Source organism: Chelonia mydas, chromosome 3 (assembly GCF_015237465.2).
Source record: "Chelonia mydas isolate rCheMyd1 chromosome 3, rCheMyd1.pri.v2, whole genome shotgun sequence".
Lineage (NCBI taxonomy): Eukaryota > Metazoa > Chordata > Testudines > Cheloniidae > Chelonia > Chelonia mydas.
Window position 1 is genome coordinate 203576094 of NC_057851.1, and position 60948 is coordinate 203637041.

General features: G+C 48.9%; 1 long non-coding RNA gene across 1 annotated transcript; it reads right to left on the reverse strand.

Annotated features, from left to right (window-relative positions):
• Positions 1-31944: 31944 nt before the first annotated feature.
• On the reverse strand, positions 31945-46023 carry LOC122465279. Its single transcript, XR_006290011.1, has 3 exons — positions 45837-46023; positions 34201-34613; positions 31945-33483 (listed from the first exon to the last, which is right to left on the reverse strand). It is a non-coding gene; the product is annotated as an uncharacterized LOC122465279 (long non-coding RNA).
• Positions 46024-60948: the final 14925 nt, after the last annotated feature.

The window sequence follows — 60948 nt, forward strand, 5'->3', positions numbered from 1 at the left end:
CACACAGTATTTAGAGAAAACATTATGAACATTCCCACTTCGTCACAGAGGTCTGTGATCATCTGTGAAATTATCAAACTGCCAAGCGGTAAATTGGCAGCCTTGGATTGAGTTCTGTTCAGGAAGAAACCTCTCTCGACTGCAGTTCAAAAACACAACTCCAATCAATAACAATCTATTAATGAGTTCTCTTTATGTTCATCCCGGATTATTAGCTGATTAGCCTGCACTGGCACTGACTCCCAAATGCATAACAATTCCATCAAACACCACCTTCCTGCCAGTTTGCCAAGGCCCTAAACTTGGCTGATGGTTATTTATTTCCAGTAGGAACTGACTGGCCTACATTGGATTTCTTAGCTACAGAGAATCCATATGCAATGAAAGTCTCTGTGTGCAAAGCCTGACATGCGCTGAGAATTTTTCCATTGTATAATAAACGGTGTGTTTGATTATTTCAGTTTAGTTTGTGAGGAATTAGAGTACATCATTTTAATAAGTCTAGAAAGGTTCAATGGAAATATCCACACTCGCATTCATTGATTGGTTCTGAATTAGACACCTGGAACGAGGCTCAGCTACATCACACATACCAGATGGGCGGCTGCCTGTAGGGCACTGTGGGATGGCCAACCCCAGGCATTAAAAACCCAGAATCAGCCCCCCCAAAATCACAGGATTGGTTTATAAACCATGAGATTTTTAAATCATTATAATCGGTGGGTCTTTTTATTGGCTTTGAGCCATTGGGTGGCGCTCAGGTCACATTTTCCAGTTTTTTTCAGCAACCTTGAGGGCTAGAAACTTGCTTTTCCTTCTAATGCAAGCTGAGATTCTCACGTAATCTCATGCCTCCAGAAGCCAGGGCTCTGAGACAAATACCACCAAATATTGCTGGATTCACGATAAGCTCACAGGAATTGTACTTAGGTGGCTCTGTTCTTGTGGGCACTGTATCATGTGTCTAATTTCCCACCCAGGCCTCCCTAGTCTAAGGTAGGTAGCACTACCCAAGCAGTTCTGCTCCAGCTATTCCCCACTGTTTCAATATTTGATTACAGGCTTTTTCATCTCACATTCACGTGTAGCATACAGTGCTGGTTCCCGATGGCCATTTCCTTTCATTCTGTGTCTCAGTGCCCTACCATGATGCTATCAAAAAAGGTAAATCTACCGTCTGTTTGATATCTGAATGGGCCATAAGGGTAAACTCAGATATCCTGTCTCAGCTTCATCGGAGTTGTAATTAAATTGTCTTCTCTATTTTGGAACATTTGGAAGGTTAAAAATTGAATTAAGGCTATCTTAATTAATTTAGTTTGATGCTCACTAATCATATGTATAGTCAAGACAACAAAGGCAGTCTCATTAGTACTATTTATAGCGCCCGCCCCTTGCATGAGAGAACTGAGGCCAGGAGTAATCTAACCTAATTCAGCTGAGCAGAATACAGGCACTCAGACACATTAAGAACACTGGAGAGTTTGATGCAGAATTCTGTCCCATTAAACTAGCTGAGCCTAAGAAAACCCATGGCTCCGACCTCAGTGATTGGGCAAGTGTCACTTCACACGTGAACATTAAGCAAGAGGCAGCATAGTTTGCTGGCTAAGGCAGCAGGCAGGGGAAGGGGGGTTTGGTTCCTGGTTCTTCCGCTCACTGGCTGGATGACCTTGGCCAAGTCACTTCTAGAACCAGGTGAAAGTTTTTGGCCAAAACTTGTTTTTTCTGCCAAAAATGCATATTTGAGTCAAACAAACATTTCACCAATGTGTGTCGCTTTCAGCAAATTGTGAGTGGAACAAAGAAAAATGGGGGGGGGGGGGGGAGGGGAATTCAGAAATGTTGAAACAAAACACTTGAATTTTTCAGGCTAGCTGCATGCCCACAAAGAAGAGAAAATAGTGTTGCCTTCCCCACCCCAAGAGCACAGTGGTTAAGGCAGTCCCCGAGACTGGGGAACCCAGGTTCCAATCCCATGTGAAGCAGGGACGTAACGCCAGGTCTTGCTCCCCAGGTGGGTGCCCTAGAATCACTCGCTCTGGCCCAGTGACTAGTCAAGCATTTGATACAGTGCAGAACAGAGATGCCATGAGCCCTCGTCCCCTCTGACGTGCAGCGTGCTCTGTCACCTGATGGTTAGGGCATGGCCCTAGAAAGGGGGATGGCTGGTTCCAGGCCTGGCTGCTGAGTGTGGGTTTCCCCATCCTCAGTGCTCTCACCATTAGGGGAAAGCACCACCTTCTTCTTTCGCATGTGAACTCAGCCCTTCATTTCCTTTGCTTTTGTTACAGATGCCCACAGTGACAAAGGTTTCCTTTTGTCTCCAATGGAACCAGGTGGCTGATTCCAAAGGAAAATTTTTATGAGTTTTTTGAATTGCCAAAAAATCCAAGAAAATATGCGTTTGGTTTAACCTGAACTGATGGGGTTTTCTTGGAACTGCCAGTGAATGAATCAACACACGAGTTAGTCACACAACTCTAGTCACTTCTCCTTGCTGTGCATCAATTTCCTCTCCCAGCCTTTGTCTGTCGGGCCTGTTTATACTGTAAGTTCTTTGAAGCAGAGGCTGTCTACACTGTGTTTGTACAGCACCTTGCACAATGGGGCTCCCCAAACGCAGCTGGGGGCCTTTTAATGCTACTGTAACAATAATAATAATAATAATCTACCCCTTTGGAAGCCATCATCAATTTATTTCCTCCAAAAGTGTAAGGAGAAGCAGAATTTCCATGAGCAGAGGGAGACCTTTAGTAAATGTTGTTAGAAATATGAACTGAGCAGGCGAATCCATTCAGAGTTCAGTGGTACAGTTCTCTTTTTAGACAATTTCTCTAACTACAAGCAGTGATGGCTTGACCCTGGAAAAGGTCACATTGGATAAACACCCAAAAGTTCAGCTACTTATTCAGATCTTATCCGGACATAGCTGAACCTCGGTGGAGTGGAGACCCCAAAACCTTAAATTGGAGCAAGGGCGGCTTAAGTCAGGGTGGTTAAACACTGGAATAAATTGCCTAGGGAGGTTGTAGAATCTCCATCATTAGGGATTTTTAAGAGCAGGTTGGACAAACACCTGTCAGGGATGGTCTAGTTTATAATTAGCCCTGCCATAAGTGCCGGGGACTGGACTAAATGACCTCTCCAGGTCCCTTCCAGTCCCACCCTTCTACGAGGACACATTTTCTTGCAATATTTCCAGTTTTGGCTTGTTTCATTTTTTCTAGCTAAGACCAAAACAACTCTCTGACCCCTCAATTGGCATCAGAAACCAGGGGGGCTGAGAAAAAAGGAAAGTTCGCTGAACCTTCTTCATCCTCAAAGTTGTTTAAGCAAAAATTTAGATCACAGGCCAGATCCTCAGCCCCTGTAAACCAGCACAGGCCTATGGGCAGCAGGGGAGCTATGCCAGTCAACTCCGGCTGGGTAGCTGGCCCCCATTGAAATCAATGGAGCTATGCTGATTTACACCAGCTCAGGATCCTGGCCCCACTGATTTCATGGAGCTGGGCCAATTTACATCAGGTGGGGATCTGGCCCCAGTTCGTATGTTAACGAATCGCCCGTTCTTAATTCTATACCTTTGCTCTCCATCAACCTCATAAATAATTACCCTATTACAGCACCTTTCTGAGGCCTGGCTCATCTCAGCTACACTGCTATAAATCAGCAATAGCTCCGCTGATGTTAGGGGGGCCCCAGTTCAGCACAGCATTTAAGCACATGCCTAACTTTGGATACAAACTTAAACCCATCCCTGCTTTGGATGGCTCAGTACTGTGCTGAATCCGGGCCTGGCTGTGGGCCTGGGCAAAATGGGCATAAGTGACAAACGAATCTTGAGTTTTGTAAAAACGTTGTACTCTGAACTGAATCGAGCTCATGGGGGCTTTGCCCAGGAGAACTGGTCATGATTTTTTAAAATGTGACCCCAGCACCCCTAGTTCCAGCACCCATGCCCTAGGGAAGAACATAATTTGAACTGTCAGCAATTCTCTCTAGTATAAGAAAAAGTTAATACCTGAAACTGGTACTCTGTTCCTCAGATACTTTGCATGAAATGGTGGCATGAATATAAATTTACCCTGCTCAACAAGCAGCACAGAAGAAGGGACACTGTACTTCATGGCTCTTTAATCGAGTGCAGAAAGGCATAACAAGAACCAGGGACTGAAAGCTGAAGCCAGCATAGTCAAATCAAAAATTATTAGACATAAAATGTGAACAGTGAGGGTGACTAATCACGGGGACAAACTATCAAGCATAGTGGTGGATTGTCCGTCTCTTTAAGTCTTCAGATCAAGAGCGGATGCCTTTCTAGAAGACCTGCTTTAGTCAAACACAAGTAGTTGGGCTCAGTACAGGAGTAACTGATGAAACGCTCTGGCTTGCATGCATCCGATGAAGTGAGCTGTAGCTCACGAAAGCTTATGATCAAATAAATTTGTTGGTCTCTAAGGTGCCACAAGTACTCCTTCTCTTTTTGCGGATACAGACTAACACGGCTGCTACTCTGAAACCTGTCATTTAATACGAGGCACTCTAGTTCACCCATCTTATTATTTAGACTCCTAGCATTGGTATATAAGCACTTTAAAAACTCATCACTTTTTAGCTGTCTGCCAATACATGATATAATTGAATGGGACTTTTTTTTCTTTTGACTGTTTCTCATAAGATCCTACCTGTATTTTACCATCTTCCATCCTCTCCTCCTTACTAGGACATAGAGAATCTCCATTAATAGATCCTCCCCTCAGGGATGTCTCTGACTGAACCATGTGGTCCTCTGCACCTGTCGGCTTTCTCCCAGCCCTGAGTTTAAAAACTGCTCTACGACCTTTTTAATGTGAAGTGCCAGCAATCCGGTTCCATCTTGGTTTAGGTGGAGCCCATCCTTCCTGTATAGACTCCCCCTTTCTCAAAAGTTTCCCCAGTTCCTAATAAATCTAAATCCCTCCTCCCTACACCATCGTCTCACCCACACGTTGAGACCCTGCAGTTCTGCCTGTCTAACTGGGCCTGCGCTTGGAACTGGAAACAATAATTGATCAGGTGCCATCATAGAATGAAAGAAAATTCATCCACATTATTGCACAAATAGTTGTATGATAAACGATATCGAGGTGTTATGCATTAGATAACAAAGTTCATATTGTGAAGAGTGAAGTTTGGCTTTATTGTTTGGTTGGTCTGTGTAAGACTTGGAAAATGTCGAATGCCCAAAAGAACGGCTCAGATGCTGAGCAGAGTGGCCCGTGGCATGGCTGAGCAGGGTGGTGGGGGAAACGTGGCAGCCTAAGTCACCTTTACGCTTCCTCAGTCCCGGGACTCCTGCGTGTCACGGCGGGTCCCGGCATTTAGGAAAACAGACTAAGGGCTGATCTAATTTATGTTGGCTGCCAACAGCCCCAGGAGACTTTCTGGCTGTCCGTGTCTGCAGGGTCACAGGGCCGCAGAGGCTGTCTCTTGTAAAGGGAGGAGGAGCTTCCCTCCCATGGGATGACTCCATTTCCATGGTAAATTATGGGACACGGTGGCCATTTTGGGTCAGGGAAACACATGACTACAATGAAAGAGACAGGACTTTGCTTGGTTACAACCTTATGTCCCGCTGAGAAGAGCTGGTAGGAAAATGTCCCCCTCCCCTCCCGAAAATGTTGACTTTTCAACACACACCTGGTTGTGTAAAAATACTTTTTATTTTTTTTTTTTAAATAAACTTTCTGCAACTAAACCAGTTTTGGTTTTCAGCTCAATATTGTTTGTTGTTTTCGGCCACAAATGCTCCATTTTGGAGGTTTGGTTCTCTGTGAGAAATCAGAAATGTTCATTTTTGTCAAAAATCCAAATTTTCTATGTGGGGGGAGGTTTGGCTGGAAAATTTCGACCAGCCCATACGCCAAGTTTCCCCGCAAGGCAGAATTTTCATGCAACCATGGATGGCGGACAGGTAAGCAGCTGTGCTGGACCAAGCCTCCCTGAGAGAGCATCTCTTGCTGGAGGTTTCTCGCTCATGTATCTCGATTACACTGAACGAGTACACTATAAATGGGCCTCGGGGCACAGGGAGCTCTGCTCCCTCTTCCTACCTCCCAACAGAAAGATCTTAAACAATCAAGCGTTTTGCAATCAAATGAGGTCGTAGAAGAGTAATGACCTCACAACACAGGGATTCCCCCCTACATGCACCTGAATCCCCATTACTAAGCTAAGTGAGAACTCCACTCCCACAGACATCGTCTGACCCAGGTTCTCTCCCAGGCTCCGGGTGTGCTGGGACTGCCTAGGGGCTGGAGGAGACACAGGAAGCACATCGGGGTGGGAGGGAGCAGGCTCAGGTTAGCAACTTGCAAAGCTGCCAAGATGCAACAGCAGCATTCAAAATATGTGATAAGGGACTGCAGCGTGGCACACCTGGGTTTTGCTGCAAGTCCCATCCTATGATGCCATCTCTGATTAGAATGTCTCTCCTGATTGGAAAGGTGTTAGATCTCCTGGTGTGAATTCAATAAACCAGATTTGGGGGTTGGGGGGTAAATGGAAAAACAACCCTACCATGAAGTCCCCCAAACACGAGTCACAAGCAGGTTTATAACCCTGCACAGAGCACCATCGCTTCAGCAACAGCAGTGATTGCTAGCCTCCCGCGGGCCTGTCTCTAGCGGGTGACACAGCACTCGCTTGGCCAGTGGGTGGCAGAGAGAGGCTCACATGGCAGATCAGGAACCCCAGGCGCCATAGAAATTTAAATTTTGCAGAAAGACATTTCAACGGAAGATTCCCAACCAGCTCTAGCGCCGGCATCTCAGCTCCTCCGTCAGAGCAGGGAGTGGGGGGGGAAGGGGAGGGGAGGAAGGGCGGGGAGCGAGGAGCCTGAGTTCTGGGCCCCCACCACATCTGCCAGGGCAGGGGATGTTGTCATGTGTTGCTGTCAGAGGCCAGGAGCAAAGGCAGGGGGGACTTAGGCCTTTGAGGGACGGCACAATGCTTTCCTGGGCTCCTCCTGCGGCGATGCACTGTATGCCCCGTCCCTTGCTCGGGTCTGTGCCTATAACTCAGTCTAGCCCACAACTGCATGGATGTGGTTTCTGTTAGGGTGACATTCTTGGGCCCCAGGGGAGCGATATGTAAGGTGGCATTTAGGTCTCTCGGCACAGCTAGAGCATTCAGCAACAGGCGTGATCATCTTAGAGCGGTTAAGCCTGATCCTGAGTGCAGTGACAACAGCAGAAGTCAAGGGGGACTCCACCGAAGTCAGGGACCAGTGTAAAACCGATGCTCCAGGCAGAGTCAGTTACTTCAGCAGGACGATGTTCTGTGCACAGCATTGCAAACAAGAAGAGTACAGATGGTTTTCTCAGCCTTCCTTATTATGCATGAAGTGACCTTCAAATCAAAATCAAATAAAAAGAAAACCAAAACAAGGGAAAAGAAATCAGAGCAATTATAGTGCCTGCAGTGAGTGGAATTGTACAGCCTCACCTCCTGCACGCTGCCGGTAATCTACAGAATGCCTTTACCATCCTGTGGTGTCTTGTTTGTAATACGCAGTTACAGCACACAATAGAACAGCTCCAGCAGAGAAAATTGCCACACGTACACTGAATTCCCACAAACAATAGTGGCTGCTTAGGTCCTATGGACTTATCAGCCCACGTGGCCTTCTGAGGTTAGAAAGAGAATGAAAGGCCCTGAAACTTGCAGGTATGAAAAGCAGCCGCTGTGGATGCCGAGTAACTCCCTTTCATAAGGAGCTTTTGTGCCTGGTTAATGGGCTGAGTATTATGTATATTAAAGGGGGTGAACAAGACGTGGGCAGTAAACAGCTTTTTCCAGCAGGAAGGAGGAGCACACCTTTGTGGTTGTTTCCTTTCCAAAGGCTGCATGCTGGCCTGTTCTCTTTAGGTTCTTGAGCTGCTCCCATCACCGCATGTCCAAGTTCCCCTCTTGGACAGTTTTATGTCTGCAAACTTCCCAAGCTCCTGGCCAGCCTCATGGACCGACATCAGCAGGTAGCATCTTCAGCTTAAAGGCCAAGCCATCCCATCATAGGAATAGGGATGAGGCAGCTTTGAGCTGGACTGAGGTTTTGTCACAAGCCCGGCATGTTGCTGCCCTTCCCCAGGAGCCAGGCAGGGCAGGAGAGGTGCCCCCATGAGGTCCTGCTTTGTCAGGTGAGTGGGTGCTCCAGGTCCCTATAATGATCCCATGGGGCACCCAGGGTTGTGAGGCACCTCATCCCACCTGCCCTGAGCATGAGGAAGTCTCATCTATGCCTGCAAACGCCAGCCTCTGGCAACAAGCACTGCCTCCCAGGTCTCTGCCAGCCTCGCCCTCTCTGCACACACCAACCGTCCAGCCCCTTTGCCATTGAACACTCACAGACTAACCAGGCTGCTGTTCCCAAAGGAAAAATACACCACAGCTTCTTAGTGAAAACTGAGGCCTACCCACGGTACTGAGCTGTGCTTATACCCTTCTGCCAAATGATAGCAACTGCCCAGGGCCTTCCGAGTCAGCTTCCCAGCAGAACAGTAATCAGCGAGGTGACATGTGGTATAGCTTGTTTTAATTACACACATAGCCCAGTCCTGGGACAGAGGTGGTCAAGCAGCATGCAGGGCAAACCCTTCATTCCAGGATCTCAGTCCAACCCCACTGGCTGATTCCCGAAGAGCAACTCTGCCCTCCCAAATTGACTCTAACCAGTGACCAAGGCAGAGAGGAAATTCTCCTGTTGCTCACCCAGCTTCCACTCCAAGGATCACGGCCTCTAGCCTACACAGAACCTTGACTGGCCCAAAACTAACAACATGTCTTGTCTTTCCAAGAGTCAAAACTTGCTTGTGCATGAAGAGGAAGAACTTGGAAGGCCACGTGTAATAGTGCCACCTGAGGGCACCTTCAGAAGCATTATTCGCTCTGTGCGGTAGCAAGAGGGGCCCGATTCTCTGCAGTCTAGCACCTCGTTTGGTCATTTACACTTGTTCAAAGAAGCAGAAAAATGCTCAGAAGGAAGATGTGGTGTGTTTCTGGACCTGAGCTCGGCTGGTTGTGCCATGAGGGCAAAACCCACCCACTTCCATCTCCCACGGACCCACAGATTATGCACCAGCTTCTCAGACCTAAGGCTGGCTCAATGATCTGCACATCCACAGCCTTGCTGCTGCTCATAGCCCTGAGCATTGCCACGGGGTCAAGCCACACACCAGAGGGGCTCAGCTTTCCCCCACCATAATGCTTGTCTGTTGGAAAGTGGGGCTTCCAGCAACACAAACATTGTCACGGAGGGTCTCGGCTTGCTTTGAAAAGTCTTGATTGTATTCATCATACAAACCAACCAACCAGCCAGCCATCTGGGTTCTGGCCGCTTTCCACTGAAAATGGCGGTTGTCACTTGCTGCAGTTTTCAGTGTTTTGACAGAACGTTGACATTTGCTGCTAACCCCCTCACCCCCTTTCACGAGCAGCTCGGTCACGAACCTTGAAAAGAACCAACTCGCATAGTCTGGCTGCTTAGCAACGTGTGCTGCGCCATTGCTCTGCTCTCTGCGCTGGCTGGCCAGGGAAAGGCCTCTCTCTTTGGCTCTCCAAAGCCTGCCATGGCACATGGCCAGCTAGCTGCAAGAGCGTCTTTCCCTCTGCGAGCACGCCCTTCCAGAACTCCTCCAGGAGCGGGACCTAGACTCTGGCGCGCACTCCAGCAAGCGATGCCAGCAGCCAGCGAGCTGTCCTCAGTCCACAGTAAATGCAGAACTCACCATGTTCCTCAGACACAGCCCACTTGCCTGCCCTCTCTGTTACACATGGACGCACAGCACAGCACCACACACTATACACTCATCAGGCTCCCACCAACTCCTGGGAAGGGAGAGAGCAATTGAGATAGCTGCTGTTAAATATCTGGGCAGCGCTTAGATGCTGTTGTCATACACGAGATAGGCAGGGAGCTGGAATAAGGCAGAGCTGCCCATTAGAACTAGGGTTCCATGGTCTCTGCATCAGCTCTATCCCATAACTGGCTGGTCCGCACGAGTGCAGCTCAGCTTTACATCAGGCTCAGAGTTTCCAAAGTGACCAAGGGTCACTCCCTGGTCCCTTTGGAAACCATAGGCCTGGGTCTCCCGCACACAAGCCGTTAACCAGTCAGGGAGCGCAGTTACCATGTGCTACCTATAAAAAGCCAGCCCATAATCTGCCAAGGGGGTTTGTTCTGGGATGGGATATCAGTGACCTCAGCGTTAGCAGAAGCACGGGTCTACCTCAGCCCCGTTGGTGACACTAGGATGTCTGTTCCACACTAGCTCTCCACCAGCTTTCTTCCCCGTAACATCAGCAGGCAGCTCAGACTGCGGGGATTGGCAGAGGTGCAAATGATGCAACTATGAGTCTGGAGAACTTGCCATAAAGCATTATTTTGAGACTAAATAAGGTGCTAGAATCTACAGTCCCGATTCCCTATTACCTTGCACCACAGGTAGTGAATTGCAGCTGTGCAAAGCGAGGGTAAAAATGCTGCCAGGTCAGCAGCACTCCCTTTGCACGGGTCTGACTAACAATGCAAGGGCGCAGGGTGGAGATCTGGGCCCTGCCTGTCCATAGCACTGCTAAAACAGCCGGAACTATAGCACTTAGGCACCTCAGTATGCCGGGTTTTCACGTCTGGGAAGACGCTCTTTTCTGCGGTTCAGACCATGACCACGGCAGTTACAATGATTCGGGTTCTCAGATCTTGGCGGCTGGGTTTGAAAGGGCTGCATGTCATGTGTTATTGGGAAGTCTAGAGCTCAGGGAGTCCAAGAGCAATCTGAGGCGGGAGGGGCAGCGGGGACAGGTGGGTGGCAAGGCAATTCTTAAGTGACTGCAGGTAGCCCTACTTATGAGGCTTGGCAGGAGCAGCAGCAGCCAGTTCTGCTCCCAGGGCGGGAGCACCAGGCAACCGGCAGTAGCAGGTTGGTGGCTGAGACTGATCAGTGCTAGTCCAGGAAGCCAGGTCACAGAAGAACCATGGGACGCACCTCTGCCAGTGGCTGGAGCGCCAAGAGGCAAAGTGTAAACTCTGGAGCAATCAAAAAGGCTGGAATAAGAACATAAGAAAGGCCATACTTGGTCAGACCAAAAGGTCCATCCAGCCCAGTATCCTGTCTACCGACAGTGGCCAATGCCAGTGCCCCGGAGGGAATGAACAGAACAGGTAATGATCAAGTGATCTCTCTCCTGCCATCCATCTCCACCCTCTGACAAACAGAGGCTAGGGACACCATTCCTTACCCATCCTGGCTAATAGCCATTCATGGACTTAACTGGATAAATTCATGGAGGTTCTCTTTTAAACCCTGTTATAGTCCTAGCCTTCACAACCTCCTCAGGCAAGGAGTTCCACAGGTTGATAAGGGGCAAACATGGAGCAGGGTGGGCTTGTTCCTGTCCTGGGAGGAGCCATGCTGGGGTCCCTCCTGCTTTCCAGAACCTGCTGCCAGGAAGCCAGAATGCCAGTACCACGTGGTCACCCCTACCTCACGCTCCAGGTGAACGGCAGACTCCTCACGCCTGTCGTTTAAGGGTCAGATTATCATATCATGGCCCCTCTTCTGAAGGGAGCCAAACAAAAACACTCCACAATGGCTTCCGGTCCCTGCTTGCTTTGGAGAACGGACGTGAATGCAGAGCCTTGATCCGTGGCAGGCTATCAGCCTGACTCCTGTGACTCCCAGGGGCTGCAGCCTTTGGTCTGGGCATGCCAAACTGATGACCAAGTGCACTGGACATCTGGAGATTTCTTTGCGAATAAACAGGCTGCGTATCTGTACCGTCTGCTGTTAATCAGCCGGTGGGCACGGCGGATCCTTCTACCGCCCCAGACAGCCCTGTGGTTGGCGGAATAAGAAACCAGAATAACACAGATTTCCCGTTTGCTAAAATCTCTCTGTCTTTGACGCCTGGCAGGGCCTGATGCAGCTCCTGCTAAAGCCAATGGGCAAATTCAGCTAGTCAGCCGGAATCGAAGCCCTTTGAAGGTCAGGGCACTATACTGGGAGCTGATCTGGGGATGAAGAGAAGAAGGGGGGGCCAAATCTCTCTCAGATCCTCCTTTCCCTCGCTTTCCATTGGAGCATCCTCCCACGGGGGGCCTTGCCAAGCCAATCAAAAAGCAAACCGGAAGGGGGCAGGCGTGCGCCAATCGAAGCAGGCCAGCTCTGAAGGACGTGTCGCCTAGAGCCAGTCAGGAACGACTTTCTGACTGAACACATGGTTTCTGCAAAGTTGAAATGTTCTGTGGAAAATTTCTGATTTTGCTGAAAATTTTCAAATTTCTGTTGGGAAAACTGAAATAAAATATTTCATTTCTACTCAGCCCCAAATCAGAATATGATGGGTTTTTTTAACTGATTTAAAAAGAACCATTAAACTTAACCTTGCTCTGGTGCCTTGCCTCATGGGAGTTGTAGTTCTGCCCCCACGGTCTATGCCAAATGTACACGTACAGATCTAGGAACAAGAATTGTAGGCCGTACTTATGAGCCTGGGGACTCTCTCCTGGAAAGCACTGACTAAAAATACTTGGGGGTCATCTGCTGAACGTGAGCTCCTAGTGGATGCTGTGGCCAAAAGGGCTAATTCGATCCTTGGATGCCTAAACAGTGGAATCTCGAGGAGACGAGAAGAGGGTATTTTACCTCTGTGTTTGGCACCGGTTCAGCCGCTGCTGGAATGCTGTGTCCAACTCTGGTGTCCAGAAGTCAAGAAGGATGTTGATCAATTTGAGCGTGTTTAGAGAAGAGCCATGAGCATGATTAAAGGGTTGGAAAACCTGCCTTCTAGTGACAGACTCAAGGAGCTCAGTCTGTTTAGATTAACACAGAGAAGGTGAAGGGATGATTTGATCACAGTCTATAAGTAGCTACATGGAGAACAAATATTTAATAATGGGCTCTTCAATCTAGCAGAGGAAGGTCTAACCCGATCCACTGGCTCAAAATTGAAGCTAGATAAATTCAGACTGGAAAGAGAGCATACATTTCTAACAGTGAGAGCAATTAACCCTTGGGACAACTTACCAAGGATTGTGGTGGATTCTCCACCACTGACCATCTTTAAATCAAGATGGGATGTTTTTCTAAAAACTCTGCTTTAGTTCAAACAGGAGTCAGCTGGAGGAAGTCGAAGGAGGTCAGACAAGAGGACCACAGTGGTCCCTTCTGACCTTAAACCTTATGAATCTGTTAAGGAAACCTGGGTCCTAGTTTCCTCGTAGCGTGAGTGGGGGTCTCCCCTGCACAGCTCTGGGCCCAGGATCCTCAAGCGCTGTCTTGTGCCTCCCGTTCTAGCTCATTATCATTTTTTTTTTCTTTTTTTAACCACCTCACCAGACAGTTGTGCCAGAGCCTGCGAGCGCGGTGGGGTTTGGAGGAGATGATCTGAGACATGCAGAGTTATTTTAAAGCTGAAGTGCAGCCGTCCAACAGCACGACATGGTGCTTTCATTTGACTGTTGCATTTTCCTCTCGTTCCTTTAAAAACTGGCAGAAAAGAATGGAGACTTACTCCTGGGAAAGAGACCCCGAATGCCTCCAATCAGCGCATTTTGCTACATGCCACGGTGCTCTCAGAAAAGAGTAATTTTACACTCGTGGTTAAGAGAGAAGGGGGGAAACAACATAACAGGGCTAGCAGGCAGCAGGGCCCATTCAGAATAAATGCCTGCTGAAATATTTCCCTCCGCTGTATTCGCCAGGCTGCAAGGCAGTGGATAGACGCCAGTGGTGTCGTGGCACCGTAAGTGATGTCCCCTGGACAGATACGCACTGGGAGACACACACACACACACACACACAGGGAGCACACAAGGACTTACCTGGCTCCCAGTGCCATAATGTCCCAGCATCTGATTGTGGAGGGAACCGTACAGGGGGAAAAGCCCCCGTTCAGCACCCTGCCATGCTGCGCGCCTCAGAGACCACAGACACCCCTTCCGTGACACAGCCCTCAGCCCACGGGGCCCGGGCGGGGCAGCCTGGTGGGGGGCAGGGGAAAGTTGCTGGACACGGTATGCTGCGGCCCCCTTTGCAGAGTCGCTCCGCGACGGAACTTGTCGTCCGAAGGGACGTGCCCAGCGCTGCCAGTGCTCCAGTCTGAGCGCAAGACTCGCCCCTGCACGGTGCTCCCCGGGCACGCTCCACTCGCACCCTCTCGGCCGTGGGTGAAGGCAAACCTCACTCTGCTTATGGAGAGAAGCAGAGAGGTTGCTTGGCTCTCTCTTTTCGCTGCCCTCCCCCGGGAGAAACTGGGACCCCTTCCCCTTCTGCCTTTGGCCCAGGGGGTGAAAGTGGGGGGTGCTGGGCCTCTGACCCCGACCCCCACCCCACATGGGGAGAAGGGGAGGAACGGCCCTAGGAAAGCGGCCCCCCTCTGCCACGCAGGGCCCTGACTTACCTCGGCCACTTCCAGGTTGTGTCTCCGTCCCAGGATTGTCCTCTTCCCGCAGGGTGGCCAACTTTCTATTCGCACAAAACCGAACACCCTGGCCCCGCCCCTTCCCCTAGGCCCCGCCCTATCCCTTCTCTGAGGCCCCGCCCCATGCTCACTCCACCCCCACTCCCTTGCTTATTTTCACCGGGCTGGGGCAGGGGGTTGGGGTGCCCGGGAGGGGAGGGGATATGGGCTCTGGACTGGTGGTGCGGACTCTGGGGGCTGGGGCCAGAAATGAGGGGTGTGGGAGGGTGCTGCAGGCTGGGGCAGAGGGTTGGGGTGCAGGATGGGGTGAGGGCTCCGGGGGGGAGTTAGGGTACAGGCTCCAGGAGGGGGCTCAGGCCTGGGGCAGGGGGTTGGGAGGGGGTGAAGGCTCTGGGAGGGAGTTGAGGTGCAGGCTCCAGGAGGGTGCTCCAGGCTGGGGCAGGGGGTTGGGGTGCAGGAGGGGGTGAAGGCTCTGGGAGGGAGTTGGGGTGCAGGCTCCAGGAGGGGGCTCAGGACTGGGGCAGGGGGTTAGGAGGGGGTGAAGGTTCTGGGAGGGAGTTGGGGTGCAGGCTCCAGGAGGGGGCTCAGGACTGGGGCAGGGGTTGGGGTGCGGGAGGGGGTGAGGGCTCCAGGCAGCGCTCACCTTGAGTGGCTCCCCGCAAGCAGCGACATGTCCCTCAGCTCCTAGGCAGTTCCCAGCCAATGGGAGCTGTGGAGCCGGCCCTCAGGCTGGGGGCAGCGTGCAAAGCCCCCCTGGCTGGGCCTCCACCTATGAGTCAGAGGGACATGTCACCTCTTCCGGGAAGCCGTGTGTAGCCAGGTATGGAGCCAGCTAGCCCTGCCAACCGGACTTTTAATGGCCCGGTCGCTGGTGCTGACCAGAGCTGCGAGGGTCCCTTTTTGACTGAGTCTTTGGTCGAAAACCAGACAGCTGGCAACCCCCCCATATCCTCCTGGTCTCCTTCCCCTGCTGCCTCCCGCTTCTCCTCCCCCCAGACTGCACAGGGAGGGTCTGACAGGAGGCAAGCTGTGGGGACTCTGAATGGGGCGAGGCGCTGCTGGATTCACTGCCCAGGCCCCAGGCTGCGTGCTGCACCCTCGCTGCCCCGCACGGGCCCTGCTGGCGCGTTCTGGGCACCACGGCGCAGTTTGCTGGGTTCGCCAGACCCACGTGGCGGTGACTGACACACTCATGTGCGCGCGCGCACACACACACACACACCACTTTCTCTCTCTGTCTGTCACACACACACACACACACACACACAAAATGTAGGCATGTAAATAGATTTAAACCTGAACTAGTAATTTTGTAATTCCATGTAAAAAATCCAGAGGGTTACTAAAGTGTAGGGAGGGTTGGCAGCTCTGCCATAACCAGCAGCGTCCTTTAGGAATGGACTCTGCTCCTTAAGTTGGGCTAATGCTTAGAGGCCAGGGTTCCAGGTATCTGAGAGACACGTCCTGGTACTGCATGCTCTGTGCCTAACACTCAGTGTGACGTTATGCGATTCCAGACAATTGTTCGCACTTGTGACTGCTGTGCTCGGCCCTCGCTTGGACCCAGAAGATTGCCCCGGGGCTAATGCACTGGCTGGCTCCTGCTCTGGTGAGAGAGGGAAACTCTTTGTACCAGCAGCAGGGAAGGAGCTGCCTCTTTTGACATTCTGGCCACTTGTTTTAGTGCCTAGATGGGAGCTGGGCCCTTAGGGTAGGTTTCCACTGCAAAGACCTATGGCACAGCCACGCTGGCCTTGGGCAGCTGACTTGGCCTCCCGGGGCTCGGGCTGTGGGGCTAAACATTGCAGTGTAGACACGGGGGCTCAGACTGGAACCTGGGCTCTGGAACCCCATCAGAGGAGCAGGTCTCAGAGCCCGGGCTCCAGCCTACACTGAGATGTTTAACCCGGCAGCCCCAGGCCCACAAGCCAGAGTCCATTGACTCAAACTGGGTGCCGCAGGTCTTTAACTGCAGCATAGATGTTCCCTTAGCGTCACAGCTTACGCCCAGGCACGCTAGAATTCACCTCCGTAGCCCAGCAACTCATGGCACATAGGCTCATGCCAAAGCCACCGCGATCCAATGCAGTAGCAGTACCTGGGAGGCTGTAGACCTGAAGGCCAGCAGGAGAAACGATACCAGACGCACTGCCAGAAGCAGCACGGAAAAGACTGCAGCCAAGCAGGGTGAAGGCTGTAAGGGGACGTGCGACTCTCCAAGGTCGTGTTTATATGCTGCCAGGATGCGAGACTGTGCAGCAGCAATCCGAGGCTGCCAGTAACAACTCCAGAGAGAATTCCCTGCTGAGAATTCCGATTCCTCCTCAGCGTTTTCAAGCCGTAAAGGGAGGGAAGTCAGTCGAAGGAGTCCCAGGAACGGCCGGCCAATACCCAGGTGACCAGAGATGACAAAGGCCCCAGTTTTGCAGAGCACTTAAAACATGTGCCTAACTTGAAGCAGGTGCATCAGCCCTTTGACTTCAATGGGACTCATAAAGGAACGCATTCACTGAAGTTTTTTGCTGAGCTGACTCACAGGGATAAAGGGAAAGGGTGAATTTCTGGCCCCACTAAAGTCTGTGGCAAAATTCCCATTGACTTCAGTGGAGCCAGGATTTCACCCTGAGGGTTTTTTTGAGCTGATTAAGAGATTTGTATGCCCAGTTCCACTCATTTTAATGGAAATTGCACATCCAAATCTTTGAAATCTCAGCCTAAACTACAAAGAAATTACCAGGGAATTTTTCTATATAACAGATCAAATTCGTAATGTAGAGCAGCACGAAAGAACCTCCCTGGTTTCTGTGCTAACGGCCCCTGACTTAGCCTGCTGCTTCTTTCCATGGACAGTCTCTCTGACTGCAAGGGACTGCTACATGGGGACGCTTTTACAAGGACACGGAACTGCTGACTTGTGGAAGGTTGTCTTGAAACACCTGTGTGGTGCAGTTCACGCAGAGTGTCTGGAAGGCTCTGCGTGGTGTTGATTTATTTCAGTGTTCTCTGAGATTAGTTTGTTTAGTTAGTTAGTTTTCCTCCATTTTAAAGAATGCCACATTTCAGCTTTGGCCCCTACTCAGTATTTTGGAGGTAGATCTGTTAAATAAATAAATAATAAAAAATCCTGCAATTCTTTATTACAATGAGGAAAATTTTGTATCACCAGAATCAAAAGAACCGAAAAGCAGGTCTGTCCTCAATGGCAATAAAAGAGCTGCTTAGGCAAGGACTGAGCTCCAACACTAGTGACCCACTTCAGTTATACTCCGCTGGTTCTTGTGTGGGCAAAGCTGAGGCCTATCTTGTGAAATGTGTTTCAGGCCTCAGGTTTGTTGCATTGTGTTGCTTTATTTGCCTATTATTAACTACGGCTGTGTTACCTTATAATGAGCTGTTCTCTTCCTGCAGGATTGCAAACCCTAAGGGTTCAAAAGTCATGAGTCAGGCCCCCAAAATAAGATAGGCTTAAAAATGAGATTTAAAAAAAAAATCACGTTACCCCTTTTTGCCCTGAGCAGTTAGCCGATATTCAGGGCTGTGCAGGTACATTCTGTTGGGAGGAGAAATTGCAGTGGAAGTCAGGTATCTTTGGTGCAGCCCTGTTTATTTACAAAGAATGTACAACATTCTCTTTCCCTGAACACAGAAAGAACAAAATAGCAGACTTGTATTTCGGTTGTTTCATGTCCCCATTCTCCTCTTTGGGAGGGGCGTCTTAACCAGACTATGTCTCCCATAATGCACCTCAGCTGTGGACTCCCATAATGTGCTTCTCCTACCGTCAAGCAGGGACACTGTAATGCATTATGGGAGATATAGTTTGATGAGGGAACACAGTCTGTAAAGGAGAATGGGAGCACGAGGCACCTGGACTACAACTCCCATGAGGCACTGCAGCAGCATGTCCAAGTTGAAACGTTGGTTTGCTACTTAAATATTTTGGAGTTTTTTTGACTAAAATATTGTGGAATTTGAATGTCAAGAAAAACAAAAACAAAAAAACCCACAAATATTTCAACCAATTCTAGATAATACTGTGGGTGGGACATTGCGCTGTGTGTGAGTCATGTCTGAATTGCAATTACTTTTTAGAGAATAATATTCATGTTGCACAGACTATGGCTGCTCCACTTCTTCCATGTAAAAAGCTTTGTGCAATGAGAAGTGGAAGACTGAAAATTGTAGCTCAAAGCATTTTATGGGTCATCTATAGAGAGATACAACCCTTCTGGTCAGTGGTGTCGCCATCAGCAATGAAGGCTGGGCTCAATATACAGGAGTTCCTCTTAACATTACAAAACAGAACCTGCTTGAGCTCCCACCAGGAAGCCTGGAAAAACTAAATACTATCCCAAGTGCCTCTAAGAGAGGATACTTTCCTTCTTGCACACCCTGAGTCTGTGTGTAACAAAAGAGAACTTTTATTAAGAGGGAGAGGGAACTCAGCACTAATTTGGGAAGCAACCAAAACAGTGATTCAAAAATATGCAAACCATAAGTAAACACCCAACCCACAGTACCTTGAGCAGTAGTCCTTTGCCTCAGTTTCCCCACCTTGCAGTGTGGAAGTCTGACAGAAGAACATCCCTTTAACATGCCCCACCCCCTTCCCTCGGCTGTATCCAACTCACTGTTTGTTGTCTGAAGTCAGCAAAGTCCCAGAACTCCAGGGTGCATTCATGGGGGTTCACCTCCTGGACCTGAAGAGGGGGGGTTTCAAGAAATGCCTTTGGCACTACCACAGCTACTGTCTCTGCCACACTTGTTCTGAGGTTCCACCACTTAACCCGGTTCACAGCGATTGCCACTCTTAGTGATTTCACTAGGTAGCAAGGAACCTCACTACTGCAGCTCCTGCAGTGGCTTTTACCACAATACTGTTCCCACACCAGCTTTAAGGCTCAGCCTAAGAGCCCTGCTTATCAGCAATTTCACTTCTAATAATCACTGAGCAGGAACAACAACTCTAAGCTAAGCTTGATTAGCTCTATCATCAAAGACTCTTTAAACACAGCCCACCCCCCAGGTAAATAAGATCAAAGACGTATCCAACTTCCACTTGGCTTTGGCATCACTATGCCCTGCTTCACAAGGGAGGTTTCACTTAGGGTGACCCCCTTAGTGAGGGCATGTTAAGCATGGTTTTGCTATCCTTTCATCATTCAATAAGATAACAACATTTCACTACCCCTGAGTCCAAGCCTAAAGTGAATTTTAACCCCAAACAACCAAAATTAATCACTTTGATGAGGCAGGTCTGGCTGCTGATCACCTAGGGAAAGTAGGTGTGTCCATGCAAATATGGTCTGCTCCTGAGGTCTTCTCCCCCCGTTCATCCACAGATGGCAGGGGAGAGCTCATTCAGACCCCGGCTTACAGAGACATGCTAATGTTTTTCTCCATACTGAGCTGTAAGGTGGCATTTGTCTATGAGAAATGGGAGAGTTTACCGCTCTACACGCAGGGATTAGAACACCTGGCTGGTGATGGAAGAAACAAAGGGAACTGAATAGTCTGGGTTTTTACAGTTATTACTGTACCTAGCCAGAGAAATGAGACTAGCAGTTAGTTCCTCTTTTTTAAATGAGAAGCAATAACATACCAGGGGGGTAAGAAAGAGAAATAGGGAGCCAGAATAACTTGTTAACATGAGTTTCTACAAAGAACATTTAGTCTAAAGACAGATAAATGGTAAGTACGGTAGGTGTTTAATGTTTTTATGGTTAGCCCCTAGGAATGAGGAGAAGAAAGAAAAATGGACTCCATGCTCCATTTCTTTAAATGAACGTTTCTAAAGTGCCATTAGCCTAAAGAGAGAGCGAGTGTGAGACTGAGAAGGAAAGATCAAAGGTTTCCATCAAATCTTCTTTAGAAAATGGCCGTACAGCTAATGCTGCATTCCGTTGGAATCGCTGTGAGGCTAACGGGGGCGGGAAAAGGGTTTGCATTTCTGAGGAAGAGTGTTATCGAAAGCAAGCGGAGCTGCCCATCCTTTCTGACTTCTAGCCCACCAGTGATGAAGCAAGCAACTGCTCAGGCCCTGGGATCAGGTGTCTAGAGCACAGGACAGGGAATCGGAGGACCTGCATTCTCCTCCTACCTCTACGCTGTAACCTTGGGCCAGCCACTTTGCCTCTCCCTCCCCTCAGGCCGTTTTTATGTCTTGTCCAGTGAGACCGTGAGCTCCGTGAGCCAGGGAGTGTCTCTCTCTCTCTCTCTGTGCAAGTCCGAGCACAAGGCCCCATCTGGAGGCTCTAGGTGCTAATGCAATGCGAATAATTAGCATAGGCCGATACCCCGCCATAGCGAGGCCCCTGGCTTCTGCTGCATCTGGTGGAAATTCTGCAGGAGCCTCAGATACAATTTTAAAGATAGGTGTCATAGTGCAGGGCACCTGCCCCCGTATTCCTCCTCCAAGGCCCAGCAACGGCACCTCTCTCAGGCCTCTGTCTCCCCTGGCCATCACCTCTCTTGGCAGAGACCCGCGTCTCTCTCCCTCCTGACCAGGAACTTTGCCCACCAAGACAGACTGCGTAAGCAGGCCTGTTTTGCCCCCTGTCCAGAGACTGATAACAGTGGGATTGCCAACGGCTATAATTATCACACAGCTCTTCCGAAGCAAGCACGTTTATCCTTAAGGTGAAAGCAACACAGAGAAAACATATTGAAGCAATAAAAGAGCCTGCACACATGCTGTTAAGCTTATCTGAGATCACCCCAGCTCCAGGACCGCCCTGGCAGGGGAGCACTCCTTCTCACCCCACCCAGGGGGTTCCAGTTCATAACACCCTTTGCTCAAAACAAGAAGATGCATGAACTGTGAGTCACTCATTTATCCACTTTACCTGACCATGGTCTCTTCTTCAAAGAGCCAATCAGATCTGTGGTGGGGGTGAAATACACAGAGCCCTGCGGATTAGCAAGAATGATCAGAAGTAGAACAATTTTCATCTGGATTCAGCCAGCCAGCCACCCACCTTCTGTCCCAGCTCAGTCCCTCTACCCCTCACCCCGAGGCGGCTCTCCCTTCTCCCCAATCCAGTTATTGTCTCTTCATTTCCCACTCCAGGGATGAGATCCTGGCCCCAGGGAAGTCAATGGCAAAACACTCAGCAACTTCAGTGGGCTCAGGTTTTCACAGCGGGTCTCCTCCCTCCTCTGGCAGGCCTCCCATGTCACTTCCCCACCATGCAGTTTGCAGATCTCCTATCCTGCCCTTCATCCCCATCCAGAGTTCCTCTGCCCCCCACAATTCTCTGTTTTCATCCTCCCCTCACCAGCTCTCTTCTACTTCCCCACAACTAATGTGATAATCCCTTCTGCAGGGACAGGAGGTGCTATTGTCTGCAGCGGGGTTGGGAAGTCCTCCCATGGCAAACAAAGGCCTTTCCATGTCATTTATTCCCACAGTGCTGCCGGGAGCACGGGGAGCGTTGTTTGGTTGGGTTTGGAGGCAGACACTGGAAATGTTGCAGAAGGCAGACCCCTGATCAGGTAAGTAGGTAACATATGTTGCTGCCTGCTGACTGGATTAGAGAAAGACAATTCAAAACAGCTCAAAGTTCTCCACAAACAAACAAACACACACCTGATTCCAGCCTAGACATTCAGCACAGAGAACTAATTGCATCTGCTGCCTGCCATGGGGTTTGAACAGACCAGAAACGTTACTGAGGTACATAGGACAGGATCCAACGGTGCAAGGGGGGCGGGGTGTGGCACGTGGGAATCCTAAAGAGAAAGGCAGCACTGCCAAGTGATGCTCATCAGCGAGGGAACAGGATTCGAACACACGGGGGCGATGCACAGACGGGTTGTGCAGGAAGCACGTTTGGTGGCTTCACACACTGACTTTGCTAAATATAATTCATGGGGCCTCCAGAAACACCATCCCATGGTGGGACCTCTGGAACTCACTCCCACAGCGGTGACGTCTCTCTGACAGCTGTATCTCCCCCAGAGAGGGAACCCCAGCCCCTGCGCCCGTAGCATCCACTCAGGGCTCTCTGCCGCTGACGATGCTGCGTGGCCACCCTCTGCCACCCCCTTGCGGGTTTTGTTAGGAGAAGGAGCCATCTAATTTTAGCCCTTCCGATGCCAAGGGCTACAACAGAAGTCACTGAGCACGAGCAGCTCAGCCTGTTGCTGGGAAGGCTAAATAAGAAGTAACGGGGCCGGAGCTGTGAAGTGCCGTGAATGGGATCAGTCCCCTAGCTGCGTTTGCAGTGGGACTGGGGAGGTGTGATCAAGAGCTCAGATGTGATAAATTAAACCCCACGGGGACCTGCTGCAAATGGTGATGGTGCAGACTGCAGGGCAATCAGTGCTCTGCTGTGAACAGGCCCACAGGATCATAGTCCCATCTCCACTCCTGTCACCTCCACAGTCACTCCCCAGCCAGGGGCCGGTGCCTGAAGCGTGGCGGTTTCCCAGGAGCCATAGGCAGAGACTGTTGTGGCTCTTGATTCTGCAGCAGGAGCTGGGAAGCGTGAGGCAGCTCCAGGCCCAGCACTGGATGTCCCAGCAGGCAGCCATGCCCCGAGGAGCGGCACTGAATGACCGGAGCAACTTAACTTAACTATTGGAGCAACTTAACTATTGGCTAGCAAACTAACTAAGTTGGAGCAACTTAACTATTGGCTAGCAAAGATTTTTGGGTGGCAATTTAAGTACATGTGCATTTGGTAATATGTATTGTCCCAGACTCAGGTGGCCTGGTGAGGATATTGACTATGTTCTAGGCAGAGAATACTGCACATCTGCAGGAATCAGAACACCCTGCTCTTTCCCCACATTTACAGTGGAATTGTATGAAAACTGAGTGCCTACCTCCCTTGCACTAGGCCTGCAGTCTTTTCTTGGGCCAAACTCCCACCAATCTGAAATGGGAATTTTGCTTGAGTAAGGACTGCAAGGTAGAGCCCAGATTTGGTTAAATTATTGTGATACTAACATAAGTCCTTCAGGGAGGAATAGAGCCCTTTGACGCCTGTCATTTATGGGCCCATGGGAAGTACGGTATCCGTTTAGCCAAAGACATCTGGACTTCCTATGATAAATTTATAAAAGCTTTTGTATGTAGAGTATTCTCACAGGAAATCCAAAGTTCACAAGTGGGTGAATTAAACAGAATAAACTTGAAACAGCTGGGTGGGGTGGGGAGAAACATATGAGTGAAAAATATATAGTGTTCTTTTTTAAAGAAAAGTAACAGAACACAACCCGAGTTGAAGGATACCCAGCCACGAGGAAACACAACGGTTATTTTAAGCATTGTAGAATCCTGATTAGTTTTGCAATAGTGTGTAAATCTGTAGATGCACAACTTCAAGAAGAAAATTTCAAAGTCCCCTGTAAGCAGCTTACAAAAGTTCCCTTTTTAAGGGCCTGGTTGTTTCTTGCTGATTTGTTTCTGCATGTTCTTCCACTATCGTCAGCGCCTGACAGTTTTGAGGTGCTAAAACGATTAGGAGCCCATGTGCTTCAAAAGCAGCTGACCTTTATAGAGTTCCTTGTTCCCGGAAATAAGAGCTTCCTGGCTAACTTAAAATAAACTTGAAGCAGAAGAACATGGCAAATCATTTGCAAAATGCTCGGGGAGAAGATCATGGACTAGCTCCATCTTCTACTGAAAGCTTGCCCTTATTTGGGGGGAAGGAAGCCAGGGATCATGGAGTGTTATCAGCTAAACAAAAATTCTGTGGCTGCGTTTACACTTACTTAAAATGAATACAGCCATACCCCTAGCCGACAAAGCTATGCCAGGAAAACCGCCGTACAGACACAGCTATGCTGGCAGAAGGCGGCTTCTAACAGCACAGCTAAAGTTCAGGGAGGTGATATTCCTACATCAGCAGATCAACTCCTTCTGTGTCCATGGACGCTGTGTCTCTGGAACTGATGCAGCACTTAGAGAAGATGCTACCTACGCCGACGGAAGAGTTTCACCTGTCGGGTAGTTAATCCACCTCCGCAAGAGGCAGTAGCTGTGCCAATGGGAGAAGCCATTCCACCGACCGAGCATTGTCTCCAGCAGGGGTTCGGTCGGTATAACTGGGGAGCTCAGGGGAGTGGGTTTTCCACGTCCCTGAGTGATGTAGTTACACCGCCATAAGTCTGTAGCATAGACCAAGTCTACACTGGGGGCTATGCTGCCATAGGCTCTGTCTGTAGACATGGCCTAGGACATTTCAGGAACTGTTGTGTGACCAGGCTACCCACTAACTTTGATTTTTATTCTGAAAAAAACATTTCAGACATTAAAAATCATTCAATTGTTGAAGGATAAAATTTGAGTCCCAGCTGTACATATTTTAGTCAATAACCTGAAATAGTGTTTAACACACTCACCTCTAATTGCTGTGATACTAGGAATTAAAAACAACTTTTTGCATTAAGGCCAGAGTCTGTTGCCTTTACTCACAATGAGTCACACTTTACTCCATATTTAACCCCATTCGTTTCAGTGAGACTACTCAGGGAGTAGTGCCAGCAAGGGTAAAACAATCTGGCCCTTATTTAGGAGCTGCGGTGGGGTTGTAAGTGTGCACAGCAAACCAGGAATTTGCACATGGAAATTGGGTAACTGGCACACAAATGGGTACTTAAATACACAGTTATCCATTGACATACTGGGGAAAATGACATCCGTGGGACAGCCCCTTTGGAATACAGGTGTATGGGTGAAAAAAGAAACCTTATTTTCCTACCAGTGAGGCATTTGTCCTCAATAAGCTCTTCTCATCACAACCACAGCCATGTCCACACTCAGGAAAGAGATGTATTTTGACACGGGTTAGCTCACAGACTCATGGATTCTAAGTGACAAGGGACCACTGTGGCCATCTAGTCTGATTTCCTGTATAACTTGGACCAGAGGACTTCATGCAGCAATTCCTGCAGTGAAGGGAATTATTCTTCCCTGCTCTGGGAAGGGCACACTGTCAAGTCCAAAGACTTGTGGCTGAACTAGGCCATATCTTTTAGAAAACCCTCTGATCTTGATTTTGAGATTTCCAACAATGGAGAATCCACCACACTCCTAGCTAAGTAGTTTGTGTGCTTAGTTACCCTCACCAATAAAAACATGGCCCTTCTTTCTTGTATATAACTATTAAACAAGCCAAAAAATAGGCAGCATAATTTTTTAGATGTTGGTTGCTCAACTTTTCGTGGTCGAAGGCCTCCATAGCTCTTGGATTTTTAGAATGAAAGACAAAATGCATTTTTCACTAGGCAGACTCCAATTTCTTGGCTGCCGTCCTTTCAAGTGAGAAGTTTCTGGCCGGCAAGGACTTTTTCTTCTGGAAGAGAAACCAAGTTTTCCTGGCTTGTGGCTCCTTATCGGCTGCCATTGTCAGCAGTGAGATGAAAAAGGATGAGAACAACAGAGGATTGTTTCAGAAGGTGATTTTGAGGGGATAAACACTTGGAAGTCTCTGATGCCAAGGAAGTCCAACAGAGACATACTCGCCAGGGCAGTGCTGGGTGGCGTAGGCCGAGAGGAGGTAGATCCATAGAGGACTAACTCCATTATTAATGCTCACATGTGTCTTTCCTCAAATTAAAAGTTGTGCTATTGTATAACTAATTGAATCAGCTTCTCTCTCAGCACGAGAGTTCGGAGCCCTTCCTCCACTGGGCCTCAGAACCCAGTTCCCGGGGCCTGCCTGGCTGCCCACTGGGGTGGAGATTCAAGGCTTATCTTGGGGGACCTCCAGGCCCCTCTCTTTTGCTCTGGTTTGTTGGCTGGGGGAGGTTAAGCTCTGCCCTTCTGCCAGGCCTTCTGCTGACAAGGAGTTTGGACATGGTGGGGCAGCAGGCATAATTCTCCCTCTGCTACAGCTCAGAATGGCCACTTAGCAGGGCCTCTGGGCTTCACCCTCTGGGCAAACCACTCCCGCCTCTGGGCCATTATATCCTGGAGCAGCATTGGCAGGCAGACAATGACCCCTTAAGAGATGCTTGCAACCCTCTGGCACGGCACTGGGAACCAGGGTGGCCGGTATCAGGCCCCCGAGAGGAGAATGGATGGCTTTGCAGCTCAGCATGGCCATGGACCACATAGGAGGAAGTGAAGCAGCTGCCTGTCAAAGGCCCGGGATGTTTATTTCAAAACCTGATTCCATGGGGGAGATGCTGAAGGAGACGCAACAATGAACCGGCTTCGGGGTTCTCCCAACCCATCTGCAGAAAGAACAAGAGACCCACCCTGTTAGATACCAATGGCAACAATGGCAAGGGCCGTTTGGACGCCCCGGCCTTACCAGAGGCAAGGCCTGTTTGAGCCAAGAATGGGGCTTCCTGAGAAGTTACGGGATTGTGCTCCCCACCACAAGCTCTGAGATCCAGGGTGAAGCCTTCTCCCCATATGTCCCAACTTGCCCACACAGCTCTCCCATGCCAGACAGGAGAGGAGCGTCCCACGTGTGCAGGGAGGGAGAAGGCCAGACTAGAGCTGGGCCAAGAATTGATTGTACAATTCAGGGGCTAAACTGGAGGGAAGAAGTGGTCTATTTAGTCAGTTTCTTGCCAAAACGAAAAACCAAAACCAGAATTTTGTTTCTGATCAAGGAACACCCAAAATGAAAGAAAATGGGGAAAAAAATAACCAAAACAAAAAAACAAAATTATTTTTTTCCAGGTTGATTTGTTTGATTTTCAGGGTGTTTTTAATCAAAACCAAAAATTGTGTTTGGTTTTCCATTTTATTTTAGGGCATTTTTCACCCTTTTAAAAACTAACTCTACCAAAACTTCAAAACAAAACTTCACTTTGAAATGAAAAAGTGACAACATTTTGTTCCAAAATAGTTAAAATAACAGTTTCCAATTTTGGGGTGGAAAAAAAGTCCATTTTTTTCCTGGCCAAAACTAATGGCTGAGTTCAAGCAGAATTGACAAATTGCTGGTGTCCAGCAAAATGCATTTTTCTTTTGGCTAATTTACTATTTGCTGAAAAAATTCCATCTGGAACGGAGAGCCAGAGCTTGTTCAAGGAGCGTTCCTGTAAAGCGGAGGCGGTGGGGGTCCATCAGTGGCTACAGCATGAGCCCAGCAAGCTAAAGCTTTCCCTTAGAGCCCAGGGAATGAGGAGAAGGTCACACCCCAGCACACAGTGCAGGGCTGGGATCTGGAGTGAGCACTGCACCAGTTTTCTGCCCGTCCTCAGCGGGATGAAGCCTCCGCGACGCGGGGCTCCCTGCGGGTGTACGTTTGGTGTTAGGAATGAGAGCCCGCAGCTGAGCCTGGGAGGAGCTGGCTCAGTCTCCTTTAGAGTTGCCAGCTTTGGCTGGATGAATTCCTGGAGGTTTCCTCACATGACATTATCTTTAATTAAAGATTAATCTTTAACTCCTGGAGACTCCAGGACAATCCTGGAGGGTTGGCAACCCTAGTGTCCTTGCAGACACGCTGCAGGGCTGACCCACCCGATTGGCTCAGGGGAACCTGCAGGCCTGCTCGTAAGCCCAGCAGCAGGTCTCTGGCTCTCAACGCTGACGGCCACAGCCCTGATTACAGCTGCACCTGCCGTGCTCCCAGCCATGCCCCCTTGCCCGGCTTCCGACTCCGGTTCTGACCTTGGCTCAGAGGCCTGGTTTCTGAGCTTACAGACACTGGCTGAGTTCGCCACGCACCTAAGGGGGCTGTAACAGTGTCTCGCCTCCCAAGCGCCCCTCCGCAGAGACCTCCCTTCTCTCAGGGCTCCTCAGTAAATCCCAGACTGGCTCTTCTCATGGGAGGGTTGCCAGTTTCGGATGGGCGTATTCCTGGAGGTTTCATCATATGACGTAATCTTTCATTCAAGATTGAGCTTTCATTCCTGGAGACTCCAAGACAATCCTGGAGGGTTGGCAACCCTATCTCCTGTCCAGCACCACCTCTGCCTGGTGCTGGCCTAATCACAAACAGTTGGAAACAATCCTCAAGTCCCAAAGTCAAGTCCATCCCCGCAGCACGAAGGCTCACATGCAGCCTGTCTTGGGCCTCCTCTTCTAGCCCAGCTTCACCGAGCAGCTGCTCCAGCCCTTCCGAGCTGGAGCTCAGCTTCTCCCGCTCTCTCTCTCTGCCTCAGAGCGGCCAGCTGGAGAGCCCCCTCTGCGGCTCTCCTGGCCTCCCCTAATTACTCAGGATCATCCTGTGATCTGCGGCCTCTGCCACAGCCTCACCACTAGCAGCACCCTCCCCTCCGCGGGTTGGGAGAGGTCAGCGGGCAGCCAGCCTTCCCCCGCGGCCGTCCCCCCTGTGTAGGGCCCAAGTGTCTTCCCTGAAGCCCAACTGGGAGCAGGTCGCCAGTCACAGGTGCACTACAACCCCCCCCCCCCCCACACACACACACACACTTAAAGGGACAGTCACCCTGTGACAAGGAGAAAAGGTTCCCATTTCTTTGCAAGGTGGAGTCCCACCCGTCTGGTCCTAAGGAAGGCCCAGTCCGGTAATCAGAGTGACAGCAGTTGTCAGACTAGCAAGGATCACGAGAATTCTTTCGTTGGCCTGATGCAGGTTTGGTTGAACAAGGGAAACTTTGTTAAACCGTGTGCTCTGCACTGTCCTTGCGGCTGAGTTTACTTCCAGCCTGACTCCCTGCGGTCCCTGTTTTCTTGGTGTCCCGGCAGGAAACCTGGGCCAGCTGACTCTAGCTCCACTAATCATGACCCAATGACTGTCGGGTCTGACCTACTGCATAACACAGGCCAGAGAATGTCACCCAGTAATTCCTGCAGTGAAAGGAACTTGTCCTCCCTCCAACATAACAGTAAGTGAACCACTATGGAGCCAACGACTTGGGCTTGAACTAGAGAGTGTATCTTGGAGAAGAACATCCACTAGGACTCAAACAGGGTCTTTAACAGGGGCTGCACTCAACTGACACAGGCAATCCTCTCAAAGAACCAGTGACAAGTAACCTTTCCTGGGGCGCACTCAGGTAACCTGCCGCCTCTTGCCATCAGCAAGTCTTGCTGTCTACATGAGGATCAGCGGAGTCTCAATGCACTAAAGAAAGATCGCCCAGGACTAAAAATTCCAGCCACAAAGAAACCCCAGACGTGCCTCATATTTCTTACCCAAGTCATCGGTTGTCATCCCTCAAGGATGCAGCATTATGCTGACAAGAGATTTCTTGTTTAAATTCTAAGCAGACAAGGTCCTGGTGAGAACTGTTTACCAGAAGTGATTTTTCAGGGGAAATGTATTTCACAGTGACAGCAAAACACCATCACACTCCCAATCAGCTTCATTCAAGCAGGAGCATTGCTGTAAGCCAGTGCAGTTCTTTTGCTCAGCATATGCATAATAATCTGTCCCAGGAACAAAGTGCATAGTTTCCTCTTCCTTTTCTTCTGCAGCTTATGGTCATTACAGTCCCAGTTAAGTTTATTAGACAAACTATGGATTCCAGAATAGTTATAGGGGCCAAATTCTGTTCTCAGCTGCAGCATTGTAAATCCAGAGTGACTCTGTTGGTGACTGAGTTACTCAAGGTTAAACCATAGTGTGTAGCTGAGCTCAGACTTTGGCTGAGAAAGTCAAAAAGGGGCTAATGCTGGCCTCTTCTTATCAGTGCTTCTGAGGACGAACGGGCTGTATACAAGGAGGGAAGTCCATTGTGAAGCTGGAGCCAGGCACAGCATCCTCACTGTGGGACATGTTGGCCGTTAAGCTCTTGCAAAGCTGAACAATTTGTTGTGTTACTTGGCAAGAAAAGACGTGATAAAATCAGAACCTTTTTTAAAGCATTATTTTTTTAAAAAAAAAGACCCTTGAGGCCTGTGCTTGGAGATGGGTCAAGGTTTAACAGTATTAATTATTACAGTAGCACCGAGAGGCCCCGATCAAGATGGCGGGACTATTGCATGAGGCACTGCACATACACGAAGTTAGAAGACAGTACCTGGCCCAACGCGTTTACACAAGACAGGACAGTGGTAGGAAGTAGCATTAATCCCACTTCACAGCTAGGGCAGAGATACAGGCAGCCTGACTTGCCTGAGGTCACACACCAGGGAGGACTAGAACTCATATCTTCGGAGTCCCAGAGCAGAACCTTAACAAAACCACCCTCCTTCTTCCCCAGCAAGGGATCCCACGGGGAGCTAGCGCTGGTTAGATTGGGGGCTTCATTTTATTGCATCACCGAATGCATCTAGCAGGAGGGAAGATGCTGCTGAAGGTCCCTCATGTATGTTCTCTGCGGCTGTGTGTGTGCACGTCGCTGCCTCTCTCATGCGGGGGTTCTAGAAAAGATTCACAACTTCCTGCCTTTGCTGTGCAGGGGAGTGGCCATGAGACCGCCACACAGCCTGGCACGGGGGTGGCCATGAGACTGCCCCACGGTTACCAAAGGAGGCTGTGGAATCTCCATCACTGGAGATTTTTAAGAGCAGGTTGGACAAAGCCCTGTCAGGGATGGGCTATAATACCATACCTGCCCCAGCGCAGGCCCATGCACGAGGTGACCTCTTGAAGTCCTTGCCAGTCCTCCCTGGCAGCAGCAGTGCGTTTGCTTTGCCGTGCGCCTCTGGGGTTTGGGTGGGTCTATCAAGGGAAGGCTCAGCTGCAGGAGATAGTTTTCCCTTCTGTTGTGCAAGCGCAGGGGTTTGTCACTGTAAGCCGGTGGCTGTCCCACCAGTGCTGTGACATGCCCCCGACCAGCACAGGCCCTTACTGCAGGTCGGGCGACCAGATGTCCCCATTTTATAGGCACAGTCCTGATTTTGGGGCATTTTTCTTATATAGGCTCCTATTACTCCCCACCCTCTGTCCCGATTTTCCACATTTGCTGTCTGGTCACCCTAGCTGCAGGGCGGGGGATTGTTCAAACATAAGAGCTCTTGAGTAACATGAAAACAAAGATTCCCTTTGACCAATATGGCCTGAAGCCCCAGAGGCTTTTTCCATTGCCTCCCTCAACTCAGTGCAACCATATTCTCAAACCTCTCCAGCCCCAAGAGGCCACGTCCTTCCCTTACACCGCTGCTGAGTTGCCTGACAGGCAGCTAGCCCGTGACCCTTCCGGACTGCTTCACCCTGTCAAAGCAAACACTCTAGTCCTTCAGAACTGAGCCCCCAGACGAACCCGGCTACCCCTCTGATACTTAATGCATGTTGCATCAAGCCATCATGAAGAATTCAAATAGCATTCAGGGTTTATGTTTTATATTTGGTTTTTGCCATTTCAGTGGGATTTCTGCAAACTAAGGGTTTAAAGCAGCTGTTAAAACTGAACTCTGTAACCCGACCTTAACCCCGGTACACCAGAACAACAATAATTGTCAGTCAGGTAAGAAGCTTCTTATGGGAGGAAGATAAATTCAGCTCTTTACAGTTTTATCTGTCAGTGTTTGCTATAAGTTTTGATTACAGCTCAAAGACAAGATTGAATTTTTTCAGAGGGTTTGGCACAGCAGAGAACCTCAAAAGGTATTTAGGTGCCCAACTCCCCTGGGTTGCCATACGAGCTGGGCACCTACATACCTTTGAGGATCTGGGCCCTAGCTTTTCAAGAAGTTTTCATCTTTGTCACACTCGTGTTATATATAAGACCCAGGCTTTGGATTTGGCAGGTTCACTGGCTCTCTCACAATGAAAGCCTTGTGTAGCTCTAATTGTATGTTTCATTTGGTTGAGATCAATTATATTTATGTCTTCTCATCTTGACCATGTCTTCCCCAGTGTTGTTTGCCAAGACACATCTATATAATTTTTCCAACTGGGCCCAATGTTCTCAAAGTGCCTGAAGTTGTTGAGTTGCTCATAGGGTCCTCTGCACAGCGACTGCAATAGCTTTGCCCCTTATCGCCGCCTTGCTGGCATCTCCCAGCAGGGAAGTGGAAATGCTGAAATGCATCTTTCTGGAGGATTTTAGAGGGAGGGCAAAGCGAGGGGCCTGATGAAAAGTGACTATGTAGGGAGGGTTGTGCACAGCAGAAGCTACTGCCTCTTTGCAGTTCCAGTGACACCTTTTCTTAGCCCTTACAGGGGAAGAACTCAAGTGAAGCCAGTGGGAGTTTGGCTGAGTGGCACATACAGGATTTAGCTGTAAATTTCTATTAAAGGGTCCTACCGTGGCCTCATTTTCAACACAGTTTTCCCCTGCTGCTGATTGGAAATAGGAAACTGAAATCAGTCTCCTTACCCAGATCACTAGGCTCAAAATACAGCCGATGTTTTCCTTAGGGAGTGTCTACGCAGCTGTGCAGCAAGCCAGGGTATGGATGTGCAGCGCCCTAGCAGGGAGCCAAGCCGCACTGCGGGACTTTCGCTGCAGTGTAGCAGTGGCCGTGTGGGGAGTTATTGCGCAGCAAGCTGGGGCACTGTACATGCAGACCCTGGCTTGCTGCACAGTAACTTGCCATGTAGACTTGCCCTCAGGAAAACGTAGGCCCTGTTTGGCCCTCGTGATCTGCTTAGCTGGAACAATTAAACTCGATACGTGTGCACTCTTCCCCAGACAACACGACCAGATGAAGAGTGCGGTTCTGAGCTCCGGGCCAGCGCCTCAGAACACAGCGTCTGCACTGCAGCAAGAGGGAGTCAGAGAAAATGGCCAAGAATCAAATGAGTGATTAGTGATTGGTTCAGACCAAACCAGCCCCTCCGTGTTCCAAAGTTTAACTCAGCTTCTGAGTTTCTCTCTCTCCCCAATTTCCCTGCTAGGGCCTCCCTCCTTCTAACGGCTTCCTTTCCCCTGGCTTCCCAGCAGCCTCTCCTTGGGGCTGACCCAATGCCCACTGAAGTCAATGGGAGTTCCTTGGCCCTCCACATGCATGCTGCTGTTAGTGATATTCCATCACGTGGCAGGATGGGGTCTCTCCGACCGGGAGCTGGCTGCACAGCATACTCCAATTGTGCATGCTCCAGGGTCAATGGTGTCTCTCTGTGCCTTCCTCTTTCCCCGTCTCTGGACTGGAGCTGTGCAGATTGGCTTTGCAAACTGAATCCAGGAGTTTATGGTGCAGGGGTTGGAAACGAGCCAGGCCTCTCGGATTCACTGGGAGGTTCAGCTTCAATGAACTTAGTCCTGCACAGGACACATACCACAATCAGCCCTTCACTGCTCCCAGGTGCCCCCTCCCTAAAACCAGCTCTGCCCCGTTTTTACATCCCATGTCTTTAGGGCTCCCCGATTGCAGGAAAGATGTGGATAAACTGGAGAAAGTCCAACAAAATGATTAAAGGTTTAGACAACCTGATCTGCGAGGAAAGGTTAAAAACCTGGGCATGTCTAGTCTTGAGGGGGGACCCGAGAACAGTCTTCAAATATACGAAGGCCTGTTATAAAGAGGACGGGGGTCAATTATTTTTCTTGTCCACTGACGGACACAAAGTAATGGGCTTAATCTGCAGCAAGGGAGGTTTAGGTTAGCTACCAGGAAAGCCTCTCTAGCTCTCGGGGCAGTTACACTCTGGAACAGGCTTCCAAGGGAGGTTGTGGAATCCCCCATCACTGGAGGTTTTTAAGAACCAGTTGGACAAACACCTGCCAGGGAGGGTCTAGGGTTACGTGGTCCTGCCTCAGCGCAGGGGCTGGACTAGCTGAGCTCTCGCAGTCCCCTTCAGCCTAATAGTTCTCTGAGTCTGTTATATAAAAGGGGCCCCGACCACTGAACCCAGTAGTAACACACTAGACACCCCCCTGCAGTTTGATACAATGCCCTGTTCAATCCAATAACCAGTGCAATCAGAGTGAATGGACATCAGACATGAATATGTCTTGCATGTCTTCCCCCACGCTGACCTTCATCAGACCTGAAGGATTCTCTGGCCCTGGAGTCCCTGGGTGAGCTGGAGCTCCGGATGGGCACAGCCCCTGCGTGGACCGCAGAGGGGAAAGGAGCAGATCGCTGTATTCTCCCAGATGTGAATACTGGCTTCGGTTGTGCTTGATTCAGGTTCCAGGCTGAGGTCTGGCACTTGTGGAGCTGGCTTGTCAAGGAGAAGGGGTGCTGGTGAAGCCAGATCTTGGGGGTGCTGGACGTTCCCCTATGCCCATTCTCCATGGCGCTACGCCTCCTCTCTACCCGGCTGCAGCGTCTCAGAGCCTGGCCTCTCCGGAGTCCTCGCAGCTGGCGAAGCCCAGGGTGCCCGGAGGCAAAGCTTCATAGATCACAAGCTACCACGGACCTTCAGATGAGCCAGGTGAGGCTGCAACTGCAGGGACAACACATGGAAGTGTGGAGGAAGTGCTGACAGTGCGGTGTGCAGCAGAGCAGCCCGCACACAGGGCATCGACAACCCTTGACATATGTTTTATAAGATGGCTACTTCCCGTGGGTGGGTCACTACACAAACGAATTTCCCCCTACTGTTACTCACACCTTCTTGTCAACTGTTTGAAAGGGGCCACCCTCATTACCACTACAAGAGTGATTTTTCCTCCCTTGATATTCTACTGTTGAGAATAGCCTACTTCCACTTTAATTGAATTGTCTCTTTGGCATTGACCCCCCAACTTGGTAAGGCAACTCCCATCTTTTCATGTACTGTGTAGATATACCTGCGACTCTATTTTCCACTCCATGTATCCGATGAAGTGCGTTTTAGCCCACGAAAGCTTATGCCCAAATAAATGTGTTAGTCTCTAAGATGCCACAAGGACTCCTCATTGTTTTTGCTGATACAGACTAACACGGCTACCCCTCTGAAACCTACTTCCCTTGTGTGTCTGATAAACAGCCTAGAGGGAAAGAGCTAGGCTTTAAGCTGGGAGCACCAAAGGAGCCAAGGCAGTTAGGAACTCAAGATCTGGGAGCCAAACTCCCCTAAGACCATTTGAAAAGTCAGTCTTATTGTGTCTCACCCTTGCTCCACCCACAATTTAGCACAGGGATGTCTCTCTCTCTTTGAACTGATCCGATCACTCCACTCACTCAACTGTGTCCCATTGACCCTGATAAGAGTTGATTAAAGAAAAAAAGGGGAGGTGCACAGGCCATGCTGGTATTGTTGTGAAAGACAGTGACATGTAAAGACCCACCCTGAAGGAATTACCCGTCCATACTGCAATCTCTCTCGGAACAAAAGTACAAACAATGGAGAAAATGAGAAGTGGTGGAACTCTGAGGTCGCAGGAAGCAATGAAAACTGACAGATATAAATACACATTACTAACCCATCGAAAGAACAGGAGGACGTGTGGCATCTTAGAGACTCACACATTTATTTGAGCATAAGCTTTCGTGAGCTACAGCTCACTGCATCGGATGCATTCAGTGTATTTTCCACTGCATGCAGCCGATGGAGTGAGCTGTAGCCCACAAAAGCTTCTGCTCAAATAAATGTGTGAGTCTCTAAGGTGCCACACGTCCTCCTGTTCTTTCTGCGGATACAGACTAAGACGGCTGCGACTCTGAAACCCATAGAGTAGCTGATGGTACATTTAGAAGGACACATCCATTAAAAGCACCTGGTACGTTCGGTACTTTGGTAGAAGTCTGACGAGCATTATAAATGGAAAGTGTAACTGTGCTGTGGCTGGTCTGGAATCTGGGAAGAAACTTTTGGGCACTTTGGAGTAAAGGAACTGGACGAATGAATGACTCTACATTTCAAACGGTGCCTGGCTCAATTTAGCTCCAATATTTATCCAAAACGTAAGATACTGAGCCAGATTTACTTCTTTGCCTTGGAAAAAGAACAAAGCTATCCAGCAATATTGCCTGCTTTTAGTCACGTCGGAACAGCTGTGATCATCAATCTTCAAACGTGTGAAATGCTGTAGAGAGGATGGTGATCAATTGTTCTTCCCGGCCATCGAGGGAAGGACAAGAAGTAATTGATTCAGTTTGCAGCAAGGGAGATTTAGGTTGGCTATTAATTCTAAGGATAGTTAAGCACTGAAACAAGTTACCTCAGGAGATGGGGAATCCCCATCAAAGAACAGGTTAGACAAACACCTGTCAGCAAGGGTCTAAGTATACTTAATTCTGCCTCAGCCGGGGAGGGGGGCAGGTTGGACTCGATGACCTCTTGAGGTCCCTTCCAGACCTACATTTCTATGATCGTGATAAAAGTTTTTCTCATGATGTGTCAGTATTTCCATTTCAGAATGAAAACAAGCAGTAGTGAGGCTTGCAAACAATAAAAAAGGAAAAAACAAGAGTTAATTAATTTGAACTTCTAAGATGAGTTCACTTTGACTTTTGTGCAAAGGTTCAGGACAGTTCTTGGTCGATCTGATCCCAAGTTGTATACACTGGCAGAAATATTAACTATAATCCAAATACATAAAGGGACAAAAGATGGTCAGTTTAAACAATAAGTTAGTCGTTTTTTCAGCTGCTTCCCAGTCCCCCTGCCAATTTTTGTGGCATTACAACCATTTTCCTATATATTAAAAAAAAAAAAAAAAATTTCTCCCTGATGCTGTTTGAAGCTCGCTCAAAGCTCAGGGGACACTGACTCGAGTGAAATGGACTATGCTCCTCTACTGGTGGAAATGGAAGGCCCTCCACTGAGTTCTATGGAGACTCACTGATTTACACCAGCTAAAGATATCGCCTATAGTCTTCCCGCACCCCCTACACACACCCAAATCTCTTTCAATGATAGTGATCTTTGGTTTTGCTTGTAGCACTAGCATATGAGACATTTCAAGACAGACGTGTGGTTTTTAACACGACAGAACGCTACGTAACCCAGCAACATGGACGAGTGGTGCACACGTCTCTCTGTTTGGTTGTCAGAGCTCTGCATGCCCCCTCTTCCACTATTAATGTCATGTCCACGACTCCGGTGTTCTGCGTTCATTCACCTGCTTCCCAGTTGAGTTATGCACCTGCAGCCACATTAGCGTCCGCCCAGCACACTGAAGCCATTACTTCCTCTCCAGTACGAGCAGGGAGAGAAATCCATCCCTGGGGGAGCCACATGCAGCTTCGTTTTAGCAGTCTAGCCAACAACGGGTATTTGGAACCAGAGCGTCTAGGTCAGAGCATGCCTGGGCGAGGGATGCTGCAGAAAGTGCCCCAGCCAAGAGCTAGTCCCACATCTCTCTTGCTCGGGACCAGAGAAACAGTGGGAATGGCTCTCTAGCTCAGTGGTTAGGGCACTCAGCTGGGGTGTGCAAGACCCAGCTTCCAGTGCCTGCTTATTGGGGTGGCTTCAGCAGGAGAGACAGAGCCTTGCCTTGGCATAGCCCAGTGGCTTGGGCACTCTCTGTGGAGGACGGAGTCTGATATTCAAATCCTCCCTCTGCATCAGGCATAGGATGGAAGTGAGCCAAGGGGACCCGCAGAATTTGTTCCCATGGTTTGCACCATCCAGCTCTGTGGAGCCCTCCCTGCTTCAGCCTCCGGCCCCAGTGCTGAGCCCCATGGCTGAGAGGGGACACAGGCTGCTGGAAGCAGGGAGAGGCCGAGCAAGGCCCTGGAGGAGCCCAGGTGTAGGAGCCAGCCCCAGGGCATTGGCAAAGAGGAGCAGTGATGGCTGCCCCACTGCCCACTCAGATTTGGCCCCTTGTTGGGGCCAGGGGGCGGCAGGGCCAAAGCTGAGTGAGAGGTGTTGCCAGGAGGTGCCTGCAGGTCACCTTGCTACTCACTGAATTTTGGCCCCATAGCCCATCGGTCCTGGTGGAGGGCTGGCAGGCCCAACTCTGAGTGGGCATGGGGGTGGCTGGCACCATTTCTCCTCGCCGCGGCTACTGGTCCGCACCGTGTGTACCGTCCGTACGGCTGTGGGGCCCGCTAAACTGAGCCCAGGTCTCCCACTCCCAGGGCAGGCTCGTGGGCAGACGTCAGCACCAAGAGACTCTGATGGCGGAAAGGTCGGCCCCCGGGCGTTGGGCACCTACAGGGGAGGCGACAGCTGATCAGGGGTTTTGAGGATCTCAGTGGCACCTAACACGTTAGACTTGGGCAGACAGGGTTAGAGCCACAAAGGGACTCAGGCCCCTAAGTTACTACAGCCCCTGGGAGGGTGCAGTTTCCTCCCCGCTTTGTGCTCCTGGCCCCCTACTCTGGCCAGCAGGTACAGCGGAGGCATGGCAAAGGCTTCTCTTCTCTCTCCACCCCCCCTCGCCCACTGGCTCACAGAGGGGAGAGTACATGGAGAGCCGAGGAGCTCCGCACCAGACCCAGAACAGAGCGGTCTCGTACTAGGCCGAGCAGCAGAGGGGAGATCAGCAGAGCAAAGATAAGGGCATAACCAGGCGCAGGAGCCACTGTGCGGTCATTGGAGCACTGGCCCTGCAGAGCGGTTTTGAACTTTCATTACAGAAGGCCTGGATTCAATATCCCCCCCGCCCCCATTGCCCATCCCTACTGGCTTTGACTCCGCTGACAGGGGAGTGAACCCTTCACAGGCTCTTCTCCCATGGGAGAGCCCAGTTCATGCTCTTGTGTCTGATTTGTGTTCTCATCTCTTATTTTGGAAGAGGGCTTGAGTTTGCATTGGCCATTTGCTCTTCCAGAGCACCTCCGGCTCGGTTATTTGTGTCGTGGTGAATATTCGTAAAATGCTCAGGCTCCATGTTGCTAGCAGTAAAAACACTGCTGAAGCTCAGCTCTGCCTCTGTGTCCGTCTCATTGTATGCTAAGCAGTTACTAAATCGAGAAACATAAGCAGAAGGGGAAATAAGTCCTTCTTTCAAGTGAGATTTTCATAAGCTGATCTGTCACTTGGAATGGAGACTTGCTTTCCTTTCATGTCTCACCTTTCTCCCCGAGGAGTAGGATTCTTGTGATCTTAAATAAATAAATAAACCCCCACAGGATAACCTGTTAAAAGATAATGCAGGAGGAGAACTCCTTCGTAGTAGACACTGAAACTGTTCAAAACAAGAGATCCTGAGCTGCTTCCACTCTGTGAGTGTCTTCAGGACGATTATTATCATGTGTATTTCAGGCGCATTGGTCATGGCGCAGGACTCCATTGCGCTAGGCGCTGTACAAACACAGAACAAAGACAGACCCTTCCCCAAAGCACTTACAGTCTAAGGATACCATTGGGCCTGCCCAGGGTTGGAAGTGAAGGGTACCTTGTAGAGCCAGGTTGACTGCTGCTGTGAATGGCTGCATTGACTTCACCCATGAGGTTGGCTCATACACTACATTAAGTATTAGCATAGCATAGGAAACAACCCCCATTATCAAGTTCTGAGGGTACTTTTAAGCAGCTCTGACAATGTCCTGCCTTTGGATTCCATGTGATTTTCATTTTAGAACTTGCTCATGTTAATAATAGGGACTCCACAATGTATGTTCTCGTTTTGAAGGAAAATCTGCTTTCTACATCACCCATCAAGCAGCACACTGTAGCCGGAAGCAGCAGTTTAATGGAAGAAGAACTTCATGCACATATTATTAAATGTCAGCTCCTTCCCGTCTCATGCTGTTCCCATTAATAGACTTCAGTGGCACTCAGCCATGCTGACAAATGTCATTTTTCACCAAACTGAGAAAATGAGGAAAATTTGGCATAGACATTGGGCTGCTTTATAAAGCCCATGAATCATGAATTTAAAAAAAAAGTCATATCACTGTATTCCTTATAATATTATAGGCCAGTGACTTTTCTAAGTATGTATCAGTGCATCTGGAGCCACATCTCCTGCCTGCTAATTAAGGAAGACAGGAAACTACAGTGATAACGCAGTGTCGTCCAAAACAAGGAGATACCTACACACTAGAAGTGGAGTCGTGCTTTTTTTTGAGGTTAGACACTGGTTGACCTCATTAACATAACACCACATTCAGCCATTTGCTTAGGCGGGCGGCTTTTTTTATAACAACGAGAAGATAAAAGCAGAGATGATTCTTTAGGACATAGGAAGCTAGGGGCTAGCACTAGTGATCCAATCTTAGCTGGGGTCTCTAGCAACTACTGTTAGAATAGTTTGGGAACAGTCTTCCTCACTGTCCCACTCCAAAGTGGGGGATTGCGCCCTAGAGCGACTGAGTGCACAGAACATCAGCAACAGCTGAATGGTGGCTCTTCGGGCCAGACAGAGTCACAGAGCACTGGGCATGGCCCAGCGGGACCCGCTGCCTGGGGTCACTGAACTACAGCCCCTGCTGGAGCAGGGGGTCTAGCATAGTGAGGGGACAGCCCTGAGGCTGCACGGCCTTGTTCGCAGGGACTGACTTATCCAGGAGGCAGTTTCACCTCAGGCTCCCTCTTCGCTGCACCAGTGGAGAAGGTGGGGGAGGGCGGGGGCGGGTGAAATAGAAAACAAACCCTGGATCTAGCACCTGGGAATAACTGGCTGCCCAAGGGAACCGGCCCCAGTGAATCGCCAGGCCGTTTCGGGAAATGTTTTACTGAGAGTTACACTTGACAGACCTGGGAAATTTTCCCCAGGGATCTCAGCTCAGAGCGCCCGGAGAGGGCAGGCAGACTCCCTTGGTAACACATAGCTCACGCACCGGGCTAAACATTTGTGGGTCCCCTCCCTGTCATTTTGCAACATGATGCTGGAAGCTGCCAGAGCATCCAGTGAACTAAGGGGGCATCTCTAAAGATTGGGGCCAGGTCCTTGGGGGGGCATTATTTAGTTGCCTGAGTGACCTGGCTTTATCCAGAGGGAGTTGCTGTCTATTCCCCACCACTACCACCCCCCACACACCGTTTAATAGATCTGTGGAGTGCGTTGATTGGAACCCCGTGATCTCCACTGTCCTTCACCCACAGCTCAGCACAGCCACCCTCTGCATCCAGACATGTGGCGCTCTTTGCATTCACAGTCTGGCTTGCAGAGAAACAGGAATTACAGGTGCTCTTCCCTCTTTCTTGAGAGAGAGGGAGAGAAAGAGAGCGAGATTTCAGTTGCCCTCCCCAGAGTCGGGAGAGGCCATGTACCAAGACATGCCAAAGCACAAGGAACAAGAACAAGCCTTTATCACCATTCAAGCATCCCAGCATTCAGACACAGCTGCCCGATGCATCGAGTGTTCAAAACTGCCCCCACACACCCTCAGGAGCTGTCTGTCTCTGGACTTGGGCTGTTCTGAATGGCCCCAGACTCTGCTTCCTTTCATTTGGCCTGCCAGGGTTAAATGAAGACAATTAAGAACATAAGAACAGCCAGACTGGGTCAGACCAATGGCCCATCTATCCCAGTGTCCTGTCTTCTGACAGCTACCAGTGCCAGATGCTTCAGAGGAAATGAATAGCACAGGGCAATCATTGTGTGATCCATCCCGTCACCCATTTCCAACTTCTGGCAGTCAGAGGCTTCAGGACACCCAGCGCATGGGGTTGCATCCCTGACCACCTTACCTAATAGCCATTGGTGGATCGTGGATCTGTCCTCCATGAACTTATCTAATTCTTTTTTGAACCCTGTTCACAACATCCCCGGGCAATGACTTACTCTGGTTGACTGTGTGTTGTGTGAAGTAGTATTTCCTTTTGCTTGTTTTAAACCTGCTGCCTCATAATTTCATTGGGTAACCTCTGGTTTCTGTGTTATGTGAAGGGGTAAATAACAGACCGTACGAACAGACTGGAGAAAGGGACTCTCCACAACATCTGATTTACCCATTGTCCTGAAATAAGGTACAATCACCAGGTAGAGGAGGGAGACGAGGTCTGAGCGGGTCAGTCTACACAGCCAACAGCAAGCTTCCATGCCTGGGCCTCCTGACTCAGCCTCACGCATGGCACCGAGAATAGCCCAGGCTCCAGCCTGAGCCACAACGCCTACCCCACTACTGTTAGTGCCATGGCATGAGCTCCATGAATCCAAGCCTGTCGGCCCACCTGGGAGGCTTGCTGCCTCTGGCTGTGTAGACACACCCAGAGAGGCTAGTAGGAGCAGGCAGGAACACCCAGTGAGCTACATCTCCCTACAGGCCATTGCAGCAGTGGAGAGCCCGGCTCACAGGATCAGCTGAGACCTTGGAGGAATGGCTGCACATTACACTGCCCCAGCAGGAATGGGCGCGGGGCAGTTTGCCAGATTTGAATGCAGGGAGGGGTATTTGCTATAGACCTGCCCTTGGACACAGTCCCACATTTCCACAGGAGCTTGTGAAGCAGAGCTGGGGGGAGTAACATCACAAGGACCTCGGTGAGGAGCAGCACCAGCCCTGTCAGCAGGCCCCATCTGGTCCCCAGGAGAAGCACTGAGCACCCAGAGGCTATTTCTCTGCCTTTAATTAAGTGCCCCTCCCACAAAGCACAGGAGTAACATCAAGTGCATGAGTCACGCCATTGCAGAAATGCTGCACACTCAGTCAGCTCAAGCCATTTATTTGGTCACCTAAATTAGCATGTAGAGGCTTGATTTGCATTTACACTAAGCTCCCCCCTCCCACCGCCCGCCACTCTGGCATTATTCCCTCCTTAAGGCCCCACTGCACGAACACAGCGGTGTAACAAGATCTTAGTGGGACTCAGAATCAGGCCTCAGGAGCACGACTTTCAGGCAAAGAGCTTCAGAACAGGTGCCCAAAGTTCAGTCCACATCAGAATCTGGTGGCTGAGCTGAGAGCTGTGCCCTTGGACTCAGGAACGGGACAACACGGAGGAAACCATGTTCTGCGGCCAAAACATAACGTGCCCATCACTTTATTTTGTGTCCTTCATGTTCTGCTCCTCAAGGGTGTTTTAAAATTCTTTCAACACGAATTAGTAGGGAATTGCAACAAACCACACAGATGGAGCTATACCTGGCCATGCATTCTGCTTGTCTTTAGCTGTCCTTCTGTGACATTTCCTGGCCCAGTTCTTGTTCAAAGAAAGCCTGTCATTAGGTCTCTCTGAGCATATAGAGCCTCTGCATTATTGTTTGATCCTCAGGTTGAACCACGTCACAAGATTTCCCCTTTATAGAACCCCTCTCAAATATGTTGAATAAATAAAATCATTATGATTCATGACTGCACAACTTATTCTCCATCATTACCACTCGAGGCTAGAAAAAACACACCACTGCACTTGGTTCTGAGTATCCTGTTCTGGTGCAGTTCAGTACATCAGTGAGCTGAGCAGGTAACACACACACAATCAGTGGGTAGCTGTTGGTTCGATTTAAGGCATCACTGGAAAAAAGTATGATTAAAAACACTTCTAAATATCCAGACAAAGTGAGACGAGAGACTCTTGGCAGCTTTATTACTGGTAACACTCTGTCTACCATCTACGGGTGTGCAACGGATTAAAGTCAAGGGCAAAACTCCAATGGACTTCAAGGGGGATGGACCCCAGACACCTCTTATACCTACGCGTTCTTAACACGTCCCTCACTGGTGTATCTGAGTCCGGCCAAAATACTTGCAAAAGGATTCCTTTCAAACCCTGCCCTGGCCTGGGAGCAATGGGCTCGCACTCAGACAAGGACTGTTTGGAATTGAAGGGATCGAATTTAGAAGAGGGTTATTGCCTGCCTGGAGTCTCAGCCAGCAGATGTGGAATGGCACCTGCTCTGGGGAGGGGGGGCAGAGGTGGGCACAGTTACTCCTATGGCTGAATTGGAGAAGGTCTGTCCTATGGCTCTGGAAGGGGTAGGGTTCAGGGCTGTGTGTTCTACAGGCGGGCAGGCTAGAGAATCACAGCGGTCCCATCCGGCCTGGCAGTCTGTGTATTCCATTAGTAGCTTGGTCATTTCAGATCTCAGTCTTGAGCAGGGAAGCACCAAAGCACCAGCCCTTCCAGACTTGCTAAGAGACTGGGGGGGTGCTATGTTCCTGCAGCCTGTTAGACAGAGATGGAAATGACCAGCCCCCAAGCAGACGTGCAGATCAGACACACAAACATCACTAGGTCTTGCTTGTCCTGCACACGGGCACTATAAACGAAAGCCCACCCAGCTAGCCCGGCCCAGCACGCTGCCTATCCCAGCAGCACAGGGAGATGTGTTTTGTTAGGACAATCTGAGGTAAGAGGGTCAGGGCAGAATCATTCAGCATTTGACTCTCCCTAGCAAGGATAAGTCCTCAGCAGTGAGGTAAAGCCCTCAAGCCTGCTCTGTCTCCACTAAAAACTGCCATGTTTGTAGGTATGTGGATGGAGGCCCACTTTGGGGAGCCTTCAGTCCCTGCTGTTGCACACAGCTTGTTTCTCTCTCTCTCGCTCTCTCTCTCTTAAATGGTTGGCCTGTTTGCCCCTTTCGAAGCGAAGTATCGCTGCTGTCACGGGGAGTCCTGGGACCACTGGACAGTCAGAGTATTCCTAACAGGTGCACTCAGCCTGGCTTCTTCTAATGCAGAGAAATGGGTTGAGCTAATGAGCACAAGAGGGTTTAGCTTGATAGAAGTTACCAATCTTCCGAGAGGATTTTGTTTCCTAGCCGTGCAAAGTGCCTCATTCTGCTCTCAGCTACAGCAGTTCCTGCAATGGGTAACACTGGTGCAGCACAGGGCAGCGTCCTCTCTTCTGTAAGCACATGGACATAAGTCAAGGTTTTTGTGTTTGTTTTCACATGAACCCCAGGGGAAGGACTGTTCTGTTGGACCCAGTCATGCTGCACCACGTATCTCAGACAGAGGAACGACCACAGAAAATCACGGGAGCTGTTGTCTGGCCAGAGGCAAGACTGGAAGTGTGTTGTGATAAGAGGGCCTACAGGTGTACCCTAATTGTGACCTCAACTGTGAAAAGTGGGCAAAGTTCATAAAATGTCACGATAACCTGTAACAAGAAACACTGCTGGGAAAAGGTGCAAAAGGGAAACAAAGAGGCCTCCTGACATCACTCAAGGACTGCATTCAGATCATGTCTGGCACAAAAGAAAAGTGTGGGGCTGGAAATCCGTGAACCAAAATTGGTGTGTCGAAAAGGTTGGTATTTTAGGAAAGGGGGAGCAAACATCTCAGCCCATCTCAACTCACTCCCCTTTCCTACCCCCGCCCTCCAAAACACCCAGCTATTACCATCTTTAATAACAATTAGAAGACTGTCATATAGGGGAGGAATTCATTCCAAAACACCTCTCTCCAGCCAGAGGGAAAGAGAGCCAGGGATGTTGAAATTAAAGCCTTACATAACACTTTACAGTTCAAAAGCATTGTCTGTTTTCCCTCTTTTCTGTATCTTTCATAAAAGATATTAAATACAGAAATTAATGATGTGTTTGCCCTGGGGCTAAGCAGGCAAGGTCTCTGCATACCATACTCCACACCTCATTTAACATCAGACAGTGCAGTGGGAAAGTCTGACCACTGGGCCAGCTGGTCACCAGCTCATGGCCTTACAGATTCTGCCAATCGAGTCATCCCAGAGGGAGCCCCACTGGGGCCTCAGTCTCCCCCTCATGCACCAATTACTTCCCCAGAGCTCATCATCTCACAGGAGCCGGGGGGAGGGGGCGCAGAAATCAGCAGGACCAGGCCCATCCGCCACACCAGGTCCTGACCCAGGGCCCTAGTCATTTCTCAGAGCATCCAGGCCAGATACTGAGATACTCCAAATTGTTACCCCCAGGTCACTTCCTACCTGTCTGGAGCGCCTCAGTCTGGGGCATGGTCACAGGCTTAGCAGACTCTCCTCAGTCTCTTTGTGTCCAGGTCAGTTATCCAGCCTCTCTCAGGGCTTCCAACTCCCTGATGCTGGAACAGCCTTTACAAAGCCACTGCTGCTTCCTGCACCACTCTCAGCACCAGCCTGACTTCACAGAGCCCGGTGCAGCTCATTGCCCCTTCTCCTGGGCTACCAGAGTCCTTTTAAATTGTTCCTCCTTCACTGGGAACATGCCCTGCACCTGTGGAGGGGCAGGGCCTCCCTAGCCCAGTGTTGCTCTGCTCCCAGCCCTAGTCCAGCATGGGGCCTGCAGACCCCATCACAGGCATGGCCGGGTCATGTTAACACCTTTAGCTCTTGTGCCCATATGTTCCATCAAAATTAAAACAACAGGCACCCAAACACAACTCCCATGGGGCAATGCATCTCCATAGCCAGATGCAATTTTAATGGTGAACTGACTTGAAAGGTTTTGGTGCAGTTCAAAACACTGAGACATTTCAATCCAGGTCAGCCTAACAGGGAAAAAAATATTTCATTTCCATTCCCAACAGAAAGTGAAAAAATTCAGTTGAAATGAAATTTTCTTGTGGAAATTTCAAATGTGCAGAAACTGAACATTCTGCTGAAAAACCGTTTTGGTGGAAAATTCCCAGGCAGCATTGCTCTGAAGAAAATAGGCTCAAACCCCTCTAGTAACGTGAGACATGTCAGTTTTAAAGCGGTGCATCAATATGAGACTTGGACTCTGACTGGCCTCAGATATTTGGGGTGAGGGTCCCCAGCAAGGGAAAAATGTAATGGCCAAGGGGAGAAGGAGTCTCTCGCCCTCTCTAGTGCCTAGCCCATGTTAGAGGTTTACAAGTCTATCCCTGCTTTCAGCTACCAGAGTTAGTCCCGTAGCTTATGCCACAGCCTCCCGTGCCTTTTAGCTGCAAAGTCCTGGAATTCAAACCCACTAAGAATCCAGGTGGAACTGGTCATCAATATACCCACACCTAGGTCTGGAATAATCAATGAGACACCACACAACAGTATGGGAATCCCCCACCTTGCCAGAGGAATGGCGCTGAAAGAGCAGCGTGCTACGAATGGGGCAAAGTGTCCATCTGAGATTGCACAGATGTTTACAGAGGGAGCTCCGCCTTTGGGAAAGCAGTGCGTCTGCAAGAGGAATGGACCCCCAGGAGAGCCACAATGCCAGGGCAGGTCCTCTTCCAGGTAGGCAGCATTGGGCCATGAAAACACAATGCGGTTCCTTTGGATCTAGAAGCGTCTTCTTGTTTAAACAGCACAGTGGTAGTTGTGATTAACAAGACAACAGCAAAGGAGCCAAAGGCCACCAGCTCCAGGGTCTGCAAACACCTGTCCATGCACATGGATGTTAGCTCCTCAGAGAAGAACTGTGAGGAAAGTTCATTCTAGTACAGATGGAATATGAGAATACAGACTATACGGAAAAGCAACAGCAGAGTGCACTGACCGGGTTACAATGGCATCATTCCATGCCTGTTCTAGGATGGATCATAGTTCTCTGTTACAGATTCTGTTAACACACACTCCCTGGGCACAAGGGGCACATGGTACAGGCAAAGGAACTGACAGAAAGTGGGGACCAGTGCAGGCTCAGTAACGGGGCATCGCACTAATACAATGTGTGAAATTCAGCAGTATCACAGATCCATGTCCCCCAGTCAATTTGTTCCTGGTTTTAGTCAGTGGCCCTAAATTAATAATGTCCAAACTCTCTCACTTTTTAAAAAATTATTCCCTCGCCCAGAGTTAGTTAAATACCTCAGGCCAAATTCTGTCTGGATTTAGGGTTTGTCTAGATAAACAGCTAATTTGTGGCAAGCCGGGGTGTAAATCTATCAGCACTAACCTGCTGCACACTAAGCGCCAGTGTGGACGTTCCCTAGTGCACTTTAATCCACTCCCATTTCAAAGCAGGACAGAGCAAAGCTCACTTTTCGTGCAGAACTTTTCGTGTGCAGCAGCAAGGGCCACAGGACACTCAGGGAGGTCTACACAGCCCACCACAGTGAGCCTCTGAGCCCAGGTGACAGGCTCAGGCTTGGGCTACGGCTCTAAGAATAGCTGCATGGACACCGTGGCTCGGGCTGGAGCCTGGGCTCTGGAGCCTAGGGAGAGGACGGGCTACAGAGCCCAAGCTGCAGGCCAAGCTGCAACCTCAACGTGCTGTCTGCACAACTACGTTTACCACGGTAGTGCGAGCCCAGCAAGCCCGAGTCCCTCGACCCAGGCTTGCTGCTGCGATGGGCTGCCACTCGATAGAGCTACTCTTAGCGCGCAGCAGGCCAGGGAGAGGTAGTCACGCCCCAGCTGGCCAGGCACTAACTGTGTGTATAGGGAAGCCTCAGCCCCGTATTCAGCAAGGCATGTAAACAGTGCCTGGCCTTAAACCGGGCCGTACCTCCCCTTACTTCCAAGGGGCTACTCGTATACTTAAAGTTGGGCACCTGCTTAAGAACCTGGCTGACCTGGGGTCCAGCCTCCCCGCTGCTGTATTAACACCTAAGGGATGGCACAGAATGTAAGGTAGGGGCCTACGTCTTTGCTGCCCTGTGTACAAACCTCTCTGCTTCTGAATCCGGAGCAGAACTGGCTCTGGAGCAGATATTGGACTTTCTTCCTCTAGCCCAGTGGTGCCCAACCTTATTATCAGGAAGGCCACATAAACCTGAGCACAACCTTGGGTGGGCCAAACAGATGCTACATATTTTAATTGATTTAAAGTCCCCTGTATTGAGTTATATTTGCAATTCAGCTTGTTTCACGTGCATTTAGCTGGGTTGTTTTTATGTACAGCTTATCTATTTATGCACTTGTGTAAAGTGATGTAAACATGATGACAAAACTCTAAGCCGTTATTATATTGCATTGCAGCAGACCATTATGAAAGGCTCTGGTGGGCCATGTAAGGCCATGTACGGCCCGTGGGCCATAGGTTGGGCACCCCACTGCGGGAGCTAAAAATCAGTTTGTGAGCCTGTCAGCACACATGGCTCCACATGAGGTCTGTTTGCCTGTTTTGCTGTCACAGCTCTTGGTAGGATTACAACAGGAAATCTCCTCTCCGCAGCCTAGCTCGCCGAGACAGCTCCAGCAGCAGCTGCTCTCAAACATAAATAGATGACACAAGAAGGGGAGACAAGGGTCAGGGAACCATTGCAAGAGTCCGCAATGGCTCCTGCTGAAGTCAGTGGTAAAAGGCCCTTCAAAGAGAGCAGCCCTGAGACCATATGCAAGAGGGGGAATTTCCTTAAGCTTTCCTTAGTCTCCAAGCCACCAAATTTCATTTCTTCCTTTGTGACTCTGTAGCGTTCCCAGCGCGGGAGTGTTGAAAAGTTACTGAAAGGGAAAGGGGAAAACCCTTCCGCACTCGACATCGTGCATTCTATTGCAGCCACTGGCAAAGGGAAGAGAAGGGAAGAAAAAGAAAAACCTCAAAAGTCTGAAATAGCAACATTTGGGGGCCAAGAGGTTGAAAACCAAAATGGAAGAAAAATTTCAAACTGAAATTATATACACAATTTTGTCTTGTTTCCTTTCAAAACTTCCTGTAAACAATTTCATTGAAAATATCATTTCACCTCCCCCCACAAATATTTTTGTTGACAAAATCCCATTATTTAGTAAAAATATTTTTCTACTGACGGCCAAATCTGGACCAAGGGAACATCTTTCAAGCACGTGAACCTCCCCAGTTCTGGTGTGGAGTGGCTTTAGCATTCATATTCACACAGCCTGTTCCAGCTCGCTTCCGGTTTCTAAAATGTCTCTCACTCTGGGCCACGTGTGCAAGGGGCAGCAGGCTGCTGCACTACCAGAAGTCCCCAGAACGCTGGAGTAACTACACTAGCTAGTGCCTGTGAAATGCAAATCCAAGGCCCTGCCCATTTCCTTCCATGCCCCACTCTCTCCCATCCACCTGCAGAGACCTACTCTTTTCTCCTGTTGCTACCTGTGACTTGGTAGCAGATGTAAGGGAGTAAGTGGCCAGCTTACATACCATATTCCCTTCTACAGCTGTGGAAGCCAAGCCAGTCTGTCCATCTGTGTCTACCCTTTTTCCTTTAAAGATTCTTTTCGTCCTGAACTCTAGACTACAAAGCCTTGGCTGCACTAAGAAAACTTGGAAGCTTTTTTTTTCTTTCTTTCTTTGCATTGGTGCAGCTACACACAGACCTTTGGTGTAAGCTGCAGTATAGATAGGACTGTATGTCATCTCGCACACCTCTAGGCTAAATGACAAGGTGGGCAACACTACAGCTTATACTGGCATGATTACTTGCAGTATTTAGCCACTAGATGTCTCTGAGTGCTGTATGGCATTCCAGACAGGGCGTGGTCCCACTTCGACAAGAGAGACAAAGCTGGAACTCAAGATGAGTGGAAGCCTGCTTGCTTGTGGCTAGTAGGAGCTACTTTCTTTAACATTCACCTCCTCTTTAAGGAGATCTGTGTCACTAGTGCTGAAACATTACTTACACGTTCTTCTAGTGTGAAAGCACCTTCGGTGACAAACATTCCTTCCAGTAGCCTTAGAATACAGCTGTTAGCCGACAGAGAAGACAAGAACTTCATGGGCCATGAAAAGCTATATCCCCATTACTCTACAGGCAGTTATCCCATAGGTCAGGGTTGGGAGGGGACATGCCAGGAGGGTAGTGGGGGGCAGAAGGGGACATATGGAAACATAGGATCATAGGATTAGAAGGGACTGCAAGGGTCATCCAGTCTAACCCCCTGCAAGATGCAGGATTTGTTCTGCTGTTTTCCTGTAGATAAACCGAAGACTTAAGTGTGACACGTTTTATCACTTTAAAAAGAAAAGGAGGACTTGTGGCACCTTAGAGACTAACACATTTATTTGAGCATGAGCTTTCATGAGCTACAGCTCACTTCATCAGATCCGTTCAAATAAATTTGTTAGTCTCTAAGGTGCCACAAGTCCTCCTTTTCTTTTTGCGAATACAGACTAACACGGCTGCTACTCTGAAATTTATCACTTTAGTAAGCAATTTGAGGCAAGGGCTGCATCTCACTATGCGTCTCTGCAGCACCTAGCACAATGGGGCCCTCATCTCGACTGGGGCCACTTTGCACTACTGTAATAATTACCACTGATAATCTTACTATACTAATAATAGGAATAAATATAACTGTATAGTAATACACACGTTATTTACAAATATGCAGAATTGCTAATTAAGGCCCAGATTGAACAAGGTACTTAAGCACATGTGTAACTTTTCTCTCCTCTTGGGGAGGCTCATGGAAACATCTGTAACACTATTCAAATAACTGGCCTCGTCCCTCAGTTGGGTTTCTGCCATTATTCCAAGCAGGAACAAATATTTCCAACTGTGCGAATAAATACCCAGGGTCTCAGGTGGGCTGCCCGTGCTGCCACAACTCAACGGCTGTTGATATCTGAGCTAGATGGATTAAAGCTAGCTCAGGAATGTCTACAAGTGCTGCAGTCCCAGTTGCAGTGCCTGAGTCCTATGAGGTTAGCCATTGTGCAGTGGAATATATGTTACTGCTAGCAACAGCTAACGAAAAGAGGCAAGACATCAATTAAAGTGTCAGTTAGTATCAGGCTGCTCGTTTTGATGTAAAACAATCCTGCCATAAGAGTCCTGCTGTTATGACCAACATGCAGCAGTGGAATGAACAGCGCTGAAGACAAGTCCCTTGCTCTGAACACATCCTCCCAACTGGGCCTTTCATGTCAGGTGACCTATGAACTCTTGGAAATAGATGTATTGTCCGCTGGCACCCGGGGAGATAATGCAGGCAAAAGATTTCAAACCAACAGTGGCTGGGGGCTCCCCCAGAAGCAAACCCTCCCATTTCGCCAGGCTCCTCAGAGTATAAAAGCAGATTTGATGTTGCACTGTTATTGCTCAAAGACCTTTAAATAGAAAATAGAAGTGACTTTTCCAAGCCATTTGTAGTCCCAATAAAGTGAATGGAGCTGAGATGAATGATCAGTAACTGGAGTTTGATTCTTTCACTAAGGAACCCTAATTGGACGACAAAAACCGCCAGATGAAAAGGAAACTGGATTATCAGGGAGTCTGACAGGAACAAGACAACGCCAAGAAAACAAATGAAATGTAATAACAGAATCGGTTTTGCTGAGATGCTTCAGTCTCTGCCAAAACCAGTTTTCTTGTGTTTGGCGCGGTGGCCGGTGGGGACGTGGAGGGAGTGTGCGTGTGTGTGTTGAGGTTATTTCTTCTTTAACTGTTCTCTCATGAATTTACCCTAAGTGGTACATGACTAGTACGATTTCTTGCTTGGAAACTTGGGTGCAGATTTAAACCCAAAGAGACGGCTTTCCACCTGAAAATATTACTGAAATCTCAGAGTTCCCTCCTAGGTAGAGTGGATTGGAATCGTCCTTGCTTTTAATGACCCCTCTCCTCCCTCCAGCCAGTCCTGGAGATCTTCAAGGAGAGAGCTGCTCGGAAGCTCACAGGTCAGGAAAGTTGGCTGGTTGGCCACAATAATATGTACCCCAGTAGTATCCACATGACTGGGTGAGAACAAAGAGCTGCTTGCCCACAGTCCAACAGGGCACTTTGCTAGTGCATCCGGTGTAGGTGTCTGTGAACCTCTCTAGCTGGTCCAGCCTGGCCTGAGTAATGAGCATGGAACAGCCTTTCCTGTTCGTTACTCATGTGCACCCTGGAGGAAGGGCCAGATGCGGAGCCCGTGTGTGCCAGCGATGGCCCCACCACTGTTCAGGAAGCTCATTCGCTCAATGCTTGCGATTATTTCTGGGACATTGCCCAGCTTTACCACTTGTGCATGAACCAGAGCAATCATTGCCTGGCCAACTGCCGTCACCAGAGAACTAACCACTAATGTGCCAATGTCAAAAGGATTGGCCACAGATCTGTGGCAGTCTGGGGTAGCCAGCTTTCAAAAGGCAATATCAACCCGCTTCTACACTGCACTGAGGGTGTTCTCGTCTGCCTGTCCAGATGCTGCAGGGTTGGAGCAAGTTCCTCACCCAGCTACTGGTGGGTGGCCTTCCTCATGTGGAAGTCCTGGGCCCTCAGCAAGTCACCCCAGATCTGCATGATGATGTAGTCCCACCATTCATTGCTCCGGACCCTCCAGTCAGCCCAGGGAGACCCATCCACCCCCTTCACTCCTCCAGCCTGACACTCCCCTCAGCAAAGCATGCTATGGCTGTCTCCCAGCACTACACCACAGCCAAAACGCATGGTGCTGCCTCTCATCCCCGCTTCCTCCACCTCTCGCCAAAGTGTGTGGTTACAGGCTGCCAGCCCCAGCGGGACCCATGCCTCGCCATCAGCTGGAGCCAAGGCAACGGACAGGAATCAGAGCCTACCTCCCCAGACCTGGGTTAGTTGAATGAGTGGCTGGGCCCATACAATTTCTACCAGGGTAGCCAAAAGGGACAGATGCTTTCTCCCACAATGCCCTGCGAAAGCATTCAGAGAGAGGCCCAATTGGCTGTGGTGCCAAGCCGCATGGGACAGGCCCCCACAAGTCTTGTCACCAGACTGGCCGCTGGACTTTCCAGCACCCCGTGATGAACTCGACTGCCATTGCAGGGTGGCTGCATCCCCTCACTACAGGCTGACTCAAAGGAAGCAACCAGAGGATGAATCACTTGTTCTGGAGCGAGGATCCCCGTAGCAAAGGGCTGGCCCTGTTTACACAGAGCAGTGCTACGGCACTCCAATCAAAGGCTTGGCGGGGGGGGAGGGGTACTGCGCGGGCAGCGGAAATGCTGTGATTGGCGTGATCTCAGGCACTGGAGATAAGGAGTCAGTTTCAAAAGCTGGATTGAAAATGCATGGCTTTGCCATTGCTGGGAATTAAGGGCCTGATCCAAAGCTCACCATAGTCGATGGAACAAATTGCTGATTTCTCCTGACCTTAGTCTCAGGACACATCAGAGAAAGATTTGTTAGCCTCTAAGGTGCCACAAGTACTCCTTTTCTTTTATCAGAGAAAGAAGCGTCAGTTGAATTTACACAGGCTTTCCTGGATGAGAATGGCAGAGCAGCAGCACCGTGCCCTGTTCACTGTAGGGTTAGTGTTCTATAAACCCTCTTCATTCTGGGACGACCTCTCTGCTTCTCAGATGTTGGAACAAATTCTCACATGCTTTTGGCCCTACCAGGTAAGGACAACAGTGACTGAAAACAACACCATTTAGCTGCAAGCTCTGTTTCCTTTTGCTACACCTGGTGCTTTGCAAGGTGCAAAGTGGGTGTTGTGATAGCGGCTTGTTTTAGCCTGAGAGCAATAGGCACATGGAGTTCTTTAGCCTTCATACGGAAATTAGGGTATGAAACCCACACCTGGAAAGGGAGAATCTATGTTCCCCTCTCGTGGCTGGTCCACATAAGAGATTAATGAGGCCGCTACCACGACTGGCTAGGTCAACGGGAGACTTTTCATTGACTTCAGTACACTATGTCTGTTATTGCGAGCAGTGCAGACTCATGTTTTTAACCCAGTAAATTATAGGTTCTCCTGTTGGATCAAGCAGGGTCATTTGCATTTGTTTTCTGGGTTAACCATTCCAAGCATTTAAAATAAAAGAAACGTATAGTTCCTCATTTTGTATTAATGCATAACAATGCTGGCTGGTTGTGTTTCCAGCAATAATAGATATACAGGTACAGTATGCTCCTAAATAGACAGTATTAGAGTGAACCTGCCATCACCGACCCCCTCCTGTCCCCCCCCACCCCCACACACACATCAGTAGTGGACTCTCAGAATTCACAATCCTTACTTGTGCCAGATAAAGTGGGTTTCGCATTCCGATGTTCCGATTAGACTCTAGCAATAGTTCAGTGGGATGGAAACACATAATAGATCTTAAATACTGAAGTATTATGTCTTCATTCTTCCCTTGTCTCTCAAAAGAACCGTGTATGATTATCGTTGGATGTAGGTGCACTTAGCTTATAAGATAACACCAAATAAGGGTATATTCCAAACAAAGCTAGACCCATGAAAAGTGCTTGGTTTGGCTTTTTTATTAAAGAGGATGCCTGTGTTTTGTATGTACACTGGCCTCCATGGGAAATACCCACAAACCCAGGACACATTTTAAACTTCAAGAAAGTTTGAAATTCAAACAGACAGATGGAGCATGGCTCTGATCCAGGCTGTCAATCCTTGGTTTCTCCTCTGCTGCAGACTGTGCCAAACTGCCCAAGGGAGGGAAATGGGGAGCAGCAGCAGGACGGCGGGTGAGGAGGCTGGTACCAGCACTGAAGGCAGGGAGAGGCAGCAGGAAGCAATGCAACTAGGGAGGAGCTGCTACTGCTGGCATCTCCCAGGGAAAGAAAAGCCCCCCACCAGCCCCCGTGATTGTGCCACGCTTTATAAATATACCAGGGCTGGGATTTCAAAGATGCCCCAAAGAGCTAGGAGCTCAGTTCAATGGGATGTGAGTGCCCAACTTCCCTAGGCTCCATTGAAAATCCCAGCCTAAGTATTTAGAGCCAGATCCCCACTTCAGTGGAGCTCCCCCATTTACACCAGTTGCAGATCTGGCCTATAACTTTTCTACTGACCGTGTTCCTTAACGCGGATTATATGGTAGAAATAAACTAAGCTGTCAATACATGTATCATCATGGGCCAGACTGGGAACTCCTTACATCAGAGAGACAAGGTGGACGAGGCAGTATCTTTGACTGGAATAACCTCTGTTGGTGAGCGAGGGCTAGTCTCCACTGGCCACATTACGCTCTAACGTGCCTCGTGTGTTCACGGCGCAGCACTGGGAGAGACATCTCCCAGCGCTCTAAAATACCCGCCTCCACAAGGGGCGCGGCTCCCAGCGTCGGGGCACTGTCTACACTGGCAGTTTACAGCGCTGAAACTTGCTGCGCTCAGGGGGGTGTTTTTTCACACCTCTGAGCGAGAAAGTTGCAGTGCTGTAAAGTGCCCGTGTAGACAAGCCCCGAGACAAGTATTCGAGCCACACAGAGCTCTGCTTCTGGGCTGGGAAAGGAACGCCCAGCATCACTGCTAAATGCACAGTGCAATAGGCTGCATAGGATCCACACCTCCATCATCTACATTTTAGGCCAGTATTTCACTGTTGGGTGGGACCAAGCACCCACGGAGTCAGCGCCTATGGGTGGGGGAGGGGAAGGGAACAGGGTAGACAAACACCTCAGTTGTTCTCCAGAGTCTTAACTGTCTGTCTTTTTTTTTTTTTTTAAAGTAAGCCTTTAATTTTTATAGCTGTGAAGAAAACCATGGTGAGAACACCCACTTCTGGCCTTCAAACTATCCCCCAACCTCTACAAGCTCCTCATCAGAAGCAAGCTCCCTGCAGACCAGGACACAGCAACTCAAAGTGGCACCAGACCCTGCCAGAACAATAGATGCAAACCCTGCGAACATATCTCCACTGCTACAATGATCAGCACCCCGCCCTCACCGCCCAATACGCCTTTCAAGATACATGGATCCTACACATGCTTATCACAACATGTGTGCACCCCATCCAGTGCACTAACTGCCCCAGTAACAACTCTGTGGGTGACACCAGCCAGTCACACAGAAAATGATAAAAGATAAAAACACCCTATCTGCTGTGGGTGAAGCTTTTCACAAAGCGATCACTCTGTACTAGACCTATCAGTCCTCATCTTCAAAGGAAACACGCACAATACTTTGAAAAGACAAGCCTGGGAGCTTAAATTCATAACTCCGTTAGACACTAAAAATCATGGACTGAACAGAGACCCTGGATTTTATGGCTTATTACAGCAATCTGTAACCCCACTAACCCCCGTTTTTGTCCCATGACTGCTGAGGTGTTAACAGGCCACTCCACCTTGAATAGTCCCTTGCAATATGTACTAACTACTTAAGAACATAAGAACGGCCACACTGGGTCAGACCAAGGGTCCATCTAGCCCAGTATCCCGTCTTCTCACAGTGGCCAATGCCAGGTGCCCCAGAGGGAATGAACAGAACAGGTCATCACCAAGTGATCCATCCCATCGCCCATTCCCAGCTTCTGGCAAACAGGCCAGGGACACCCTCCCTGCCCATCCTGGCTAATAGTCACTGATGGACCTGTCCTCCATGAACTTAGTTACTTATACTAAAGCTAAATAATCTGTTCCATCTTGCATTTTGCTGTGATGCTGGGAGTTCCTTTCCCAGTCCTGAAGAAGAGCTCTGTGTGTCTCGAACTCGTATCTCTCTCACCAACAGAGGTTGGCCCAATAAAAAATAGTACCTCACCCACCTTGTCTCTCTAATAGCCTGGGACCGACATGGCTACTACTACACTGTGTACAATTCCTTAATCGGTGAGGCGTCACTACCGTGAGCAGTCCCACGTATTTCAGCATGACCAGTGTGAGTAAGAGGTTTGCACTTTCACTCTATTAAACCAAGGAATGTATTTCTTACAACCAGTTATAAATATTACCACTAATATGACACCCCTTTTAAATCACAGCAGTTTAGACTCAACAGTGCATTTTAAGACTTTGTCTAGACTTTGAAGATCTTACTAAATAATATTCATTAAACCTCTCAAGAACCCGGTGTTCTTTGCTGTCTTGACATAGCCAGATTTGTTCTCAAATGGATACAACATGTACACTACAAGGAGGGCCATAAATGAAACCAAATCATGTTTCACAGTTAAGCCATTCTATTTATGAGGAATAAGTGTGATAGCTGCTGAAAGGCAAAGGCAAAGTGGCTTGTGTTAATGTTAAGGGGTATACACAGTGGGGGCAATAAAAGAGAAAATATCCATTTATACATAGGGTTTCTGTTTTATGGGGGTTAATTTTTCAGGGTTTATTTTTAGCAATTTTTGAGTTCACAAATGTTAAAGCACACTAGGGAACCTTTAGTGCACACCAGCAGGGTCTATATGGACCAATTAATGCACAAAATGGTAGTGCACTTTAAAAAGCACGTCCCCATAGTACGCATTATTGCTCCATGTAGACAAGGCCTTAGTTAGACGCAAGCCAGGGAGCAGAGACATTGCCTAGATACACTTCACTGGGAAAGGAATGAAGTCACATGAATTGAATAATCATGTCTGGCATTTTTCCAGTGTTTATTAGATAAACACCAATTTGATTTACTTTTGTATCAGGGAAGTTTTATGAGTGTTTTTCAGTTCAAACTGAAAATCAGAAGCCCTATTTATACATAATCCTTTGAACAAAGTATTACAAAATATTTTGTGAAGAAACAGAGGCTACTTAAAAAGAAAAGGAGTACTTGTGAGACTAACAAATTTATTTGAGCATAAGCTTTCATGAGCTACAACTCACTTCATAGGATGCATACAGTGGAAAATATAGTGAGGAGATTTTATATACACAGAGAACATGAAACAATGGGTGTTACCATACAGACTGTAAGGAGAGTGATCAGGAAAGGTGAGATATTACCAGCAGGAGAGCAGAGGTGGGTGGGGGGAATCTTTTGTAGTGATAATCAAGGTGGGCCATTTCCAGTAGCTGACAAGAACAATAGGAGGGGAAATAAACAAATGGGGAAATAGTTTTACTTTGTGTAATGACACATCCACTCCCAGTCTTTATTCAAGCCTAAGTTAATTGTATCCAGTTTGCAAATTAATTCCAATTCAGCAGTCTCTCATTGGAGTCTGTTTTTGAAGTTTTTTTGTTGAAGAATTGCCACTTTTAGGTCTGTAATCGAGTGACCAAAGAGATTGAAGTGTTCTCCGACTGGTTTTTGAATGTTATAATTCTTGACGTCTGATTTGTGTCCATTTATTCTTTTACGTAGAGACTGTCCATTTTTGCCAATGTACATGGCAGAGGGGCATTGCTGGCACATGATGCATATATCACATTGGTAGATGTGCAGATGAACGAGCCTCTGATAGTGTGGCTGATGTGATTAGGCCCTATGATGGTGTCCCCTGAATAGATATGTGGACACAGTTGGCAACGGGCTTTGTTACAAGGATACGTTCCTGGGTCAGTGGTTCTGGTGTGTGGTGTGTGGTTGCTGGTGAGTATTTGCTTCAGATTGGGGGGCTGCCTGTAAGTAAGGACTGGCCTGTCTCCCAAGATCTGTGAGAGTGATGGGTCGTCCTTCAGGATAGGTTGTAGATCCTTGATGATGCGTTGGAGAGGTTTTAGTTGGGGGCTGAAGGTGACGGCTAGTGGCGTTCTGTTATTTTCTTTGTTGGGCCTGTCCTGTAGTAGGTGACTTCTGGGTACTCTTCTGGCTCTGTCAATCTATTTCTTCACTTCAGCACTAACACGGCTGCTATTCTGAAACCAGGTGGGTACTGTAGTTGTAAGAACGCTTGATAGAGATCTTGTAGGTGTTTGTCTCTGTCTGAGGGGTTGTAACATATCTGATAGCAACTCATATTCTGTAGAGAGAAACAGCAAGCAGTAAAGAATCACATAAATATTATTATACGGTATGCTTATAATATTGCAAATGCAATTTGCTGCATATAAAATACACTGTTCTCTTCTTTTTTTTTAAAGGAAATGATTTTTTTATAAAATTCTCATTTTCTGCCTAGTAAAGCTGTGTGAATATTTGGTTTTGGTTCACTGGCACTATTGAAAAAAAAGTTTCAAGTCTCCCCAAAACAATTTTTTTTTAATTTTGAAAAGTTGAAAAAAAACATTTAATTTTTGAGGTTTAACTTTTTTTATTTTTTAAATAAAATTGAGGTACATTTCAAAATGAAATGTAGTTTCTAATGTAAACACTCTAAATGTTTCATTATGAAATAGAATCTTTTTTAACTGAAACCATTCGATGAATTCAACACAAATTTGCAAAATGTATGAGTCAGTCTAAATTTTCATTTGTTGGCAAAAAATCAAGTTAGCTGAAAAATTTCCCCTGGCTCTAGCACCTAGTCATAGGAACAATAATGAGTGACACGAAGGAGCAATGTTGGAAGTAGAGTCGTACACTCAGTGATACCTGTGGAGTACAAGTACTTGAACCTGTGCCCTCCTCCATCACTTTTTAGGCCAGTGTTTCACAAGTGTTGGAGGAAAAAGAATGAAGAGTACTTAGGGCACCTCTCAACTTTCTGTCTCTCTCTCTCTCTCTTTTTTTTTGTAAGTCTCTGATTGTTACGGTTGTGAAGAAAACCTTTGAAAGGTGATGGGAGTGCAGAGGATGCAGTGCCATCTGGCAGTCTGCAGAGACAGAAATAATGCCTCTGAGGTATGTAATGCCCCATTCCTTTCATAGAATCATAGAATCATAGAATATCAGGGTTGGAAGGGACCCCAGAAGGTCATCTAGTCCAACCCCCTGCTCAAAGCAGGACCAAGTCCCAGTTAAATCATCCCAGCCAGGGCTTTGTCAAGCCTGACCTTAAAAACCTCTAAGGAAGGAGATTCTACCACCTCCCTAGGTAACGCATTCCAGTGTTTCACCACCCTCTTAGTGAAAAAGTTTTTCCTAATATCCAATCTAAACCTCCCCCATTGCAACTTGAGACCATTACTCCTCGTTCTGTCATCTGCTACCATTGAGAACAGTCTAGAGCCATCCTCTTTGGAACCCCCTTTCAGGTAGTTGAAAGCAGCTATCAAATCCCCCCTCATTCTTCTCTTCTGCAGACTAAACAATCCCAGCTCCCTCAGCCTCTCCTCATAAGTCATGTGCTCTAGACCCCTAATCATTTTTGTTGCCCTTCGCTGGACTCTTTCCAATTTATCCACATCCTTCTTGTAGTGTGGGGCCCAAAACTGGACACAGTACTCCAGATGAGGCCTCACCAGTGTCGAATAGAGGGGAACGATCACGTCCCTCGATCTGCTCGCTATGCCCCTACTTATACATCCCAAAATGCCATTGGCCTTCTTGGCAACAAGGGCACACTGCTGACTCATATCCAGCTTCTCGTCCACTGTCACCCCTAGGTCCTTTTCCGCAGAACTGCTGCCTAGCCATTCGGTCCCTAGTCTGTAGCGGTGCATTGGGTTCTTCCGTCCTAAGTGCAGGACCCTGCACTTATCCTTATTGAACCTCATCAGATTTCTTTTGGCCCA